The 60,948-nt window shown below is 34.2% G+C and overlaps 2 long non-coding RNA genes across 17 annotated transcripts; one reads left to right on the top strand and one right to left on the bottom strand.

Annotated features, from left to right (window-relative positions):
* Positions 1 to 4,011: 4,011 nt before the first annotated feature.
* On the top strand, positions 4,012 to 32,802 carry LOC129925690 (uncharacterized). 11 transcript variants are annotated; one of them, XR_008777385.1, is made up of 11 exons: positions 4,012 to 4,342; positions 4,446 to 4,540; positions 4,707 to 4,848; positions 4,943 to 5,037; positions 5,259 to 5,447; positions 8,375 to 8,503; positions 9,630 to 9,805; positions 28,020 to 28,079; positions 28,571 to 29,144; positions 30,177 to 30,404; positions 30,529 to 32,802. It is a non-coding gene; the product is annotated as an uncharacterized LOC129925690 (long non-coding RNA). The 11 variants fall into 11 exon arrangements; XR_008777387.1 differs by having other exon boundaries at positions 4,012 to 4,540; positions 28,041 to 28,079; positions 28,956 to 29,144; XR_008777384.1 differs by having other exon boundaries at positions 4,012 to 4,540; positions 28,041 to 28,079; positions 28,897 to 29,144.
* Positions 32,803 to 33,633: 831 nt separating this feature from the next.
* LOC129925692 (uncharacterized) lies at positions 33,634 to 53,813 on the bottom strand. 6 transcript variants are annotated; one of them, XR_008777393.1, is made up of 8 exons: positions 49,200 to 49,905; positions 46,842 to 47,003; positions 45,526 to 45,699; positions 44,905 to 45,072; positions 41,359 to 41,479; positions 40,801 to 41,040; positions 35,428 to 35,559; positions 33,634 to 35,291 (listed from the first exon to the last, which is right to left on the bottom strand). It is a non-coding gene; the product is annotated as an uncharacterized LOC129925692 (long non-coding RNA). The 6 variants fall into 6 exon arrangements; XR_008777394.1 differs by lacking the exon at positions 49,200 to 49,905 and adding an exon at positions 47,879 to 47,893; XR_008777391.1 differs by lacking the exons at positions 46,842 to 47,003; positions 49,200 to 49,905 and adding an exon at positions 53,623 to 53,813.
* Positions 53,814 to 60,948: the final 7,135 nt, after the last annotated feature.

The raw sequence follows: 60,948 nt of genomic DNA, 5'->3' as shown, positions 1-60,948 counted from the left end.
CTATTGCCTATCTCGTTATGTCCCTTGTGTCTAATCTTCGGTTCCAGGTATGTTTGCAGTCACATTGCAGTGTCTTCTAGATCTAATTTAAATTTAGTAATGCCATCTTATTATCTAGTCAATATTTACTTGCTTTGGCAACCTACTCTTATCAACTTTATGGTAATTCTGTCAAAGATTAAATAACTTTTATAACATGATTAATTTATGTCTAGAGTCTAGATTCTAGAGATGTATAGGCTATAGACTATAATATGGATTATAGATATAGACTATTCACTCTTATAGGGAATATAGGCCTTTTAGATAAAGTAAATTTGCTTACGTCACGATAACGATAACCGGCTCATCTGTATCTAGATCTAGAGACTCTTAGTATCTAGAAGTCTAGATAGATCTAGCTCTAATCTAGATTGAGATTCTAGTGGTCTATAAGCCTAGATCTACATATTTATTACTATATATTTCTAGGCTAAAGATCTATATATATAGTATATTATATATATATGTATGTATATATATATATATATATATATATATATATATATATATATATATATATATATATATATATATATATATATATATATATATATATATGGAGGCGCAGCGGCTGAGCCGTAAAGCGCTTGCCTTCTGAACCTGGGGTCCCGGGTTTGAATCCCGGTGAAGGCTGGGATTTTTATTTTAGATCCTTGGGCGCCTCTGAGTCCACCCAGCTCTAATGGGTACCTGACATTAGTTGGGGAAAAGTAAAGGCGGTTGGTCGTTGTGCTGGCCACATGACACCCTCGTTAACCGTAAGCCACAGAATCAGATGACCTTTACATCATCTGCCCTATAGACCACAAGGTCTAAAAGGGGAACTTTACTTTATATATATATATATATATATATATATATATATATAGAGAGAGAGAGAGAATTCTAGATCTAGTAAACATCTAACTACTGTTGTGTTATTGTTACCTGCATCAAGTGTATCCTAGGCCTAGTCTTACTTTGTACTTATCATATTTGTGAAAAGAAAATGAGGCCTTAATAACATAACTAGTTACTTAGTTTAGATTTTAGGTCTTAAGTTGTTCATTTGTGTCAAAATATGCATTGACAACTTGGTCTGCATAGCCACGTGAAATACTGCAGGCCTACTCATCCATAATCTTTGTATTAAAGATGGTGTCACTCATCCATAATCTTTGTATTAAAGATGGTGTCACTCATCCATAATCTTTGTATTAAAGATGGTGTTACTCATCCATAATCTTTGTATTAAAGATGGTGTCACTCATCCATAATTTTTGTATTAAAGATGGTGTCACTCATCCATAATAATCTTTGTTTTAAAGATGGTGTCACTCATCCATAATCTTTGTATTAAAGATGGTGTCATTCATCCATAATCTTTGTATTAAAGACTGTCTGCTTATCCATAACCTTCACAGTCCTTTGTATTAAAGATGGTGCCTTATTATGCTAGAAATATAACTTAGATCTAGTGGGAAGCGTGGTCGAGAGACTAAGTGTGCTTGACCTTGTCTTGTCTTGGCTACTTAGAAGGGGGCTCGAAGTTCGACACCCGACTCGGGCAGAGTTGCGCTTACTGGGCGCCTAAAGGCAGCACGGAAAACCAATTCCTAGATACCCCCCCCCCCACTGGTCCGCAAATAAGATTGGACCAAAGCGCTTTGAGCATGCTATAGGCATGAAAGTAGCGCTATATAAAAGCTATAATAATAGTGTTTAAAAAATTTAGCAACCAATTATATTTTAAACAGGAGTGTTGTAATGAATAGTTTTTAACTTTTCTTTTCAGATCAAAACACAGATCTCTTCTTTGTAATATAAAAAGGGAACATCATACAGATTGCTAGAAATTATTGCCTCTGAGAAGCAGACAGTAAATAAAAACGCTAAAAAAATTGGTGTATCAAGGATGCCGGCATTCTTTAAGGCAAGTAGTCATTGACAAAGGTAGAATTTAACAATTTTGAATTTAATGTCATTGTCATAAAATTTTCCTAATAAGCAAGGGCAAGCTATTAAACCACTGATTTAGCAAAGCAAATATCTGTAAGTTTCATTCTTTTTTTGTGTGTTGCTTTATCTTGTGTGTTATTGCATGCAAATTGAGCATGTTTTTAATTGAAGTTATTTAAAGAATAATTATGTTAATTAATAACTCATTAAGCTTCATATAGTTTTTATAGATCTATTTTTAATAGTTAAGTTGAAATTTTATCTTCAAAAAAACTTAACAACTCTGATTTCATAGTCAATGTTTTATATATTCATTATCATAATTAAATTTGTGAACATTTTCAGATCAATGTCTAGTTATCAGATGATTATAACCATCACTTGTGAGGAACTGGTCAGAAGTTAAAACATGTGTAAAGTGTTATGCTACAAAGTGTTATTTAAGGCAAGTAATCCATTCATTGTGATTTAGGCATTTTTCATTTAAATTCATTGTTTCATTTGAAGTATGCTAATTAGGAACAGGAAAGCTGTGGAACTACTGATCTAGCAAGTTGTTTTTTTTTTGTTTTTTTTTTAATGTTTCAGTTATGTTCTTTTTTTTTTTTTTTTGCATGCAATTTGAGAATATATTTTTAATGTTTATATAACATTTAAAGAATAATTTTCTGATTTTATAGAACATTTTGTAATTAAAAATATATGCATAACAATGGTTGAATTTCATAATGCTTGATGTGCATCTCGAAATAATGAATTCAAACTTTTTTTTGTTAGCAGCCAAAGTTTCAACACAAGCTTCATATCACATTAAAAATGTTCAGAACGAGATATTAAGGTGTACAGCCTTGTGAGCGAAGTGAAGGACAGTTGACAGATTGTGTGTGGTGCCCCAGCAGTTCAACAAAGGAACAGGTGAGGGTGTTGTGATGGAAAGTAGTGAAGATAAGATGATCAATTTTTTTTTTCAAAAGACATTGCTTCAAATGCTATAATTTATGTAATTTAGACTTAAGTTTCTTTTGATGCTTGCTTAATAAAGAATAGGCAGGCAGTTGGTATATATAGATATTGAGCAGCACAGTAAGTAATAGTTTTTTTTTTTGACTTTGTACTGCATGCTAATTAAACTTGTTTTTAATATTAACATAACACTTTGTATATTTTTCTGTTATCTTAGTTTTTGGAAACTAGTTTTAAATATATACATATTAGAAAAGCCTGATTATGATTGATGTATTATTTATGAGATAGGTAAACTCAGGTTTAGCCTTACTAACTTGGTAATAAAGTCAATATCTTCAAAATAAACTCTTTCTCTTTGCAGTCATAACATCCATATTCTCATATTTTATAACATTTTCAGTTCCAAATGCAGTTTACAGCCAAGTGATCTAGAAATGGGATCTAGATTATGAGAACTATGACTAAGAGACATCTGAGAAATAAAAAGCACCTATAATCAGAATTGTAGCAAGCTTGTACCATATTTCTCTTTTTAAGGCAAGTGGTTCTTTCCAATGTTACATTTAACTACTTTAATTTAATTCATTTCTTTTCATGTATGTTAAATAAGAACCAGTTTCTTACTACAGACCTATCAAAGCAAGTATATTTTTTTTCTATGTATTTGTATATTTTAATTGCATTTTTCTTTTTTTTTTTTATTTTTTATTGCATGCTAATTGAAAATGTTTTAAATATTTTCCTAACAATTTAAGAATATTTGTTTTCTGTTATCTCTTAGCCTTGTGGTAATTAGTTTCAAATGTATACATAACAACTTTAATAAATTTTCTCCACTTTAACATTTAAAGAGCTAGATCCAATTGGGGATTATCTCATTATGAAGCTTAGTCAAAATCCCAGTATCTTCACTAAGACTTTTGAATAGCAATTTTTTATTAGATGCCATTTATTTGTTTAAATGCTCAGCTACTTGATATCTGGTTGAATTCAAATGATAATAATTGCATCTTAATGTGTAATTATACAATTATTTATTTACCTTGTTGTTGTTTTTTTAATCAGTTCAAGATGTTGAGTATTGATTACTAATCAACTACTAGCCTGGAAGATAAAAGCCAAAGCTGTAAACAGACAGGTCAGGTAAATATATGAATGAAGAAATTGAAACTAGAAGTAAACATCATGGGAAGTCTAATTATAGGGCAAGTATTTTTCCTTCATATCTTATTTAACATAGTCAAACCATGCAATACTTATAGGCTTAACTATTGTTTTCATAGAAACAATGTTATTTTAAATATCATGAGATAGCAACAAATATTCCTTGGTAATCTGCTATCAGATGACAGTTATCTCTTTGGCATTTTTATGAATTAAAGCTTTCAAAGCCAAAGTAAGACTTAATTTTTTCTTTTCTTTAACTGCTAATTCTAAAATAATTTATCATTGCATGTTAAAAATAACTTGTTATACATTTTTCTGTGTTTTTGGTCAAGCTTCAGATTTGCTTAGCATATTCCTGTACTACATATCAATAAATGTTTGATGGTTTGTCTGGTTCATCTCTTAACACTATGAAGATGGCTACACTGTGAGTAAAAAGTTTTAATTTCATTCAAATCACATTTTACAAAAAAAGATAATGGAAATTAAATTAATTATTTTACTATTATTATATAACAATGTTATTTTAATATCATGAGATAGTGTATTTTAAGAGAGATTCTAATTCAGTATATGATGTTTCCATATTTCAGAATCTTAACAAGCAAACATTCTGTTGCCAACAGTACCAATTTGTCATCCTATCCAAGCAACTACTATTCCTTGGTAATCTGCTATCAGATGATTACAGTTTTCTCTTTGGCATTTGTATGAATTAAAGCTTTCAAAGCCAAAGTAAGACATTTTTTTTCTTCAACAGTTAATTCTGAAACAATTTATTCAAATTTTTTAAACATTATTCTGAACTATTTTCTGTGTTTTGGTCAAGCCTTAGATTTGGTTAACATAACCCTGAACTGCATATCAACAAATGTCTAATGGTCTGTCTGGTTCATTTCTCAAGACTATGAAGATGGCTACACAGTGAGTACAAAGTTTTATTTTCATTCACCAAACAAATTTTACAAAAGAAGAAAATATTAAAAGCTATAGGTATTTATTTTGTTAGATAACTATCTTTATTTGATGCATTACTTAGCCTTGGACAATGCATCATCATAACTAATATAATATTAAAAGGCATTTATTAATTTACCACATTTAGGTCAATCAAATAAGATTATGTAATCACAAACTGTTTTCAGGGTATCAGCTATCAGCAGTGCACCCCTATGATACACAAGTCTTCATTGCCAAGTCACTCTTGCCAAACAGTGTGTACACCTTTCTTGCATTGGTAGTGACCCACTTTACTGTCATGAGTCTGGATATGTCAGGCCAAGGAGATCAAGTTTGTGTCCAAGGTTACTTAGTTAATTCTCTAAGAACAATAGGTGAGTTGAATTCTAGTGTACCAGTCAAATATCTTAAAGCAAAGTAAAAAAAAAAAAATTTTAAAAGCATATAAAAATCTGTTATAAAAACATAAAATGTTAGTTTTAGAGTACTAGTTTTAGAGTACTCGTTTCAGACCAAGTGATCATGGGTCAGATAGTGTCAAGCTCAACTGTTTCTATGGCCATTGGTTAACCATGGGTTGTTTGGCCAGCAAATTTTCAAACATTGCTCTAGTTTTAGGTTTATAAGCTACATGTTTTCTTCTAAAGTTAACAAATTAGGACCAAAATGTGAACTTTTAATAAGGTGGTGTAGTTGAAACCACACAAGAGCTGCTTCACAAATACTGTTTGAATGGTGCATACATTTTTATAATAACTTACCTTCTGATTTGTAAGGTTGATATTTTATTAATATATATATATATATATTATATAAAGCAGAATGTTTGGCGTATGTATGTATGTATGTTCCAGTATAGAAATAAAAACTTGATAAAACTTGGCAGAAATGTTCCTTGGGTACCAACTTAGACCGTAGTGTATGTATTGTGGCCCTAAAACAAACTTAAGACCATCAAAAAAAAAAAAAAAAAGACCAGCTCTATTACAGCTATAGTATTTTATGGATCTAGGCGATGTTTACAATGTTGACATGAGAAAAGATCGAAAGGATTTAGATCTAGATCTAATTTTTAGAACTAAACTTTGCACTTATTTTTTTTTTTTTTGACACATGAAAATACAAAATATAGTTTATTTATTTCATTATTTAATAAAATTAACCTTCAAATTTGTGTTACAAAATCATTTTTACATTAGTTCGTTATAGTCTATGCCTAGGTCTAAAACTCTTATTGAACTCTAAGACAGACATGCCTACAGTCCCGCATTATGCGGAACCGTCCCGCAAAAGCATCAAAAAAGCTCACATGTTCCGCCGTTCCGCATTCACGATTTTTTGTTCCGCCAAGTCTGAATTCCGACACAAAAAAAAAAAATCGCCGATTTTTCATTATTTATTAATAATGCGAAATGAAAATACTGAATGCAAAATAAAATATATCTAGGTCTGTGTTTATTGTTTACATTTCATCTCCTCCCGGACCCGGTGTGTCCTAAATTTCTAAATTTACGAAGATATGGTTGAGCTAGATCTAGACATAGATCTACTATCATCTACATCTAGATCTAGTACTCTAGGTCTAGATCTATTCTTAGAATCTAGTAAGTGCTAATAAACCTAATTTTCCATTCAAATCCCTTTCTTTTCCCGACAAAGGCGCTATTCTGACTAACGTGACTAACTCAACTGGTTTCTTAGGTAATACTAATAGTACTAATACCGTAATTCTATAGACTAGAGTATAGACTATTCTAAGAAAAGGATTTTTTTTCAAATAGGTTATTAGAGTTTTAGATCTAGACCTAGATCTAAATGTAATTAATTAACTTAGACACAGTAAGGCTAAGGCCTAGATCTAAATAAGGCTATATATCTACTTATTACATAGTCTAAATAAATTAGTATCTAGATCTAGATTGACTAGATCTAGCACTAGCTAGATTACTAGATTTAACTAGTTACTAGATCTAGATTCTAGATTAATCTACAATCTAGAGTCTAGATGATACTAAATTTAACTAAATCTAGATCTACCTTAGTATCTAGAGAAATAGACTTAGAAGGTGATAGATCTCTAGATTTCTATGTATCATTATCATATGTAATAAATTTAGTTCTCAATAAGTCCATAGATCTAGACATAAATATTTAGATCTATAATATATTTATTATAATCTGTGTTCTTAGACTTAGAGGACTTATTAGATGTAGGTCTAGTCCTAGACTAGTACTACTAGTAGACAGACTCTTAAATTATTTTAGATCTAGCACTAGAGCCAACATCTAGAGTGACTAGAGTAGAGCCCTAGAAAAGGATAGATAATCAAGTAGATCTAGAATAATCACATAGGAGTTAGAACTATTGATTTCAAACAAAGGACATAATTATGAATTAACGGTTTTCTTACTTTTAATTATATTATACTATTTACATCTAATTTATAAAAAGCAAACTAGTATTGTTATTAAAGTAGGCTAATATAATTGAAGTTTTATTTATATTGGGTACAGTATGGCTGACAAACGTAAACGCGCATATGTTCCACATTGGGGCCCAAAATTCCACATTTTCAACCTGAGTGTTCCACATTCTGGGTCTTGGGGGTAGGCATGTCTGCTAAGATGATAAAACTTTTTTTTGCAAAGATAGTTTTATGCTTTAACACATGAACATACTAATTATAGTCCATTCATTTCATATTTTAATCAAAGTAACATTTAAATTTTTTTAATACATTCGTTCGCTGTTCGCTAAAGCTGCGTAGCCGTGTTGAGATAGGCCTATATTCATTCATGAAAAAAGTTCACGCATGCGCAGCACAGAATGAACTCTATAAAAGCCAATTTTTAACTCTAGATTAGTCTAGATCTAGATCTTTGTCTACCTCAAGATCTACTTTATACTTTAACACATGAACATACAAAATTAAGTCTATTCATTTCAAATTTTAATCAAATATATGTAGGCCTACAAGCAAATGTTTTAATTTGAAAAAATGGATTTAAGTAGATTAGCTATTTTGATTTGATGGCTTCATTCATACTATTTTTACATTTACACATTCGCTTTATTTATTACATTATTATTTCGTTTAAATGTTTTAAAAACACTATATCGACAGTAATAAGCAAATAAAGACCCGCGGGTCGCTGGTAAAATATATCTAGTATATATATATATATTAATACACTTGGGCAAGGGCTATTACTGTTTCCTTTTTTTTTTTTTTTTTTTAGATTGACATTTTTCTTTCAATTTGTAAATTTGCTTCAACATTCAAGTTTTTTTTTTTTAAAGACAGACTCTACATGCTACTGATCTGGAGGTTAGTGGCTCAATCATTGTGCACTGATTCTTCACTGATGCCTTGATTCCCCACTGTCAACTTTATTGTCATAAAGTTTATCTAGTGATCTACATATCAAGGTAATAAATATTTTTTTACACTATAACCCAAGAGCTTTTGCTTTAAGATGCATTGTTTTTACAATAGGAGCCTAATTCTGATGTATTTTTTTAGGACCCTAGCAATAGTTTCTTAAACTTTCAGACAATAAGAGCTAGTTTAGAACCGAAACACAAAACTTAAGCCAGATCTGTATAGTCTTTTGTTTTTCTAAAAATATTTTAAATAAAAGTCTAGATAGGGTAGCTTATAAGGCCTACTTGTGAAATTAGATATTTTTAAAATGTGTACTTATACTTTTGATATTTGAAGTATTTTAAAACTAGCTATATTTTTCTATTTATGTAATTTATTTATTTTGTTTGTATTATTTACTTATTTATTTATTTATTTAATTATTATTTAAAAAAAAAATTAGTTACCTCCTTTTGTTTAATTGGATAGCATTTCAAAACCTAAAAGATGGAGCTGTTGGGTTAAAAACACAAATTAATGAACTCACATTAGACTGCATTACTTCCTAAAAATTTAAAATAAGCAATTTGCTTCATTCTTCGTGGCACATTTATGTATATAGCCAAATGAAAAGTTGAATGTGATTTTCTTATTTAAAAAAATGTTCCCCTTTCAGACCTTGCGATCTATAGGAAGGATGATGTAAAGGTCATGTTTTGTGGCCCACAGTTAACCAGGGTGTCATGTGGCCAGCTCAACAACCAACCGCCTTAACTTTCCCCAACTAATGTCAGGTACCCATTAGAGTTGGGTAGAATCTTGACATACCCAAAGGTCCCAAAATTTAAAATATCAGGATTCAAACCTGGGACATCAACTTTATAAGCTAAGTGTGTTACCGCTCAGCCACTATACCTCCTATCAAAGAGAGATACATAAAAAAATTGACATTAAAATACCATGAAGTCTCATAAACCTTTTCTATTTTTCCATCACACAGTGAGATAGTATGACTATTATTTGAAAACAAAATGACCATCACTAAAAAACACATTCTTTTTAAACATTAGGTCTGAGACAGAAAAAGCTCTTCTTGAATGAAAAGAAATTTTATCAATATTGCATTTAAAGGTTATGCATTTAAATGTGATGTATTTGTTAAACAGTGCATTTTTCTTATCTCACTTATAGACTAAATGGTCAATTAAACATGAGGTCAAGGAAAAAGGATGAACATTTCAAGGCTACTGATGGAACATTAAACGTCTCTCTCATTGTGAAAAGATTCTACCGATCTACAAATGATCAACATGTTTTATCTTAAGTTCGTCTGCCATTTCTTCAAATGGAGCCATATTAAGAATAAGGTAAGAAATATTCTTATACTTCACAGCATTTATTTTTTTGTAAAGTGATGATCCTGCATTAGTTGTATGTTGTTTGTGTATGTTACTTTAAATATCCTGCATTAGTTTTATGTTGTATGTGCATGATAATTTAAATATCCTGCATTAGTTGTATGTTGTATGTGCATGATACTTTAAATATCCTGCATTAGTTGTATATGTATGCATGGTTCCTGTATTTGTTTTGTATATTATGATGTCAGTAATTACTTCACAAACACTTCACACACAACTTGTAAGTTCACCTGTCTAGTTAAAGAAATCTGTATTGTATTTGTTTTAGTAGTGTCTAGTTATGAAAGTAAACTGAATTTTCATTTGTTAAACTTAGTGATATACCATTTTAATTTCAGTTAAAATATGTGGATGTTCCTATTAAATTTTTCAGAAAAACTGCATTGCTCTGAAATAATTCCAACTGTATAAATGTAAATATATTTCAACAAATAATGGAATTGGATTCTTTGTCATTTGGATTAATTCAATAGTAATGTATTCTAAATATGGAATTCAAACACAAAAATGAAAAGTTGTGAATCACCATCAACTTTCACTTTGCCACTTGGAGATTGGGATGATTCAAGTTACTGGAGATTGGGATGATTAAAGTTACTATTGTAGCAACTATGTGTTAATGTGCATGGTCTTAACACCCCAGTACTTAATTGGACAAAAAAAAAGGATCTCCAATTCACAGTGATATGTACTATTGCATAAACAAGTTGACTTGACTTCATGTAGATCTTTAACTAAATAAACTGTTTCAATTCTTCAGTGTGTGATAGTGTGAAAAAAAACATTTATGGTTTCTTGTGATTATGTGCAATATAATGACATATTAAGTTGACTTGAATACTCTTAAAATGTTTCATTTCTAAGGTGTGGAAAAATGTGCATTATATTTTCATGTTGGGAGTTAATGTGAAAACAAAAATCTACTATTCCATGTGATACAATTGCATGCAAAAAATCCTAACCCTAACCCATTCAATGAACAATCAGTATGAACGTTTCCACCAAAGGAAATGTTGCCGCTCATGATGCATCTATTTATTTGGCTCCAGATATTCAACTGATGCACATTCGCAAAACAAATGTAAAAAAAAAAGATTTAATCCATTACATGTATATAATTGTGCAGGAACATTTGGGATTGTCATTTGTATCACACTCATCTCTCATTCATTGAGACTCTACACTTAATCTGGTGATCTAGATGTATTTGAAATTCACAGTGAAATCATTCTTTGAGTGCTTAAAAAAGAAATTCATACGGATGTATAACTGTGTTAGACGTCTTCATTTATATTCCAATTGAACGTTTGTAACAATAAATATAACAAAAAATGTGTGATAATTAGCAGGTCTTTGACCTCTGCACTTAATGTGGTGATCAAAATGTATTTGCAATTCCTAGTGAAATCATTCTTTGAGTGCTTAGAAAAGGAAATTCATACGGATGTATAACTGTGTTAGACGTCTTCATTTATATTCCGATTGAACGTTTGTAAAAATCAATAATTAAGTCACACTCAAGGAACATATGAACGTGTCCATCAAAGGAAATATCGCCGCTCGTGATGCAGCGCACACTAATCAACATTTGCACTTGCAGACCAACTAAATAGTTGCGGAGAAAACACATTTAATTGATGACATTACTATGTTTAGCTTAGGACTTTTCAAAAGCGAAGACTGGACTCTTTAGCCATCTTCGTGTCTATAGGAATGATTAATGGAGGACTTTTAAAAGCGAAGACTGGACTCCTTAGCCATCTTCGTGTTCATAGGAATGATTAATGGAGGAATTTTAAAAGCGAAGACTGGACTCCTTAGCCATCTTTGTGTTCATAGGAATGATTAATGGAGGAATTTTAAAAGCGAAGACTGGACTCCTTAGCCATCTTTGTGTTCATAGGAATGATTAATGGAGGAATTTTAAAAGTGAAGACTGGGCTCTTTAGCCATCTTCATGTTTAAAGGATGTAGTTGAGGATTTTTTTTCAAAGAAGATCGGTCTCCATGACCATCTTCGTACTTATAGGAAAGGATATTGTATTCATTTTTGAAAAATTGAGGATTTTTAGCTGAGGACTAGATGTAGTAATATTGTCATCAATTGAATTGTTGATCCAAGACGAAATTGTTGGTTATGTCTGTGCATTTGTAGACAACCCAACAGTGCACATCCTTTTTCTTGTTTTGCATTTTTTTCACGTGCTACAATGCCTTGGACAAAGCATCATCATAACTTGGAATGTTAAAAGGCATTCAAAAAAACAACAAAGAAGAATGAGTTTGTAAAATAACCGGTTATTTCGGCTCAGTTGAATAATAGTTGGGACATAATTAGTTGAGTGCAAGCTTTGACGCTGATTCAACTCACTCGACATTAGTTGAGTGCGAAGTTTGTGAGGCTGATTCAGCCCTCAAACCGGATGCTTGTAGACCACCTTCAATAGCTTGAACACGACGTCATCAAAAATATTGTTACAGTCAGTTCATCAAAATGAAGCTGTAGGTCAACAAGCTCAAAACAGGAGTCAGTGAAAAAAGCAAGCCTGAAACTTTTTATTGGGCTCCAACTATTCAACTGATGCACGTTTGCAAAACAAGAGTTAAAAAAAAAAGGATGAAAATATAAGCCATCAGATATATGATGATTGTGCAGGAACAGTTGGGATTGTCGTTTGTATCACGCTCATCTCTACCCTATCCATTGAGACACTGTGAAGTGATGTAACCAGTGAGGTTTTGTAACAACTTTATTGAATTGTAATGAGGATATCTACAAACATTTGTGTACAAATGTGTGCTAATTAGCAGGTCTTTGACCTCTGCACTTAATGTGGTGATCAAAATGTATTTGCAATTCCCAGTGAAATCATTCTTTGAGTGCTTAGAAAAGGAAATTCATACGGATGTATAACTGTGTTAGACGTCTTCATTTATATTCCGATTGAACGTTTGTAAAAATCAATAATTAAGTCACACTCAAGGAACATATGAACGTGTCCATCAAAGGAAATATCGCTGCTCGTGATGCAGCGCACACTAATCAACATTTGCACTTGCAGACCAACTAAATAGTTGCGGAGAAAACACATTTAATTGATGACATTACTATGTTTAGCTTAGGACTTTTCAAAAGCGAAGACTGGACTCTTTAGCCATCTTCGTGTCTATAGGAATGATTAATGGAGGACTTTTAAAAGCGAAGACTGGACTCCTTAGCCATCTTCGTGTTCATAGGAATGATTAATGGAGGAATTTTAAAAGCGAAGACTGGACTCCTTAGCCATCTTTGTGTTCATAGGAATGATTAATGGAGGAATTTTAAAAGTGAAGACTGGGCTCTTTAGCCATCTTCATGTTTAAAGGATGTAGTTGAGGATTTTTTTTCAAAGAAGATCGGTCTCCATGACCATCTTCATACTTATAGGAAAGGATATTGTATTCATTTTTGAAAAATTGAGGATTTTTAGCTGAGGACTAGATGTAGTAATATTGTCATCAATTGAATTGTTGATCCAAGACGAAATTGTTGGTTATGTCTGTGCATTTGTAGACAACCCAACAGTGCACATCCTTTTTCTTGTTTTGCATTTTTTTCACGTGCTACAATGCCTTGGACAAAGCATCATCATAACTTGGAATGTTAAAAGGCATTCAAAAAAACAACAAAGAAGAATGAGTTTGTAAAATAACCGGTTATTTCGGCTCAGTTGAATAATAGTTGGGACATAATTAGTTGAGTGCAAGCTTTGACGCTGATTCAACTCACTCGACATTAGTTGAGTGCGAAGTTTGTGAGGCTGATTCAGCCCTCAAACCGGATGCTTGTAGACCACCTTCAATAGCTTGAACACGACGTCATCAAAAATATTGTTACAGTCAGTTCATCAAAATGAAGCTGTAGGTCAACAAGCTCAAAACAGGAGTCAGTGAAAAAAGCAAGCCTGAAACTTTTTATTGGGCTCCAACTATTCAACTGATGCACGTTTGCAAAACAAGAGTTAAAAAAAAAAGGATGAAAATATAAGCCATCAGATATATGATGATTGTGCAGGAACAGTTGGGATTGTCGTTTGTATCACGCTCATCTCTACCCTATCCATTGAGACACTGTGAAGTGATGTAACCAGTGAGGTTTTGTAACAACTTTATTGAATTGTAATGAGGATATCTACAAACATTTGTGTACAAATGTGTGCTAATTAGCAGGTCTTTGACCTCTGCACTTAATGTGGTGATCAAAATGTATTTGCAATTCCCAGTGAAATCATTCTTTGAGTGCTTAGAAAAGGAAATTCATACGGATGTATAACTGTGTTAGACGTCTTCATTTATATTCCGATTGAACGTTTGTAAAAATCAATAATTAAGTCACACTCAAGGAACATATGAACGTGTCCATCAAAGGAAATATCGCCGCTCGTGATGCAGCGCACACTAATCAACATTTGCACTTGCAGACCAACTAAATAGTTGCGGAGAAAACACATTTAATTGATGACATTACTATGTTTAGCTTAGGACTTTTCAAAAGCGAAGACTGGACTCTTTAGCCATCTTCGTGTCTATAGGAATGATTAATGGAGGACTTTTAAAAGCGAAGACTGGACTCCTTAGCCATCTTCGTGTTCATAGGAATGATTAATGGAGGAATTTTAAAAGCGAAGACTGGACTCCTTAGCCATCTTTGTGTTCATAGGAATGATTAATGGAGGAATTTTAAAAGTGAAGACTGGGCTCTTTAGCCATCTTCATGTTTAAAGGATGTAGTTGAGGATTTTTTTTCAAAGAAGATCGGTCTCCATGACCATCTTCGTACTTATAGGAAAGGATATTGTATTCATTTTTGAAAAATTGAGGATTTTTAGCTGAGGACTAGATGTAGTAATATTGTCATCAATTGAATTGTTGATCCAAGACGAAATTGTTGGTTATGTCTGTGCATTTGTAGACAACCCAACAGTGCACATCCTTTTTCTTGTTTTGCATTTTTTTCACGTGCTACAATGCCTTGGACAAAGCATCATCATAACTTGGAATGTTAAAAGGCATTCAAAAAAACAACAAAGAAGAATGAGTTTGTAAAATAACCGGTTATTTCGGCTCAGTTGAATAATAGTTGGGACATAATTAGTTGAGTGCAAGCTTTGACGCTGATTCAACTCACTCGACATTAGTTGAGTGCGAAGTTTGTGAGGCTGATTCAGCCCTCAAACCGGATGCTTGTAGACCACCTTCAATAGCTTGAACACGACGTCATCAAAAATATTGTTACAGTCAGTTCATCAAAATGAAGCTGTAGGTCAACAAGCTCAAAACAGGAGTCAGTGAAAAAAGCAAGCCTGAAACTTTTTATTGGGCTCCAACTATTCAACTGATGCACGTTTGCAAAACAAGAGTTAAAAAAAAAAGGATGAAAATATAAGCCATCAGATATATGATGATTGTGCAGGAACAGTTGGGATTGTCGTTTGTATCACGCTCATCTCTACCCTATCCATTGAGACACTGTGAAGTGATGTAACCAGTGAGGTTTTGTAACAACTTTATTGAATTGTAATGAGGATATCTACAAACATTTGTGTACAAATGTGTGCTAATTAGCAGGTCTTTGACCTCTGCACTTAATGTGGTGATCAAAATGTATTTGCAATTCCTAGTGAAATCATTCTTTGAGTGCTTAGAAAAGGAAATTCATACGGATGTATAACTGTGTTAGACGTCTTCATTTATATTCCGATTGAACGTTTGTAAAAATCAATAATTAAGTCACACTCAAGGAACATATGAACGTGTCCATCAAAGGAAATATCGCCGCTCGTGATGCAGCGCACACTAATCAACATTTGCACTTGCAGACCAACTAAATAGTTGCGGAGAAAACACATTTAATTGATGACATTACTATGTTTAGCTTAGGACTTTTCAAAAGCGAAGACTGGACTCTTTAGCCATCTTCGTGTCTATAGGAATGATTAATGGAGGACTTTTAAAAGCGAAGACTGGACTCCTTAGCCATCTTCGTGTTCATAGGAATGATTAATGGAGGAATTTTAAAAGCGAAGACTGGACTCCTTAGCCATCTTTGTGTTCATAGGAATGATTAATGGAGGAATTTTAAAAGTGAAGACTGGGCTCTTTAGCCATCTTCATGTTTAAAGGATGTAGTTGAGGATTTTTTTTCAAAGAAGATCGGTCTCCATGACCATCTTCATACTTATAGGAAAGGATATTGTATTCATTTTTGAAAAATTGAGGATTTTTAGCTGAGGACTAGATGTAGTAATATTGTCATCAATTGAATTGTTGATCCAAGACGAAATTGTTGGTTATGTCTGTGCATTTGTAGACAACCCAACAGTGCACATCCTTTTTCTTGTTTTGCATTTTTTTCACGTGCTACAATGCCTTGGACAAAGCATCATCATAACTTGGAATGTTAAAAGGCATTCAAAAAAACAACAAAGAAGAATGAGTTTGTAAAATAACCGGTTATTTCGGCTCAGTTGAATAATAGTTGGGACATAATTAGTTGAGTGCAAGCTTTGACGCTGATTCAACTCACTCGACATTAGTTGAGTGCGAAGTTTGTGAGGCTGATTCAGCCCTCAAACCGGATGCTTGTAGACCACCTTCAATAGCTTGAACACGACGTCATCAAAAATATTGTTACAGTCAGTTCATCAAAATGAAGCTGTAGGTCAACAAGCTCAAAACAGGAGTCAGTGAAAAAAGCAAGCCTGAAACTTTTTATTGGGCTCCAACTATTCAACTGATGCACGTTTGCAAAACAAGAGTTAAAAAAAAAGGATGAAAATATAAGCCATCAGATATATGATGATTGTGCAGGAACAGTTGGGATTGTCGTTTGTATCACGCTCATCTCTACCCTATCCATTGAGACACTGTGAAGTGATGTAACCAGTGAGGTTTTGTAACAACTTTATTGAATTGTAATGAGGATATCTACAAACATTTGTGTACAAATGTGTGCTAATTAGCAGGTCTTTGACCTCTGCACTTAATGTGGTGATCAAAATGTATTTGCAATTCCTAGTGAAATCATTCTTTGAGTGCTTAGAAAAGGAAATTCATACGGATGTATAACTGTGTTAGACGTCTTCATTTATATTCCGATTGAACGTTTGTAAAAATCAATAATTAAGTCACACTCAAGGAACATATGAACGTGTCCATCAAAGGAAATATCGCCGCTCGTGATGCAGCGCACACTAATCAACATTTGCACTTGCAGACCAACTAAATAGTTGCGGAGAAAACACATTTAATTGATGACATTACTATGTTTAGCTTAGGACTTTTCAAAAGCGAAGACTGGACTCTTTAGCCATCTTCGTGTCTATAGGAATGATTAATGGAGGACTTTTAAAAGCGAAGACTGGACTCCTTAGCCATCTTCGTGTTCATAGGAATGATTAATGGAGGAATTTTAAAAGCGAAGACTGGACTCCTTAGCCATCTTTGTGTTCATAGGAATGATTAATGGAGGAATTTTAAAAGCGAAGACTGGACTCCTTAGCCATCTTTGTGTTCATAGGAATGATTAATGGAGGAATTTTAAAAGTGAAGACTGGGCTCTTTAGCCATCTTCATGTTTAAAGGATGTAGTTGAGGATTTTTTTTCAAAGAAGATCGGTCTCCATGACCATCTTCGTACTTATAGGAAAGGATATTGTATTCATTTTTGAAAAATTGAGGATTTTTAGCTGAGGACTAGATGTAGTAATATTGTCATCAATTGAATTGTTGATCCAAGACGAAATTGTTGGTTATGTCTGTGCATTTGTAGACAACCCAACAGTGCACATCCTTTTTCTTGTTTTGCATTTTTTTCACGTGCTACAATGCCTTGGACAAAGCATCATCATAACTTGGAATGTTAAAAGGTATTCAAAAAAACAACAAAGAAGAATGAGTTTGTAAAATAACCGGTTATTTCGGCTCAGTTGAATAATAGTTGGGACATAATTAGTTGAGTGCAAGCTTTGACGCTGATTCAACTCACTCGACATTAGTTGAGTGCGAAGTTTGTGAGGCTGATTCAGCCCTCAAACCGGATGCTTGTAGACCACCTTCAATAGCTTGAACACGACGTCATCAAAAATATTGTTACAGTCAGTTCATCAAAATGAAGCTGTAGGTCAACAAGCTCAAAACAGGAGTCAGTGAAAAAAGCAAGCCTGAAACTTTTTATTGGGCTCCAACTATTCAACTGATGCACGTTTGCAAAACAAGAGTTAAAAAAAAAAGGATGAAAATATAAGCCATCAGATATATGATGATTGTGCAGGAACAGTTGGGATTGTCGTTTGTATCACGCTCATCTCTACCCTATCCATTGAGACACTGTGAAGTGATGTAACCAGTGAGGTTTTGTAACAACTTTATTGAATTGTAATGAGGATATCTACAAACATTTGTGTACAAATGTGTGCTAATTAGCAGGTCTTTGACCTCTGCACTTAATGTGGTGATCAAAATGTATTTGCAATTCCCAGTGAAATCATTCTTTGAGTGCTTAGAAAAGGAAATTCATACGGATGTATAACTGTGTTAGACGTCTTCATTTATATTCCGATTGAACGTTTGTAAAAATCAATAATTAAGTCACACTCAAGGAACATATGAACGTGTCCATCAAAGGAAATATCGCCGCTCGTGATGCAGCGCACACTAATCAACATTTGCACTTGCAGACCAACTAAATAGTTGCGGAGAAAACACATTTAATTGATGACATTACTATGTTTAGCTTAGGACTTTTCAAAAGCGAAGACTGGACTCTTTAGCCATCTTCGTGTCTATAGGAATGATTAATGGAGGACTTTTAAAAGCGAAGACTGGACTCCTTAGCCATCTTCGTGTTCATAGGAATGATTAATGGAGGAATTTTAAAAGCGAAGACTGGACTCCTTAGCCATCTTTGTGTTCATAGGAATGATTAATGGAGGAATTTTAAAAGTGAAGACTGGGCTCTTTAGCCATCTTCATGTTTAAAGGATGTAGTTGAGGATTTTTTTTCAAAGAAGATCGGTCTCCATGACCATCTTCATACTTATAGGAAAGGATATTGTATTCATTTTTGAAAAATTGAGGATTTTTAGCTGAGGACTAGATGTAGTAATATTGTCATCAATTGAATTGTTGATCCAAGACGAAATTGTTGGTTATGTCTGTGCATTTGTAGACAACCCAACAGTGCACATCCTTTTTCTTGTTTTGCATTTTTTTCACGTGCTACAATGCCTTGGACAAAGCATCATCATAACTTGGAATGTTAAAAGGCATTCAAAAAAACAACAAAGAAGAATGAGTTTGTAAAATAACCGGTTATTTCGGCTCAGTTGAATAATAGTTGGGACATAATTAGTTGAGTGCAAGCTTTGACGCTGATTCAACTCACTCGACATTAGTTGAGTGCGAAGTTTGTGAGGCTGATTCAGCCCTCAAACCGGATGCTTGTAGACCACCTTCAATAGCTTGAACACGACGTCATCAAAAATATTGTTACAGTCAGTTCATCAAAATGAAGCTGTAGGTCAACAAGCTCAAAACAGGAGTCAGTGAAAAAAGCAAGCCTGAAACTTTTTATTGGGCTCCAACTATTCAACTGATGCACGTTTGCAAAACAAGAGTTAAAAAAAAAAGGATGAAAATATAAGCCATCAGATATATGATGATTGTGCAGGAACAGTTGGGATTGTCGTTTGTATCACGCTCATCTCTACCCTATCCATTGAGACACTGTGAAGTGATGTAACCAGTGAGGTTTTGTAACAACTTTATTGAATTGTAATGAGGATATCTACAAACATTTGTGTACAAATGTGTGCTAATTAGCAGGTCTTTGACCTCTGCACTTAATGTGGTGATCAAAATGTATTTGCAATTCCCAGTGAAATCATTCTTTGAGTGCTTAGAAAAGGAAATTCATACGGATGTATAACTGTGTTAGACGTCTTCATTTATATTCCGATTGAACGTTTGTAAAAATCAATAATTAAGTCACACTCAAGGAACATATGAACGTGTCCATCAAAGGAAATATCGCCGCTCGTGATGCAGCGCACACTAATCAACATTTGCACTTGCAGACCAACTAAATAGTTGCGGAGAAAACACATTTAATTGATGACATTACTATGTTTAGCTTAGGACTTTTCAAAAGCGAAGACTGGACTCTTTAGCCATCTTCGTGTCTATAGGAATGATTAATGGAGGACTTTTAAAAGCGAAGACTGGACTCCTTAGCCATCTTCGTGTTCATAGGAATGATTAATGGAGGAATTTTAAAAGCGAATTCATACGGATGTATAACTGTGTTAGACGTCTTCATTTATATTCCAATTGAACGTTTGTAACAATAAATATAACAACAAATGTGTGATAATTAGCAGGTCTTTGACCTCTGCACTTAATGTGGTGATCAAAATGTGTTTGCAATTCCCAGTGAAATCATTCTTTGAGTGCCTAAAAAGAAATTCATACGGATGTATAACTGTGTTAGACGTCTTCATTTATATTCCGACTGAACGTTTGTAACAATAAATATAACAACAAATGTGTATTAATTAGCAGGTCTTTGACCTCTGCACTTAATGTGGTTATCAAAATGTGTTTGCAATTCCCAGTGAAATCATTCTTTGAGTGCTTAAAAAAGAAATTCATACGGATGTATAACTGTGTTAGATGTCTTCATCTATATTCCATTGAACGTTTGTAACAATAAATATAACAACAAATGTGTGATAATTAGCTTGTCTTTGACCTCTGCATTTAATGTGGTGATCAAAATATATTTGCAATTCCCAGTGAAATCATTCTTTGAGTGCTTAATAAAGAAATTTGTCTTATATTTACCTGTCATATTTTCTTAGTTTTACCTGTCATATTTTCTTAGTTTAACATGTCATATTTTCTTTGTTATGCCTTTCATATTTTCTTAGTTTTACTTGTCCATTTTTCTTAGTTTTTCCTGTCATTTTTTTCTTAGTTTTATCTGTCATATTTTTTTAGTTTTACCTGTCATAAGTTCTAGTTTTACCTGTCATATTTTCATAGTATTACCTGTCTTTTTTTCTTAGTTTTACATGTCATATTATCTTAGTTAAGCCTGTCATATGTTCTTAGTTATACCTGTCATAGTATCTTGTGTAACACGTTTATCATTTGTAATGACTGTGGTATATTTCACTAGTACACCATTAACATATGTTGGAAGAAATTATAGTTCTAGTTTAATATTATACACTGTTGCTTGAACTTCATTTATATTAACATTATTACTTTGTTACCTATTCTGATTTCCGATTCCTTATCTATTTATTTCTTGGTACATTATAGTTGGAGAATTAGATTCTTGTCTTTGATGTTGATAATAAATTTCTCTTTGGTGATCTAGATTCCAATAATATTGCTTTTAACAGGATGCATTTCTTTCTTTGTTCTTCTATTAATGAGTTAATAACACTCAAAGTCTTGCCACTTAGTTTACAGATGAATATATTAGAACAAGTATCTTCATTGTAATTGCAAGTTTTACAGATAGTCTGAAAATAACTATTTATTTCATCAGTTTCATAAGGTCCCTCATTTTTTGCCTATAAATATTCTCTTTATGTTCACGCTTGGTAGTTTTTTTGTCTCCCTTGTTTTGAATTGCAGCTTTTATTTTTCAGTTGTTTTTTTTTTTTAATTTCTGATTCTTTGTCTGGTTTTGCATCCTTTTAATTTCTTTCAGCATCTAGTTGCATTTCACTCTTCTCTTTGTGCTTTGTAAATATTCTCTATATGTTCACGCTTGGTAGTTTCTGTTTTGTCTCCCTTGTTTTGAATTGCAGCTTTTATTTTTCAGTTTTTTTTTTTTTATTTCTGATTCTTTGTCTGGTTTTGCTTCCTTTTAATTTATTTCAGCATCTAGTTGCATTTCTCTCTTCTCTTTGTGCTCTCGCCAACTCTTTCAATATCAACTTGATTTTCTTTCCTTTCCATTTATGTCAAAACATCTTTCTTTTCTTCATCTTTAAGACCAAACGATTCAGCAACTTTCTTTAGTTCAGTATATCCATCCATGTATCTATTAATACTTATCAAAAGTACAATGGCATTCTATACTTTTTTATAGATAATAATGATATCTAATATCTTTTATAGTTTACAATCACTTACAATATTATCAAGCCAATACTATTGTGATTAACATAACACACTAAATTGTCAACAATCTAATAATCAATGTCATAATCAATTATTATGTTTTTACAATATATTATTTGGTCATATAGAAAGAGAAAACAAAATTAATAAAATATTATAATGTAAAAAAAAAATGTAACAAAGTTTATACCAAAATGTTACAATTATATAAATGATGATATGATGATGACTCAGTGCACTGAAAACTTTGATTAAATTGAGGAGGATTCGAGCAACACATTGACCTCACTCTCTTACCCTAAAGCACATCCTGTTCCAAAAGCAAGATTTGGTCAATATATAAAAACAAACAAGTACAGCAGGAAAAAAAGACAGAAAATTTTCAAGAAATACTACATATACTTACAAATATAAATAAAAATGACTTAAAGACCCCAAGAAATTGTGCACAATATTAATACAATGTAAACATTAAAATAAACAATAGTCTAAACACAAAAATCTACTAGTGTTAAATCTGCGACCTCTAAAACCTTATGTTCTGATCATATATATATATTTTTTTTACACATTGAAAAAAGACAAAATTTAACAAGGACACAATATCAGTGATACCAAATTTTGACAAGAACAATACTGTCAACAGCTTTCTAAATATAGAACATAAAAATTAAAAATGAAAATCAAAATTATCAGTAATATATTTCAATACTGATTATCTTCCTGTAATGTCATTGAATACTAGCACTGATATAGCTCATCACTTTGAAGAGTGCTTCTTAATCTTTTCACTGTCCAACTTCAATAGAATGTATATATAAATATATATACTTTTACTGCACAAAATTACTGACTATTACTTGAGATGTATAATATACATCAGCACAAAATTACTGCCTGTGTCCAAATTTACAATTACTGTCCAACTTCAATACAATTTTATATACTTGTACTGCACAAAATTACTATTATTTGATGAGATATATAATATACACAAATGTAATGTCTGCCTGTGTCAAAATTTACAATTACAGTTCAACTTCAATGCAATATATATATTTGTACTGCACAAAATTACTGACTATTACTTGATGAGATATATAATATACATTGGCATAAAAATATTGTCTGCCTGTGTCAAAATTTACACTGTCCAACTTCAATATACTATTTACTAATTAATTGTTGGTGCACCTGAAGTGTCTGGTCGATTTTTGGGGCACCTTTTTCATCCTTTAACTGTCTACGAGTGTTTACATACTATTTACTAATGAGATATATAATATACACAAATTTACTGTCTGCCTGTGTCAAAATTTACAATTACAGTTCAACTTCAATTCAATATATATACTTGTACTGCACAAAATTACTGACTATTACTTGATGTGATATATAATATACATTGGCATAAAAATATTGTCTGCCTGTGTCAAAATTTACACTGTCCAACTTAATATACTATTTACTAATTAATTGTTGGTGCACCTGAAGTGTCTGGTCGATTTTTGGGGCACCTTTTTCATCCTTCAACTGTCTACGAGTGTTTACATACTATTTACTAATGAGATATATAATATACACAAATTTACTGTCTGCCGGTGTCAAAATTTACAATTACAAATCAACTTCAATGCAATATATATACTTGTACTGCACAAAATTACTGACTATTACTTGATGAGATATATAATATACATTGGCATAAAAATATTGTCTGCCTGTGTCAAAATTTACACTGTCCAACTTCAATATACTATTTACTAATTAATTGTTGGTGCACCTGAAGTGTCTGGTCGATTTTTGGGGCACCTTTTTCATCCTTCAACTGTCTACGAGTGTTTACATACTATTTACTAATGAGATATATAATATACACAAATTTACTGTCTGCCTGTGTCAAAATTTACAATTACAAATCAACTTCAATGCAATATATATACTTGTACTGCACAAAATTACTGACTATTACTTGATGAGATATATAATATACATTGGCATAAAAATATTGTCTGCCTGTGTCAAAATTTACACTGTCCAACTTCAATATACTATTTACTAATTAATTGTTGGTGCACCTGAAGTGTCTGGTCAATTTTTGGGGCACCTTTTTCATCCTTCAACTGTCTACGAGTGTTTACATACTATTTACTAATGAGATATATAATATACACAAATTTACTGTCTGCCTGTGTCAAAATTTACAATTACAAATCAACTTCAATTCAATATATATACTTGTACTGCACAAAATTACTGACTATTACTTGATGTGATATATAATATACATTGGCATAAAAATATTGTCTGCCTGTGTCAAAATTTACACTGTCCAACTTCAATATACAATTTACTAATTAATTGTTGGTGCACCTGAAGTGTCTGGTCGATTTTTGGGGCACCTTTTTCATCCTTCAACTGTCTACGAGTGTTTACATACTATTTACTAATGAGATATATAATATACACAAATTTACTGTCTGCCTGTGTCAAAATTTACAATTACAGTTCAACTTCAATTCAATATATATACTTGTACTGCACAAAATTACTGACTATTACTTGATGAGATATATAATATACATTGGCATAAAAATATTGTCTGCCTGTGTCAAAATTTACACTGTCCAACTTCAATATACTATTTACTAATTAATTGTTGGTGCACCTGAAGTGTCTGGTCGATTTTTGGGGCACCTTTTTCATCCTTCAACTGTCTACGAGTGTTTACATACTATTTACTAATGAGATATATAATATACACAAATTTACTGTTTGCCTGTGTCAAAATTTACAATTACAGTTCAACTTCAATTCAATATATATACTTGTACTGCACAAAATTACTGACTATTACTTGATGTGATATATAATATACATTGGCATAAAAATATTGTCTGCCTGTGTCAAAATTTACACTGTCCAACTTCAATATACTATTTACTAATTAATTGTTGGTGCACCTGAAGTGTCTGGTCGATTTTTGGGGCACCTTTTTCATCCTTCAACTGTCTACGAGTGTTTACATACTATTTACTAATGAGATATATAATATACACAAATTTACTGTCTGCCTGTGTCAAAATTTACAATTACAAATCAACTTCAATGCAATATATATACTTGTACTGCACAAAATTACTGACTATTATTTGATGAGATATATAATATACATTGGCATAAAAATATTGTCTGCCTGTGTCAAAATTTACACTGTCCAACTTCAATATACTATTTACTAATTAATTGTTGGTGCACCTGAAGTGTCTGGTCGATTTTTGGGGCACCTTTTTCATCCTTCAACTGTCTACAAGTGTTTACATACTATTTACTAATGAGATATATAATATACACAAATTTACTGTCTGCCTGTGTCAAAATTTACAATTACAAATCAACTTCAATGCAATATATATACTTGTACTGCACAAAATTACTGACTATTACTTGTTGAGATATATAATATACATTGGCATAAAAATATTGTCTGCCTGTGTCAAAATTTACACTGTCCAACTTCAATATACTATTTACTAATTAATTGTTGGTGCACCTGAAGTGTCTGGTCGATTTTTGGGGCACCTTTTTCATCCTTCAACTGTCTACGAGTGTTTACATACTATTTACTAATGAGATATATAATATACACAAATTTACTGTCTGCCTGTGTCAAAATTTACAATTACAAATCAACTTCAATGCAATATATATACTTGTACTGCACAAAATTACTGACTATTACTTGATGAGATATATAATATACATTGGCATAAAAATATTGTCTGCCTGTGTCAAAATTTACACTGTCCAACTTCAATATACTATTTACCAATTAATTGTTGGTGCACCTGAAGTGTCTGGTCGATTTTTGGGGCACCTTTTTCATCCTTCAACTGTCTACGAGTGTTTACATACTATTTACTAATGAGATATAAAATATACACAAATTTACTGTCTATGGTGTCAAAATTTACAATTACTGTTCAACTTCAATGCAATATATATACTTGTACTGCACAAAATTACTGACTATTACTTGATGAGATATATAATATACATTGGCATAAAAATATTGTCTGCCTGTGTCAAAATTTACACTGTCCAACTTCAATATACTATTTACTTATTAATTGTTGGTGCACCTGAAGTGTCTGGTCGATTTTTGGGGCACCTTTTTCATCCTTCAACTGTCTACGAGTGCTTACATACTATTTACTAATGAGATATATAATATACACAAATTTATTGTCTGCCTGTGTCAAAATTTACAATTACAGTTCAACTTCAATGCAATATATATACTTGTACTGCACAAAATTACTGACTATTACTTGATGAGATATGTAATATACATTGGCATAAAAATATTGTCTGCCTGTGTCAAAATTTACACTGTCCAACTTCAATATACTATTTACTAATTAATTGTTGGTGCACCTGAAGTGTCTAGTCGATTTTTGGGGCACCTTTTTCATCCTTTAACTGTCTACGAGTGTTTGATTTGTGATAGGGCAAAGCAATTGTGAATATATAATATTAAAAATAGATTTTTATTAATTTATGTAAATGTTTACTATTTTCACCATCTGAGCTGTGAATGAATCTTGTTTTTAATGACCCAACTGTATAAAACTTAGCTCTTGAGCTATGAAGGGGGAATAACCCTTGAGAGATTATGGGCATGACATAGCCTTAATTGTGCTGATGTGCCAAAAACAAAAAATATCAATACCTTCCAACTGTTGGGCACCTATATGGTCATCAATTGTTGGAATACTTCATCCCTCATACCAACTGCTGGGCACCTCAAGTGTGTCCTGTCAGCTATTGGGGCACCACAAGTGTCCTAACAACTGTTTGGGCACCTCAAATATCCTTTTAACTGTTGAGGCACCTTAGGTATCGTATCTATTGTTGAAGCACTTCAAATGTCCTATCATTTGTTGGGGCATCTCATTTATCCTAACAACTGTTCGGCACTTCAATAATCTTATTTTTGGGCACTCCAAGTGTTCTATCAATTGTTTGGGCACTCCCAAGTGTCCTATCAATTGTTAGGCACCTCATCGATCATACCAACTGTTGTCCACCTCAAGTTTGTCCAATCAGGTGTTGGGGCACCACAAGTGTTTCAACACTTTTTAGGCACCTCAAATGTCCTTATAACTGATGGGGCACCTCAATATCCTATCAATTGGTAGGGCACCTTAAGTATCCTAACAATTGGTAGAGCACCTCTAGTGTCCTATCAATTTGTAGGGCACCTCTTGTCCTATTGTTTGGTAGGGCACTTCAAGTATCCTATCAGTTGGTAAGGCACCTCTTTTTCCTACCAACTGTTAGATAACCACAAGTCTCCTATTAACTGTTGGGGTACCTAAAGTATCCTATCATGGGGCATCTCATTCATCCTAACAACTCAATGGTCTTATTGTTGGGGCACTCTAAGTTTCCTATCAATTGTTGGGCACCTCATCCATCATACCAACTGTTGTTCACCTCATGTTTGTCCTATCAGTTGTTGGGGCACCACAAGTGTCCTAACAACTGCTTGTCCTTTTAACTTATGTGGCACCTCAAGTGTCCTATTAACTGTTGGGGCACATCAAGTATTCATTCAACTCTCTCTCTATATATATATATTATATTATGTTAGTTTTGATTACCATTATAAATAAATATATATGATTATGGTTATTATATATTATATATAATCTGCAGTGTTTTTACAAATGTGTAGTCCTGCTTATTACTCCCAGAACCACTTTTTTTTTTTTTTAGTTTCATTAGCAACATATGAATTTATATATTTGAAATGTTTAATCACACTTTTTTTTACTGAAGTTTAATTTTTTGTTAACAGATATCAAGCTACAAAATAAAATTCCAATTTTTTAGGTTCTCGCCTATATCTGCAATTTATATATTAAGTTTTGTTACCTTGAACTCTTTCAAGTTTTTGTTACACAACTTTATATTTCAGATTCTTTTTGTTCTTCCTTAGGTTCAAATGTATCAGTTGTTTTTGTTGACAGATATCAAGGTACAGAAATAAAAATCTAATTTAGAGTTTTTTAAAGCTTGATTAGTCATAATATTTGCACTATTATTTCCAATATGTGCCAGAGTGTCTGCTAAATGTAACTAGTATGATTAAAAACATGGTCATTGCAAAGTCTAACATATGGACAAGTAGGATGCTTGGGGCTTGATTCAGTGAAAGAATGTTGGACAAGCAGAAGTGTTATGGAGTGTGTGTGTTTTTATGGTGACTGTGGTAAGAGGTAAGCGATTGAATGTGAATGATGCAAAAGTGGCATTGTCGTCACTGGGTCTTAGTTAGGGGAGACGACTCCAGAATGTAAGACTGAAAGGTTGTGTTATTGTAGTGAGTTAGATTGTAAGAAATTTTATTACTTAAGTCTACTACATTTATTTCATGTGATCACAAGTATTATAAATGTTATATTTAGTTTTGTTCACAAGGAAGTTGTTCAAGTTCTTATTAGCTAAGATATATTATGCCTTCAACAGTTTAGTTGCCTACCAGCAGTTTGGTGCTACAAGTCAACAACAGTCAGACTAAATTAAATAAAGCCATGTCTATTTCTACATGATTTTGTTGCTACTAACCTGGTGTTACTAACAACTAACTTGAAAAGGGAGAGGGGAATTATCATCTTATTCATGCTCTAACTCTTCAAATTCTATAGAATTGCAGAGAACTGACATGAAATAAAACATTAACAAAATGTGTATTATAATTGTCATTTTTCCTTTACTTAGCATTTTTTTGTCTCCTAGATTTTCATAATATTTTGTTGAAGTCATTTCAGTTCTCAATTATTTTGTGCACTAAGTTACAAGAAAAAATTCAAGCAAAAGAGGTCACTACACTAAGACTTTGTCTTCTCATAAGAATGGATGGCTGCCTGGTCATGTGATATGTGTGCTGGACTGTGTGTGGTCATCTTGATGCTCATATCTTGCCTGATGACATTTATTCTGCTGGACATTTGGTCAAGGAAGTAGATTCTCTTCAGCTCTCAAGAAACATTCAAAACATGTCAAACATTTGACAAGAATATCAAGCAAGTGCAGTGTACATGTAAGTAATGTTGAAACATTATCTGATCTCATTTATGCATTCTTGAGGACGATCTGCATGCACTAAACCAGTTACATCAGATCTGGATAAAGTGGTCGCCTCCTCTTCATTAAGGCTAGAACAGAAAGATTTTATTATTCTTTTATTCTACTTTCTGTCAGTGTGTTTCATAGTCTTTTGTCACATCACTGAGAAACTTAGTTCATTAAGCACTGGCTGTATAAGACTGAGTGTTTATATTTTTTGTGTGTGAATGTTGTTCCTGTTTGCATCTATATTGTCATTGTTATAGTGGTAATCCTAAGGATAATTGTAATCAAACTGAATTTTCATTTGTTTGGATCTTTATCTCGTGGGAATTTTAAACTTGATAATTTGCTCTTTGCTTACATTTTGATTTTTAAGTACATTCTAAAAGAAATACAATACATAAGGATAGAAAAAGGAGAGCAAACAATATAGAGATTGGCTGAAGCAATATAAAGAAAGTGAGATCAAATAAAAGAATATATAAAAAGAATAAACCTAGAGAATTTGAAACAATCTAGACAGTCTCTGTAGCTATTTGGAAAGATTGCTATTGCCAACTAAACAAAACAAATTAGTTTGGACTACAAGCAAAAGAACTTAAAAAGTTGTGATTTTATTTTCTAGAAAAGCACAAACTTTATAGCAGAATTTTCACTCTAAATATTAAAGCTTTCTGTATTCTGTACATTAGATACACTAAATAGCTAGTTATTTATATTTTTTTGGCATAATTGAAAATCTTCAATAAATTCCTTAGAATTTAAAGGCTTAATAAAACTTAAAATTTATTTTTTTTCACTTAATTTGGGTAGTTATTCTTTGCTGCTGTAGTAGGTGTCTTGAGTGTATTTTTTTCTCTTTAAAGTTTATTCATAAAATACTTAGTTAAAACATAAAGTCAAAGCTGCATCATCAGAATAGTTTTATTGAACATGAAAAGAAAAGCAATAGAATTAATTTTTTTCCCTTTTCAAGGCAAAAGTTTTTCTTATTCTTATTTAGACCAACATGATGAAGATGTAGACCAACATGATGAAGATGTAGGCCGACATGATGAAGATGTAGACTGACATGATGAAGATGTAGGCCGACATGATGAAGATGTAGACTGACATGATGAAGATGTAGACTGACATGATGAAGATGTAGACTGACATGATGAAGATGTAGACCAACATGAAGATGAAATGTAAACCAAAATATTGATCAAGAGATGTATGGAATAAAAAGGTAAGAAAAGCTATGTATATCAAGAAATATTTTTTTTTATACTAAACCCCTAAGTAAAGCTTTGCCAAGTTTTGTGTTTCACTGACTATGAAAATGTTTTGATCAATTTTTGTTCTCTTTACAGTGAACATCTTGAGAGGGAAAACAATTCCTAGAGGCAAAGACACAGACACAGTAGATACATTAGAGATTGTTTCCTTTTCTACCATCATTTAGAGCCTTTTTTGTGAGGGAACCTGCATCTGAAAGAACTGAACATTTCCCTAATGCTACTTCAAATTCAGATCTCCTCCCAACCTCAGGCTGAGTACCCATGGTCACCTACTTTGTTACATTACCATAGCACTACAGACAGTGAAAAACAAATTATATGAAGGAGTGCAACCACCATCAGATATTGTTGTCTTTACAGACTCCCAATCCACTCTGCAAGCACTTAACAGCAGCACCTCAAACAACCCAAGAGAGTTGACAACACTCATTGTGATAATCCATCAGATGATATCAAAATTAAATATCAATATCACACTACAGTGGACCCACATTGGCATCATGGGAAATGAAAAGGCAGATAAGCTATCAAAGGCAGGTTCATCTATGGAACAACCAGATAGACCTGTTAACTACCTCACCCTAAGGTCAATGTTAGTCAACAATCACAAAGAGGAGTGGCTCAACCAATGGGCATCAGGAAACACAGGCAGAGCCATGTACAGAGAAATGACTACGCCTAACAAACTGGACAGTATTAACTTCCTCCCCTGCAAAGAACAATCTACAATTTTCCAACTAAGAACAGGACACACTCCACTATTAAATTACCACCTGAACAAAATAAACTCCACACAACTCCTCCTTTGCAGACACTGCGCCCACCCCTTTGAAACCGTAAACCATATCCTCTTTGAATGCCCCTTCCTAATCCACCTTAGGCAGACCCTACTTCCACTACAGCCCAACATAACCAACACCCTGTACGGCAGTGCTGAACAACTGAAGAAAACAGCACACTTTTTTTCCTTGGCACAGTCTGCAAAAGAACTCACAGCTCAGCAGCAATAAAGCTGGCTAGAAGAAGAAGAAAAAAAAGAGGTTACATTACAAGAAGTGGTCGCAAAGTCAGAAAACCTAACAGATGACAATGAATAGAACAATCATTTCTAATATAGGTACAAGTGATGTACTTTGTAATAACTATTTGGGTGCAATCACTATAATTGACTTGTATCTTGTTCTATATTTAGGTAAATCTTGTCATTCAGTCCAGTCATTGTTCTTTTTCATATTCCTTTTTTTCCCCTCAATCTTCTTGTTGTTTCAGTGAAATGTTTTTATCTTTTTTGTTTTGGAGGAGGGAGTGGCTGTGGTATATTATCATTATTATTATTGGAGTCACAACACCAAAGCCTTGCTACATTATGCTTTTAATTCAATTTATTATCTCCCCTGCTTTTGTGTGCTATCATATTAATGTTCATTAGTGTCACATCCATGCACAATTTGTTCTATGCTTTTTATAGTGTAAATAGTGACTTGACATTATTTAGATCAATTATAATATGTTATATTATATTTAAAATAAAACTGTTAGCATTTTCTATGATGTTATTAATATGAATGTGTTTGTGTGTTGCTATGAATGCATTTTAAGTTTTAGTCTGAAATCATAAATAAGAAATTGTTTCATAAACAAAGATTATATTAATATTTAATATTGTCAGACTTCACTATAGCATTGAGTTCATCCCCATAGTCTATTTAAAACTTTCAAATACTAATTCACTTTGTCTTATCTAATGGTGATCATGGGGGTATCCACTATCCATAGTCTCTGGTATGAACACTCACTGTCCTGGTTAGGGCTAGGATGTAATCTCTATTTCTGATGGAACACATGTTAAACCAAGAAAACAAACAGTAGACCTAGACTTTATTAACAGGTCATGCAAGCATTTTTTTATAATTGTGAACTGATGCTCTCAGAGCTATTTTTATGTATTTTTATTATTGCAACTTTTGTAGACTATTGCTAAGCTGTATGCTTATACTTCCGCCTATTATTATATGGGTTAGGGCGATGCTGTTTCCTGTACTGTTGACCAAAGTGTGTCAGTTTTAATTATTCTGTACTTGGAACTGCCTTTAAGTTTCAGAATTTGTTGTTTTTTTTCTATATGAAAAGCTACTTTATATATATAGTTATATATTATGGTACATTATTTTTCTAATTGAAACAACTGTCAAAATAATTGGCGGTTTTTTGTTTTAAAGTTTGTTTTAAAATGATGGCCACTTCTAATGTTTATGTACTAGATCTTTTCCTAATTTTTTTGTTTTTTTATCTGCAGTGTTTTGTAACTGCTGCTTTGCTCATTTGAATTAAAGTATCATTTTGTTATTTCTTCTCTTTCTTGATTTCTTTGGTCACAGACTGAGGTGCACAGATACAACCCACCCAGTAGACCTTCTGGCAACTGTAACTTCTTGTTAGTGCAGGCTAGACATGACCTTGGGCCCTGCCATGCTAACATAATACTAATATTCTCTTGAATCATTCCAGACAGCATTGAGACCACCCCTGTCCCTAACAATACATAATTACCTTGCTTTAGTTGTAGAACGAAAGTTGAGCAAACAGTGAAAAGCTTCTATATAATTCACTTGGAGGTGAGGTGACTGAGCGGTGAAATACTTGGCTTCCAAACATGTGTCCAGGGTTTGAAGACTGGGATTTTTAATTTTAGGACTATTAGGCACCTTTGAGTACACCTGGTTCTAATGGGTTCCTGGCATTTGTTAGGGAAAAGGTAAAGACAGTTGGTCATAGTGCCGACCATGGGACGCAAAAACAGATGACCTTTATATCATCTGCCCTACAGATTGCAAAGTCTGCAGCTAAAACCAACATGGGAAAGCCTTTGAGGAAAAATCAGGAGTCAACCATTCAGTTAGCAGCATACAGTGCTACTCCCAGGCAGAGCCTACGATGCCATTGATCCCAAACTGTATTGGCATATTCCATTCCTTCAAATATATAGCTGTGTGGGTGACATCATTGCAACCACAACTAATGTCAGGAAAATGATTCATAGCTAATGTTTGGAAAATGAGATGATCCATAGCAGCTTTGTGACTGAAGGAGGCCATAGAATCAGATCAAAGTTTGAGATTTGCTAAAAATTTGCTCAAAAACAAATATTGTTACAAAGCAATTAGCTAAAGAAACCTGTTAACTTTTAACATAACTTTTTAATGACATATGGAAAAGCACTATTAAACTACTAGAAATTTAGAAAAACTAGATCTAAGGGTTGCTGGAAGGGGAGGATAAAAGCGGCAATTTTTTTAGTACCAGTACCTGGTAACTATGTCAATCAAAACATTGGACTAGGATAAGTTATGTAGCTTAAAGACATCCATACAACTTTTAAAGAATAAAATCACATCAGACTTCATTTAAGTTGCAGCCTGAGAGACTGAAATCCTCTCTAGCCAATGCAGTGGACTGAAACCCAGCTGTAGTGCTTCCTAGATCAGTTGAGATAGAGAGCAGCAAGTCTGGAGCAGCAAACATTAATGAGGCAAGGTTTCCTCTTTCTACCTGCACTGGGGCACTGTGAGTATCAAATTTGGCCTACAAACTACATGAAATGCTGGATATCTGGCATAAACCACTGTCAAGGGGGCTTGAGTTCAAATCCTGACTTGTTTTTGCTGAGCAAAGAAACACCAGAAATACCATTTCCCCATATTGGCAATACAAAGTAATTTGAAAAAAAAAAAGAAATTAACACAGACCAGTTACAATAAAAAAAAAAAATGAAATTGTAAAATGAATGCCACTTTTATTACAAGGTATACATAAATATCAAAATGTGTTAATCAATTATTTAAAGTTAGCAACTTTTTGTTCGAAACTAATGTACATTGGTAGTCCTGTAGATTGTGTAGAATCAAAGTAGCATGATTCATTTAGATATTTGATTTTAAAAGGGAGACAATTTGATTAGAAATTATAATTTTTTAAAATTTCTATTTAGAATGACAGTGCATCTACTGTAGAAAGATACAAAGGGATAAAACTAAATATCAGTTGTTATTCCAAAAAAAAAAGAAAAATGTGCATTTAACACATTAGCATATTCTGTTCCAAAAATATAAACTTGATCAAAATATTTTATTGTCAAAGATATTATTAATGGAGTTGTATACCTTAAATCTCTTACAACAGATATTCATTCATGGTATAAAACACTGCCTGGTCACTAGAAAATGAATAATGTATCAACACCAAGAACTATACTTAAATACTTTATGTAAACTTAATAACATTGACACTACAAACAATGTTCAAATTGCAATGATTTTGATGGAATCCTGTGATTATTCCTTTTGTTATTCAACCACAGAATTCCATCAAAAGCTCTTAATTTCTTTAAGACATCATCTTGTTGAAAAGTAAAATGAGGTGTCAACTCTCTTAATGCCTATGGTCATTGACAAATATAGCTCAAAGAAATCTTTCCTTAATTTCTAACTTAAAGTCAACAGTCAAAGTAAATGAATAGTAGGTACTTGGTGCCTGGTAAATTAAAATAAAAAACACTTAGTTGTTTTTTTTTTCTCTACAAGTTCTACAATTTCAGATTCAAAGACAAAGTTTATTAACTTGTTTGTCCAATTAACCTTTGACCTTATCCTTCTTGTTATGTGGTGACTACTAAAAGTTGTGTACATTTAATCTTTTATCACTCAATCGATGGAAGTCTTTCTAGACAAGTAAGCAATGGATTTCAGATATCCCTCACAGCTTCTGTGGTTGAATAATTTCCAGAGAAAAAAGCTGCTTAGAATAGTATCTGTCATGCTTGAAAAGGGCCACAGGGACTGTATATAAAAAAAAGAATATATAAAAACTAAACAGAATTGACAGGCAATGTGGCATTAAAAAACAACAACACTTTCTAACTTTAGAACCTACAAACATTCGAGATAGTAGAAAAAACAACACTTGATTTATTACCAAAACAGCTGACATATCCAAACACAAGTGAGTAGCCTTCTTCTGTAAGGTACTTGTGTAGTCAAGGAAGATCTCATATTTGTAAACAGGCTAACATTTTAGGCTCCTTAGCTGACTAATCTTTTGGGCATTCTGGAAGAAATAAATGCAAGAAGGGCTTAATATAAATATCATCATCTCTTGAAATTCTATTTGCAGAAGCTAAGAGATCTCAAATATGAAAATAATGATCTCATAAAAAGATAATATAGATCACAAATTAGATCATTTAGATCTCAAACAAGATAGATCACAAATTAGATCAGATAGATCTTAAACAAGATAATATAGATCACAGATAGATCTCAAACAATATGAGATAAAATGTGTAAATAAAAAAACAGCATAGCAGAGGAAAGCAAAATTACAAGATAGATATCAAATAGTATTAATCAATTAGCCTATATGCCGGTTAATACATTTCACTGTTGATTCCCAATGAGTATTTAAAAAATTCTGTTCAAATTTTTTTAACAAAAGAGAAAAAATAATTACAAAACTAAACAAAATAAATGTAAAGGCTTTCTTTTAGTGACTTTAGAATAGAACAAGTTTCCTGTTTCCTTAAATACTCCATCTCCTCAACACTCCATCTCCTCAATGCTCTATCTCCTCAATGCTCCATCTCCTCAACACTCCATCTCCTCAATAGTCCATCTCCTCAACACTCCATCTCCTCAACACTCCAACTCCTCAACGCTCCATCTCCTCAACACTCCATCTCCTCAATGCTCCATCTCCTCAACACTCCAACTCCCAAAACACTCCATCTCCTCAACACTCCTACTCCTCAACGCTCCATATCCTCAACACTCCAACTCCTCAATGCTCCAGCTTTTCAATGCTCCAGCTTTTCAATGCTCCATCTCCTCAACACTCCATCTCCTCAGCACTCTCCATCTCCTCAACACTCCATCTCCTCAACACTCCATCTCCTCAATGCTCCAGCTTTTCAATGCTCCATCTCCTCAACACTCCATCTCCTCAACACTCCATCTCCTCAACACTCCATCTCCTCAACGCTCCATCTCCTCAACACTCCATCTCCCTACACTCCATCTCCTCAATACTCCATCTCCTCAATGCTCCAGCTTTTCAATGCTCCATCTCCTCAACACTCCATCTCCTCAATGCTCCATCTCCTCAATACTCCAACTCCTCAATACTCCAGCTCCTCAATGCTCCAGCACCTCAATGCTCCAGCTCCTCAATGCTCCATCTCCTTAATGCTCCATCTCAACACTCCCATCTCCTCAACACTCCAGCTCCTCAATGCTCCAGCTCCTCAATGCTCCATCTCCTCAACGCTCCATCTCAACACTCCATCTCCTCAATACTTTATTCTGTCGTTATATGTGTCGTTAAGGTATTGCCAGGAATTGGGTACATTTAGTAATCAGCATTGAAGTACACATACATATATTAGAGAAGAAAAAGAGCCTTGACACTGTAGATCGCAAGGTCTGAAAGGGGAACTTTGCCATTATATTCTAGTTATTTCTGCTGGTTAAGTTTGTATTGTTGAACTCACTGACCTACATCAGTTCTATTCACATCAAGTTAACATTGGTATCACAATGTAAGTTAAATAAAAAATTAAATTAAGTTTCAGAAATGGTGGTCAATTTGACAGTCCCAGATTCAGACTCTGAATGCAGCTCTTCTTATCCTAAAAACTTTTAAGCCAAACAGTAAAAAATTAATAGAATAAGGATTTTTTGTTCAGGAAAGATAATATCCCAAAATGAAGTTATGTATCCATAACTCAAGGTTGGAAACATCCTGAAGCCCTAAATAAAAATTGCATTCTATACTGTGATTTGAACTCAAGGCTGCAGTAGTAACACTGTAACTTCTTTAGTATCCAATGTTAGCAAGTGACCTATTTAAGAACGAGGCCATTTTTAAAATAGAGATGATAGTTTGTAAAATATTTTACATGTCTCAAATGTTCCTTCAAAGTTGAAGATAATTTATTTCCTCATCCAAACATCTCAGAGGACGATAGGGAAGGGCAAGGTATGAATCCAGGACCATCAACAAGTCCAAACAACAGTCCAGCGTGCATTCTGCACATCCAGGCAGCCACCCATAGTCATAGTAAAAAGTATTTTCTAAAAGAGTTTCTATGATAACATTGTCAGATGCAGGTTCCATTTTCCCATTTTCATTCACAAAATTTGTGGGATGTGTGGCTGAGAGGCGGGCCTACACTGCTTGGCTACAGCTTAGCCACTTACCATGGGGGCTCGATTTTGAATCCTGACTCGAGAAGAGTTGTTTTCTGAAAGCCCAAAGACAGCATGTAAACCTCCCATGTGTTCCAATTCCCCCAATAGTCAACAAAAGGAGATTGGGCCATAGCAAAATAAGTATGCTCTAAGCATGAACTATGCACTATATCAAAAGCATTAAAAAAAAGATCTACATGTTTTTTTTTCAAATCTTTCATATCTTAACAAATGAAGTTGAATAAATAACTATTCCATTTGAAAGTGAAACAAAACTAAACACTATTAAGTCCAAATACTTTTTACTATGACTAAGTAATAGTAGGTATAGAGCTAATCAATATCAGGCCCAAATACTTCTTACTTTGACTATTGATGAAATAAACATGACATCAAACATAATAGCAGCACCCAGGGAGACAAAGGTGAAGAAACTGTAGTAATACATAGATAAGTCTTAAGGAGGACTCAAACCTTGGACCTCAGAACCATCCCCATCACATAGCTGTGACCAGATGCAAGTTAGACTTCCTGAATAACTCCCAAAAGACGATCTACAAATCTTGTAAGATGCCCCAACAAACTAAGCGATAGGTGAAGAATATTACAGACAATATTAAAGTGAGAAATCATCAAGTTAAAACAGAAAATTCAACAAAATCAAAATAATAACAACCAGTTTGATACAAATATAAACCAATCTAAACAATTAAACCCATGTTTTTTAATTCAGACTGTCTTTCCACTGATTTGGACTCTCCTTCCTTCACTCTTTCTTAGACTGTTCATTGGCAAATGAAATAAACTAAGAGCTTTCACAGCCCCCAGTCTATTGCCATCTTTTTGCAGTATCTCATCTTCTTATCCAAGATTATTACATCCTACGGATGTCTCAAGGGTCAATCTAGTCATGCAAGTTAATCAATGACTTAAACTCTGCCAATTCACATGTTTTTTCTAGCTGACTCAGGCAACCCATTCCATGCTCTAATAGCACTAGGGAAGAAGGAGTATAAATTTCTTCTAGCATATGGGATGAGGAATGTTCCTTTATCTTTGTGTCTTTCTAAGTATTTTTTTAAGTTTTGTTTTTGTATTTGAAGTTTATAGTTTAATTTTTTTTGTATAATTGCTACTTTACTTTTGAAGTCTTCTGTCCTGAAGGATCTCTAAATGTAATAATTTTACTAGAGGTCTAACTATAATCAAATGTGAATATTTGTTAGTTCGGAATCTCACTGCTCTATCTTGTGTATTCTAGTTTCTTAATGTTCTTTTGAGTTGAGGGTTCCCAAATAGAGGACTCATTATCTATTGTTCAGTTGCATCACTGCATCATCTCTACTGTTGGTTCTCTTTACTCCCCTTTGGTCTTGTTCACATTTCTTTCTCGGCTCATCAAATACAGAGTACATCTTCCATGAACATTTCCAGCAGAATAAAACTTTTTGGTCTAATAACAAAGTCACTAAGTTAGAATCCTCAAAAGCTGTCTATGACGATTCTCCGAGTCCAGTGTTTTCTCTGCCAAGTTGCAATTCTCTAGTTCTTAATAGAAAATCATTTTTCCACAATTGCTTATCCATGTGAAAGTGGAATCATTGGCCTACCAATTTTCCAAATATGTTTCAATTTTTTGTCAAGAGTTGTTTATAAAAATAAAGTACCCAGTTTATCTTTTCTTTTGAAAAGGATGAAAGAGCCATTTTTGCAAACCTGGTAGTTGACATCAAAACCATGTATTTGGTGAAGTCAATACAGAGCAATGGTTTTAGCACATCCACAGATATTCCATCTTTAGTTCTTCTTTTTTAGGGTCCCCATTTGTGTTGGATGAAAAACTAAAATGAATGGCTCTTTGGTCCATCCTAACAAGGCCTCATATCTTATAGATTACTGATGTTGCTTCAAAAAAGAATATAATTATGTTCTATGCATTTCATGTGTCAATCTAGTCATGCATGTTAATTAGGGAATTAAACTCTGCTAAGTCACTGGTTTTCCTGGCTGATTCAGGCAGCCCATTCTATATTCAAACTAGGGAAAAAAGAGCACTTGTAGGAATTTGGCCTAGCATATGGAATAAGAATATTGCCTGGATTGTGGTGTGAACAGATGAATGGGTCATTTCTCCATCCAGAATAAGACTTACTCTATTGCCATGATAGATCAATTCAGATTGACTTCTCTGCTTTTTCTTCAACTTTGTCAGTTTTTTAAAGCCATTGCAGTTCCATCAGCAAATATTCCATAATCATTGGCTAAAGTGTCAAACAGTGGGACTGTTATAAAATCTGTCCATGTATACAATATTATTTTTGTTTATCAAGTGGCTAACAGCCTTAGAACAAAGCTAAGAATGACATATCAATTCTGGAATCACATTCTTTGTTTTGCCTGTGTTGAATTTCTATGCTGATATATATAGCAATGACATTGCCATTATTATTATTTGCTTCATAAGCCATAGTTTTCATTACCACTTTGATAGGTTTGGATTTTTATATATTGCTTTGTAACAAATCAGCCTTGGCAAGGAATCATTCCTCATCCAAAATTGGCATGTTGAGATAGTTAGAAATAGTGCTGAGATGTTGAGATAGTTAGAAGTAGTGCTGAAATGTTGAGATAGTTAGAAGTAGTGGGTGACCCAAGGCTCTCCTGGCTTCTAATAGATCACCATACAAAATGTCTTGAGGAAGTCAACCTTGTGGCATTCCATGAACATGTCCAAGCTAGCCAAGATTTCTACTGCTGATAACAGTGTGAAGGTTCAGAGGAATCTTTTTTTTTTCATAAATGCACTGAACACTTCTAAAGGAAATAGATAGATGTTATATTTAATCATCAGAGACTTTCACCCCACAACTTTGGATGATTTTCTATTAATGAAGCATACACTCTATACTGTCATACTGATATGTTCAAACCCTGCCTCCTGCAGAAGGTTTGGACTAGGATGTAATAATCATCAAACCTGAATTAACATGTAAAACAAACTACAAAAAGGTCCTCTCCGATGAATTGATAGGTAAAGAGTATTTGAATGAAATGGGATATATAAATAGTTTTAACTTAATGATTAACATAACATGAAACAAACCTAAATGTCTTCAAATTCATCATAGCAATGAACAAGTTGATCAGGACCACGACAGCATCAAGAATGTAAACTCCATACAAAACGTAGCCAACCACCTCAATGACTTTCAGCAGCACACTGTCTCTTATCTCTGAGTCACCATTAACTTGACTGCTATTTGTTTCTTCTTTAATAGCTGGTGCCTGAGAGTTCCCCATACCAAAGGCAGCCCAGAACAATGTCCCAGTGGTCTCTAAGAGGCTGAAAAAAAAGTCTTTGGTCAGCAAATAAAATATTTTTAAGTACATTTGGGAATAAATTAATTCCTGTAAAATCTAGTAAATTTAATATCATCTAGCTAATTTAATGTATCATCTTGTAAACTTAAACATCTTAACTAGTGATCAGCTTTCAAAGTATTTAACTTTAAACAATACCAATAAAAGCCATAATTTATTTATTTTAAGTTTTATGGTCACTTGCAGAAAAAATGTCTTTCTTTTGAGTATGTCTATACAACCTGAAGTTATTTTGCTTTGCAAAAAAAACATCCATAAATTAAATATAAAAAACTTTCACCTTGTAAGTCAAATGACTCTACCCTGCAAAGTTCTCATTCTTGGAAATACTGTATAGGCTTATTTGTCCACATATAAAGGCAATCATGACTGAAATAGATGAAGGTGAACTTGCCAACATCCTATGGAATAATAACTAGATTAAGATACTTTTCGCATAATTTCATTAAGTTGGCTAAAGTAAACTTGACTTACACTAATGTTGTTATTATAATAACCTGTGTTCAAATCCTTCATATCATGATTAAAATATTAACGCCTTGGCCAAGAATCCTTAGCCCTTCATGCAATATGAAGGAAATTAGTGGCCTACTTCTGTTTCTAACCAGGTGCAAGAAAGTTGATGTGTATAATAGCTAAAAGTGTCATGAAATGCTTCACTGAATCTAGTGGATTTTTTTCCTAAATAGACCTACTCAATAATGAATAATCTACAGAAGATAATAAACAAAGTGAAATTGAAACACTTTAATTAACTAATTAAACAAGTAAAGTTATATCTTTGAATCACCAAGTTTTCAGTTCCAATGAAGAAATTTTTAAAGCCAAACTAATAATATGAGAGGCACATTGGGGAGTGGTAAAGCACTTGGCTTATGAGCACAGGTCCCAAGTTCGAATCCTAGAAGACTGAAATTTTTACTTTCAGGATCTTTAAGGCCCCTCTTAGTCAACCCAGATCTAATGGGTACCTGACATTAGTTGGGGAAAAGTAATGACGGCTATTGTGCTGGTCACATGACTTTAGCTAACCATAGGCCACAGAAACAGATGACCTTTACATCATTTGCACTATAGACATGATGGTCAGAAAGGGGAACTTACTTTTTTAATAATATGAGCTAAAATAAACCTTTGCTCTAATATTGTAATTCTTCTTATAATTATTATAATTTCCTAGAGCCTTAAGTTTCAAGAGATTCTAGACAAGTATGAGGATGTCCTCAACTTTTCTCTGACATTTTTAGATGTACTAGAAAATAGAAGAACACCATTGTATGAATTTATATTTCATTTTTGGCATTGTAATAATTTATATGTAAGGCACTATTTTTTATAACAAATTTCCTTCAGGATAATAAAAAAAATATTATTATAAAAAATGAGCTCATAATCATACCATGGCAGCTGCCAGCATCCAAATTTGAAAAAGGGGCAAAAAATTCAAAAGTAGTGTCCCTTCATAGTGTGCACTAAGAAATGTTTGTATGATGTAGAAGGTTTGCAGCAGTAGTATACTCTGAGGGAAAAAAAGAAAGCTGCCCTGTCTGCTAGCCCTGAATCAGAGGCATACACATATACGAATCGTGGCAAAGTCTGCTGTTCTAGAATTGGCTTGATTAGCCACACCAGATTCTGCCCTGTCTCAAGATTAAGCCAAAACCAGTGACTCATTTGGGCGCATCCATTGCTTTTTGAGACAAAAGGAGCCATATATATATATACTGTGACATGTAACAAGAATCTTCATTGCAATGTTTATGTGTGCAAGGTCAGATGTCACCCCATCCCTCCAATTTTTGGTTAATATCACAGTAGTGAATATTGTTCTTTTAGTCAAGTTTTAGTAAAGTAAAAATTATGACCTATAGTTTTGAAAGGGTTGTTGTGGACTGTGCAATTCGGGCCAGAATTTCAGATTTTGTTCCCTCATCTGAGACAATAGGTTTGCTAACAGGGCTTTATTGGGGCATCAGTATTTGAGGTGAAAGGTTGACTAAAGTCAGTAGTTTCATATACTTTAGACATATTGTCTCAGATGAGGGAACAAAACCTGAAATTCTGGCCTGAATTGCACAGTCCACAACAGCCCTTTCAAAACTTAAAATAATATGGACAGACAAGGCATAGCCCTCAGCACCAAAATCAGAATGATGTGTTCCCTGGTCATGGCCACATTTTTATATGCTTGTGAGTCTTGCATGCTGACTGCAGGCCTAGAGAAGAGGATCCTAGCAATGGAATTGAGATGCTACAGAAGGATCCCAGGTATCACATTCAAAGATCGCATCACAAACCAAGAGATTAGAGACAAGGTTACTGCAGCAATTGGACCCGATGATGACCTGCTAACTAGGCTCTCCATCATTTCTTGTATAATTTTTGGTAGGGCCCAGTAGTGCAATGTCATCTGTGAAGTCCAAGTCCATCATTCAATTCCATGAAATACTGAAGGCAGTCTGGATCATTGCTCTCCTCATGATGTACTGGATGGCAAGCAGAAAGAGGAAGGAATACAATATTCACCCATCTCAATGTTAAAGAAGGCATTGGATGAATTTTTAGGGATGACATATTCTCTATTTCCATAGCCATTTTCAATGGATACTATCAAATGCTTGTTTGAAATCTACAAAACTGATCATTAGCCATTGTTGGCATTCAAGACCTTGTTCTATAATGTTTCGTAGAATGAAAATCTTTTCAGCACATGATCTGCCTCTTTGGAAGCCTGCTTGCTCTTTTCTGAACTCATCCACAGCCTGTTGAAGTCATCTCTGTTCAGCACTATTCAGTTGAGATGACTACAATATATGAAAGAATGTTGAATGGCTTTTATAATTAGCCTTAACCCTTAAACCTCTGTATTTATTACAAGTCACAAAATTAGTGTTTAGGGTTAACCCATTTAACTCTAGAAACAGGTCTATTTATTGGCTGTCAACACAATAAGTCCTGAGACATTTATTGAATTTCTTTTTCCCAATATATTCTTGATCCCTTAACATTTACTTTACTGAAAGTGTTTTGAAGGATATGAAGAATTTAAAAAATAGTTTTCTGATCAAAAAATGCATGGAAAAAAAAGACTAGAAGGACAATATCAGTTTCAATTTGAACAGAGTGAAGCATTAAATTCAGATCTACAACAGCTTGGGGTTAGGGCTTGGAGACAAAAGGACAGGAGAGATCGGAATAAAGGGTTGTGTTTAAGCAAGCCAGAACCCTCCATGGACTGTAGTGCCACTGAGATTGATGGATGGAAGCATTTCATTTCTATCAGAAGGAGGGAAAATAAACAAAACTACTAAGACATAAGCCCTCCTTTTTCATTGTGCCTAGATAGCATTTTTCTCCTTCCACATTGGAAACATGAGCACAAAAGAGACTTCACTAGAACTACATGCAAATGTATGCATTTTAAACAAGCACTGTAAAGAAGACTCATGCAACCATCTGCATGGGGATGTCTCTAAGCTGAACTGTCCAAGGATATTTTTCCACCTACTGGATACAGAATGTTTTATGACAGTTCTATATATTTCAACAGCCAAACAGGTGCTGGAATTTGTTTTAACAATTTAAAAAAGTTAAAGACATTTACAGCCATCTAATTTTTAAATGGTCAAAATATAAACTATAACATTTTTTCAGTGTACACCAAGCAATTTATTGTTAATAATAGTAGATTTTTTAAATATTTTGATTGAAAATGTTTTTATAAATTGTTATCTTTTGTCATGTATTCATTTTTCTTTTTTTAGGGCATGACATTTTTTGTTGTTGCCCATTTTCACTGAGAACGTCAATGAGTTCAAATATTTACCTTCAATGTGAATCAGTTGGTTGTCAGCAAAGTATCTATTGGTTTTTGTAAAGATCACACCTTCGTGGAGTAGCCAGCAGTATAAAACGCCAACATGGTGATGTCCATGTAGTTCCACATCTCAGAGAAGTAACCTTTCACACTGTTTGCACTCGGCCCAGAACATACCTGGACATACTAACATAGCTGATTACACTGATAAAAAGTACAACAAAAATATCATTGGGAATTTTAAAATAAATATGTGCCTAACCTCAACCCCTACAAAGCTGGATATGCAAATATAACTGATTATACCTATCCCAGGATATTCACACTGGTAATTACATTTAGCCTAGTATAATTGGATATACAAATATAAATGATTGGTACTTAGCTAAAAGCATAACTGTAAATACTTGGAAATACAATTATAAGAGATAAGATCTTACTTATAAGAATTTGATTTCACATATAAAAATAGCTACCTGGCCCTTTCAGATTGTTATCACTATTGACCCAAGTTTAAACCCTTCCTGTAGTCATTCACTGCAGAACTGCAAGACGTTTGTGTTAAACCATAATATTTATTTATGAAAGAACATATGAAGCTTAAAATTTCATAAAATCTAGAAAACTCACCTAATACATAAAACATAATCATTCCATTCACAACTCCTTCAATGCCTTTAAATAAATGTACACTTTGAAATGAAGACATAACTGAGTTCTTATAAACAGCAGCTCCAAGAATGCAGTATAGAAACAAATATAATTTGTACATTTCATGAATGGTGTTTTTTAATTTTTTCAAATCTGAAAAAAAAGGAGTTAAAAATGTTTTCTTAAAAGATACCTAATAAAATTGTAAAAAGTAAAATAAAATATTCATCATCATCATCATCAAACTCCATTTGAATGAAGGCTTGAGAGGCTCAAATCCTCTCTTGCAAAAACCCTGGACAGAAACCCTGCTGTCTTGCGAAGTGCATAAATGTCGCCATACAGGTCGAGAATTTTTGGTTTCCAAGACCTGTCGAGACGGAGATCAGCAAGTCTGTGGCAGTCAAACAGAATATGAGGCACAGTTTCCTCTTCTTCCCCGCAGCGGGGGCACCATGAATTGAAATTTGGCAATAGCCATGAGAAATATGAGCCAACAGGACAATGGCCTGTCCTGCACTGTGCTATAATAGCTTGCTCAGGCCTGGACAGTCTCCACCATGGGGAAGTGTGGTTAGGGCGCCTCATGCGCTCCCAGACTCCACAGGCTTTTTGGGACTTGTCCCAGCACACAAACCACTTTTCCATTTCTGTTTTTTTAATTATAGCCAGAGCATGATGAAAATTTACAGCCTGTTCAGTGGGTGGAATTTGCACTCCCTGGTGGGCCAAGGAGTCTGCAATAGTGGAAAAAAGTGCGGAAGCTGGCATCCACAAAGTGGGGAGCCCAAGCAGACATGCTCCAATCACTGTATTTAGGAGCAGTCCGTTTACAAACTACAGCCTACCTGTGCAAATTTATGGCTCTAGGACTGCTCTTGAACAACTTGATAAAATACAGTCCCAAGCACTAAGATTTGTCTGTGGAACCTTTAGGACAAGTCCAATAAATGCTGCTGAAATAATGGCTAATGTAGGTCCACTAAACCTTAGGAGGACAAGGTCAGTACTGACCTGCTTTGAGCGGTATAAAAGGCTGGATGAATACCTCCCAGCTAGAAAACTAGTGGATGATTGGAGATACAGAAGACGTATTCAGATGCTGGCCTCTCCACCAACCGACAAAACATTCAACGTTTTCATCCCCTTCCTCCTTGGTGTCCCCCATCGACCCCAGACATACGTTTGAAACTAGTAGACCGTAATATACGTTTGAAACTAGTAGACCCAAATGCCACTAAGCTAAGTCGTTCATCTAAAGACCTTCAAATTCTAGCACTGGAGACCATTAATACCTTCAAGCCCAGTGCTATTTTTGCATTCACTGATGGGTCGGCATCGATAGATTCTGAAAGAGCAGGCTATGGAGCCTACATCGACTTTCTTGGCTCTCACTCAGTCAAAATCTTTGGTCCATGTGGTTGTGTTAGCAGTTTCAATGTGGAGACCATGGCAGTCTGTGAAGCATTAAAAGTCATTGACTCTCAACTCGGCGAGGGACAATTGAGGGCAACACAGATTGTTGGGGTCACTGACTCAAAGCCCCAAACCATGGCCTCCCAATATCGACACTGTCATCATGGCTTCACACAACATAAAACAACGCTATGGCACCCCTGTAATAATGCAGTGAGTACCGAGTCACATAGTTGTAAAAAAAAAAAATATATATATTAAGAAATTATATTTAGAAATGGAGTTGTCCTTAAAACATAAGAATTATTTCCTATGAGATAAAAAAAAAGTCTATCATGAAAATTTAAAAAAAAATTTAGCATTTTTTTAATTTTCAGAATAATACATTTGCAAAATATATTTTCTTTTAAATTTTGTCTACTAGAACCTAATTGAAGGCCTACAATAATTCTTTTTAGTATTATTTGAGCAAAGATCAACACTAATCATGTATATATGAATTGTCCTAATTTAATAGATTTTCTTCTTGGAACATATGTTTAAGACTAAGATACCTGCTTTCATACATCACAAAGCTCTGCATACAGTACAGTATCTTATAAGTTTGTTCTCTACATTTAATTTTTTTTTTACTTCTGTTTGTAATAAATAAAAATAATGAAGTAAATTGTCTTTAAACCCAAAGATTAAGAAAATATTCCATAGTAATAGTGATTTTAAAATGTTTTATCCGAACTCATGCAGATAAAGCTGCATTGGGGGTGGCTGTACTACTTAAACAGTGTTAACATTTTAAGCTTTAATACAATGAATAACAAAAAAAAATAACTACACACATACTGCAGGTCAAGATACAGACACAAATATAAACAAATACTAGGGCCAACAATTGTGAAATGTTTGTAAAATGTTTTACATGTTTTGGATGTTCCTTCAGAGTTGAAGATAGTTTACTTCCTAGTCCAAACCTCCTGCAGGACGACAGGGGATGGGTGCGGGCAGGGTTTGAACCCTCGACCGTCGATAAATCCGAACGACAGTCCAGCGCGCAAACCTCACGACCAGGCAGCCATCCAATTATTACTTCTGTTTGTAATAAATAAAAATAATGAAGTAAATTGTCTTTAAACCCAAAAGATTAAGAAAATATTCCATAGTGAGACAGACCTAATTGTGATTTAAAAATGTTTTATCCCATCCCATGCAGATAAAGCTGCATTGGGGGTGGCTGTACTACTTAAACAGTGTTAACATTTTAAGCTTTATTACAATGAATAACAAAAAAAAATGACTTCCACACATACTGCAGGTCAAGATACAGACACAAATATAAACAAACACTAGGGGAAACAATTGATATTTATAACAAACATATTTATGAAAGTAGAGTGAGTACAGAGGGATGAGTGAGAAATGTAAACATTTTGCTGCTAAACCAACCAAGAGGTGATGGGAGCTTTACATGGTTGCACCAATATTAGAAACTTGTCTTGGATAAAAATGGCTATTAGATATGAACAGAAAAAAGTAATTAGTACTTACTTCTTTTTTTTTTTTTGTACTATTAAGTAAAGTTAATTTTATTGTAGGTTTTGTTTTGGTTAAAAAAAAATGTTTATAAACTATTTCATATGAATTGGTTGACTGGTTAAATTAGGAAACAAATGGTTACTGGTAAAAATACTTATATATTTATTTATTGGAAAATTTAATGAGTAACCTTTTATATATATGTGACACATGCTCAGGGGTGGACTGGGTATCAAAACCAGCCTGGGCATTTCTAAATCATCCGGCCCATAAATTGTATATTATATGATGGGCATCCAGTTCTAGGTCTACCTGTCTTCAAAATCATTGTTAAATTGATAATGTATCGATAGATGTACACATGCTTAAAGTGAACACTATGTCCTTATAAGGAATAAAGGCTTTATGTTGCTTTTTAATGGTAAAGTGTATCTAGACTCTAGGCCCTAAAAGGAAGAAGCTCTATCGATGTAGGCTATTACATTATTTCGGAAAATGTGTTTAGATTAAATTACTAGGCCTTAGTAGAGTCTGTAAAAGATTTTTAAGGAAATACTTCGCTCAGAGGACCCGTCCCCTGAAAAAGGAATACTATGAAAAATGTAACAATTTAATATTCAAATATTGGCATCCATGTGGCCTTTATCTTATAAAATACAGACAAGACATGTGTGGTGATGATTTCAAAAAAGAAGCGGTATACTTACTGTAGTCCTACCAGCCCATTTGGATACCGGCCCACTGGGCATTTGCCCCAATGCCCGTATAGCCAGTCCGCCCCTGCACATGCTACAAACCCAAATGCTTATTCACATTAGATGATTTAATTTAATGATTGTACTTTTTTTTTATTTCATAGTTTATTTATTTCACATCTCATTGCCAATGCCAAGATTGAAGATCATTTAGCCAGCATGTGGTATGCTGGTGCTTCTTGGTTTCAGCATCAAGGCTTTCCTATTAAGCTTGTAATATATAATCTAGATCTAGACTCTAGTAATAGTAATATCATCTAGAACTATTCTATCTAGATCTATATCTAATAATCTATAGATCTAATTTCTAAATCTTGGAAATCGGTCTTCATTTTCAGAAAAAAAAAATGATCTTTAGTCTTTAAAGTTTAGAAATATTACAATCCCATTTCGCGGATTTTAAATAGTTAAATAGATCTAGAAGAGGCTAGATCTATTAATCACAGAACTTCAGAAATTTTTCACTCAAATCTAATCTATGATATAATCAAAAGTTTATTGCCTTTTAGTTTCCATGGAGATAACAAAAAATGTCATGTTTCGACAATCTAGATTATGTAGGTCTGTGATCTTACCCTTTACCTTTTTTGACTTCAGATTTTCTCATTATAAGGAGATGTGAGTTCAGAACTAAGACCTATATATATTTATTGTATCATATGTCTGTGGTTCAGAAGCTCGAAATGCAGAAAATAAATTTAAAAAAAAAAAAAATGTAGCTGGTGCTCCCCCCCCCCACCTCTTCTCGTACCCTACTGGGTGGATACTTTAGAGATTGTTTAGGCTAAATCTGTTTTTTTTTTGTTTTTAAGTAGGCCCTATATTTTTTTCAATCATTGCTAAATATATGTATTATCAAAATACAAAATACGCGTAGGACGTAATCATCTTCTTTTTTTAAGTAACGTCTGTATTATAAAAGATAAGAAGATTATAAATGTCTTGTAAAATTATTAAAATCACTTGCGTCCCCATTCTACTGCAGATTGTCCCTAGCTTTATTCACGCCTGTAATGAAAATTACATCTCTCTTCTTTAATTCAGAAAATCTTTTTAATAAGAATAACTAACACACTATTCAAAGATTAAAGTCAATTCAGCTAATCACAAATCAAGTCTCTTGGGTTTGTTAACTATTCTGCCTGAGAGTGTTACGTAAGTTTTTTTTATGTCAGAAATGCATATTTTCAGATGATAAACCGTAGGCCTACTCGCGTATTTTCGTGTCCATTTGCGTACAAAATACGCAAGATGCGTACTTATAGGCAACTCTTCTTTTAGGTCAGTGACACGCCGGGTACGCTATTCTCTGCCTCACCGTGGCAGTAGGACGTGGAAACAATCGCTAGTGGACGTAATTACACTAAATGAGTATCAACACAAGACTCTTGTGGAAGGGTCTAATCTCTAAGGGAATATCGATAATAACCCAGGCGCCGTTCCACAAGAAACAGTAGTTACACCAAAGGCGAGTCCTGCACGGTTAGCTTGATAAAACATAGAAAAATGGTGGGGATTCCTGGTGTGCTCGTCCTTCGGCCATGTATTCTAGTTCATGCACCGGAGTGCCCGACACATTTGAAATAGCAGTGTTTTATATAGACATTGACTTGGACCTCATCCAGACATAGCAGTTTGTTCGATCAGACTTGCAAGCCAAGAGTTCGTAGAAAAAAAAAGATGCTGCGTTTGACTTGATACATTGTTAGCTGCAATTTGCGTTAAGTGTGTGCATGAGTGTGTGTTTACTCGAGCTACTTATCAGCACCAACATTTGTGGAGCTTGTCTTGATGCTTAGCTCAACACTAACTGGAATGTGTTGCTGAGAGGCCAAAACCGATTGGCTACGGCTTGGCTAGCTAACATGGGGGCTCGAGTACGAATCCCGACTTAAGCGGAGTAGTGTTTACTGATAAACACGGGAAAGAGAATGGACCATAGTGCACACTGAGCATGCTGTAAGCAATTACATTAAGTTAGTGCACACTGAGCATGCTGTAAGCAATGAAATCAAGTTAGTGCACACTGAGCATGCTGTAAGCAATGAAATCAAGTTAGTGCACACTGAGCATGCTGTAAGCAATTACATCAAGTTAGTGCACACTGAGCATGCTGTAAGCAATTACATCAAGTTAGTGCACACTGAGCATGCTGTAAGCAATTACATCAAGTTAGTGCACACTGAGCATGCTGTAAGCAATGAAATCAAGTTAGTGCACACTGAGCATGCTGTAAGCAATTACATCAAGTTAGTGCACACTGAGCATGCTGTAAGCAATTACATCAAGTTAGTGCACACTGAGCATGCTATAAGCAATGAAATCAAGTTAGTGCACACTGAGCATGCTGTAAGCAATTACATCAAGTTGGTGCACACTGAGCATGCTGTAAGCAATGAAATCAAGTTAGTGCACACTGAGCATGCTGTAAGCAATTACATCAAGTTAGTGCACACTGAGCATGCTATAAGCAATGAAATCAAGTTAGTGCACACTGAGCATGCTGTAAGCAATGAAATCAAGTTAGTGCACACTGAGCATGTTGTAAGCAATGAAAAAAAGTTAGTGCACACTGAGCATGCTGTAAGCAATTACATCAAGTTGGTGCACACTGAGCATGCTGTAAGCAATTACATCAAGTTAGTGCACACTGAGCATGCTGTAAGCAATTACATCAAGTTAGTGCACACTGAGCATGCTGTAAGCAATGAAATCAAGTTAGTGCACACTGAGCATGCTGTAAGCAATGAAATCAAGTTAGTGCACACTGAGCATGCTGTAAGCAATGAAATCAAGTTAGTGCACACTGAGCATGCTGTAAGCAATGAAATCAAGTTAGTGCACACTGAGCATGCTGTAAGCAATGAAATCAAGTTAGTGCACATTGAGCATGCTGTAAGCAATGAAATCAAGTTAGTGCACACTGAGCTTGCTGTAAGCAATGAAATCAAGTTAGTGCACACTGAGCATGCTGTAAGTAATTACATCAAGTTAGTGCACACTGAGCATGATGTAAGCAATTACATCAAGTTAGTGCACACTGAGCATGCTGTAAGCAATTACATCAAGTTAGTGGTTCAGAGTTATATGTAATATTGATACTTTTATTTTAAATCTTCTTCTCTGAAGCGTCTTCAATTTTAGTGACTTTGCTAATGGAATTAGGCCTACTCTAAATCATAGACTATATATAGTCTATGCTCTAAATCTCACGGCTCTATTTTGATTCCGTTCACGTTCCTTTGTTTCTTTTCGTGACGATTGCACACGACACTAGTTGACCTATACACATAGTAACATCTAGTTATATTATGAATACACACATAGTAACATCTAGTTATATTATGAATATACACATAGTAACATCTAGTTATATGAATATACACATAGTAACATCTAGTTATATGAATATACACATAGTAACATCTAGTTATATGAATATACACATAGTAACATCTAGTTATATTATGAATACACACATAGTAACATCTAGTTATATTATGAATACACACATAGTAACATCTAGTTATATTATGAATATACACATAGTAACATCTAGTTATATGAATATACACATAGTAACATCTAGTTATATGAATATTCACATAGTAACATCTAGTTATATTATGAATACACACATAGTAACATCTAGTTATATTATGAATACACACATAGTAACATCTAGTTATATTATGAATATACACATAGTAACATCTAGTTATATGAATATACACATAGTAACATCTAGTTATATGAATATACACATAGTAACATCTAGTTATATGAATATTCACATAGTAACATCTAGTTATATTATGAATATTCACATAGTAACATCTAGTTATAAACATGTTGTGTATCCTCCCTAAACACCCACCTCTTATTTATTGCACAAATGCTCTTTCTTCCCTAGCGCTATTAGAGCATGGAACGGGTTGCCTGAGCCAGCCAGGAAAACCAGTGACTTGGCAGAATTTAGATCATTGGTTAATATGCATTATTAAATGCATGACGAGTAGGACGTAATCATCTTCTTTTTTTGAAGAAACGTCTGTATCATATAAGATAAGATAAACACAGACGTTTTCACTGGGGGCGTGGTGGCCGAGTGATAACGCGCTTGGCTTCCGAATGCATTGGGGTCTCGAGTTCGAATCCCAGTGACCATTTTAAGACGCCCCCGAGTCTATTTCACTCTAATAGGTACCTAGCATGCGTTGGAGAAGTATAATAATAATAAGCGGCTGACAGATCTATTCATCTATCATTTATTATGTTACTAAATTAAAGTACTATCATTATCATCATCAGATTATCATGTATCATATTGTCGGGTAATCTATTTTCTTCTTTTTTTAAAAAAAAAGTGCCTTACCTTTGCGTATTAAATAATCCAAACTGTTCCAATAATCCGTGTAGGCATATAAGTATAACAATGGTTGTTCAATGGTAACTCAATGGTTATATCAACAAAAATCCAATATTTTTGAAGTATCCAAAATACGAAGCACGCTAATTTATAGGCCTACACACACAAAAGTAATTGATTGAATCAGAAAAATGAGCTGCTCTATATTAAGTATCTAAAAGTATATAGATTTAGATCTAGATCTAGTCTAGATCTAGGACTAGATCTTTCACTAAAAGTAGATCTAGACCAGACATAGATCTAGATCTAGGTCAAACTTTTTTCCCCGTGTCTCCAACAAATCACGTGCATTTTGTTATAATTAGATTCTAGATCTAGATATGGCTCCTCATGTGTCGGAAGACAATGACAATGAGTCGGGAAGACAGGTGAGTCACTGGCTTTGATTAAGTTTGATTTCGTTTTGAGATGGGGCAGAATTTGGTGTGACTGATCAAGCCTTATATTCTGGAGTGGCAGAGTTTGACACAGTTCGTGAGTTCGTGCATAGATATATAATATGCATCTGTCCTAGGGCTAGGGTAGCTTTCTTCTTCTTTCTCTCGACTGATGCAGCTTCGTTTCTTTTGCACTCGGCGAAGTTCGAGATAACACAATAATAAACCAGGTCATTACCATGTTTTGGCATCTTAACTCTCGCTTGATCTCTAGAATCTAGATATAGATCTATATGTAAAATATAGACTTAAAATAGATCTAGATCTATAACCATAGCCATAGCCATAGCAGATAATGTTGTTACTCGTTAAATTTGATAGTAGACCTACAATCATAGATCTATTACTATTATCTATCATCATGACACATGCTGCCATGCATGATGTAGATATAAATGTAGATATTTATCCTTGCATGGTCCGTGATGGGGCTAATAAATTACCGTGGTAGGTGGTGAAAAATGCTCTAGATGTCTACAGACATAATTTGATTAATTTTGATGTGCAATTAAAAATGCAGAAATGCAGTTGAGATTCTTATCAAAAAAAAAAAGATAAGATACACAGATTGTAGTGTGTACCAATAGTGGTAAAATGAAGTAGCTACCCCTTTCTGTTCCCCACCTACCAGACTGCATTTGTTTTGACTAGTTTGAAAAGCAGACTTTAATTTTTGTCTAATTTTGTAATCAAACACTTGAGATAATTGTTCAAACTTAAATTATTTCATGTCTCCTGGGAAAGCCTACTTGGATCCAAGCATTACTATAAATGGACAGGATATAAACGCAGCACACTCTCCAGAAATGTAAAAATGGATAGTGAAATCGACCTGCGTATCGCCAAGGCCAGTGCATCCTATGGCAGACTGTCTACAAATGTCTGGAACAGACGTGGTATCACCACAAACACCAAGCTAGGGGTCTATAGAGCCGTCATCCTCCCTACATTGCTCTATGCCTCAGAAACATGGACATTGTAAGTAAACATGCAAAGAAACTAAACCACTTCCACATGACATGTCTGAGAAAAATACTAAATGTCAAATTGCAAGACAAAATACCAGATACAGAAGTCCTTCGAAGAGCGTGTCTGCAAAGCATCCACACAATCCTGATGCAGTCCCAGCTGCGATGGGCAGGTCACGTCTACAGAATGGAAGACCACCGCATCCCAAAACGACTCTTGTATGGCCAACTAAGCGAAGGAAAGCGCTCGCAAGGTGGGCAAAGAAAGCGCTTCAGGGACACCCTCAAAGCTTCTCTGAAGGCGTTCAGCATAGACCCTGGCACCTGGGAGACAGAGGCACATGACAGAGCATCATGGCGTCGCGCTGTGAAAACTGGCGCACAGGTTGCTGAGGAAAAAGAACAACGCAGGCAGAAGAAAAACACCAGAAAAGAAAAGCAAGACAAACGACACTAGCTTCAGCTGAAATAACCTGCCCAGTGTGCGGCCGAACATTCCGGGCTTACATAGGTCTCACCAGCCACATGAGGAGGCATAAAACCCCAGTGCAAAGCCCTCAGCCCCCTGGATGACAAAGTGGTCATCATCGAACCACGATGGACGAACTATATATATATATATATATTTCATGTCAATATGCATTACTTAGGGGGGTGTGGTGGCTGAGTGGTTAAGCGCATGGCTTCCAAACCTTAGGTCCTGGGTTTGAATCTCTGTGAAAACTGGGATTTTGAGCTTCATGATTTTTAGGGCGCCCCTACTCTAATGGGCATTTGACTTTAGTTGGGGAAAGTAAAGGCGGTTGGTTGTTGTGCTGGCCATGTGACACCCTGCTTGTTAACCATTGGCCAAAGAAACAGATGATCTTAACATCATCTGCCCTGTAGACTATATGGTCTGAAAGAGGAACTTTACTTTCTCTTTACCATGCATTACTTACACTTTGAAATTCTCATTTTCTCAAAGTTCAACTCAATAAATAGTTATTGGATTAAATGTTCTGACAGTTGTCACAAAGGGTGGGGACATAGACATTTAATTCATACATCATACTGCTTGTTCGCAACAAAGGACACATAACTAACAATTACAAAGGAATGTAACTCAAATAGAACAAGTATTAATAACATTGAGTCCCACTCATGTTAAAGCATACATGATTTAAACAAATAATTTCATTAATTAATAATTATTTTGTTTGTGTTCAATTTTATGAATACTGTTAACTTAATAGTGTAAAATTAAGCATCTTTCTGCTTAAAAAAATATTATTTACAAACATGATGATGACATCATTAATAGATGAAAATCTCTGTCCTCTGAGCACAACATTTAGTTTAGGAAAAATGAGCTCACAAATATATGTTACAGCTTTCTATTAAATCTAGTTCTTTAGAAACTACATTGGTTTCTCATCAAGTTTAATTGTCCCTGGGTTCAGCTGTTATATAAAAACACTAAATAACTCGGTCAAGATGAACAGTGGACAGTGGCAGAATTCCAAACATCTGGAAAAAAGCCATTATGATCCCTATACTAAAGCACGGCAAGCCAAGAAATAAACTGGATAGCTACCGTCCCATCAGCCTCACCAGCTGTACCTGCAAACTGATGGAAAGAGTGATAAATAGAAGGCTGACATGGATCCTTGAGTCAAATAACCTACTCACTGAAGCCCAGGCTGGCTTTAGAAAAGGCAGATCAACAGAAGATCAAATTGCCTTCATCACACAAGAAATAGAAGACGGCTTTCAAGAAAAGAAACCAACAACAATTGTGTGGGTTGACTTAGAAAAAGCATTTGACAAAGTCTGGGAACAAGGTCTCTTGCTCAAGCTAATCCAGCATCACATATCCCACAGAATGTACAACTGGATAAAGGAATACCTAAATAATAGAAAAGCCTTAGTTTGCATGCAAGGACAAAGAAGCCACACAGTGGGTATAAAAAATGGTGTCCCCCAAGGAGGAGTCCTATCCCCAACACTTTTCCTAATATTCATAAACGATCTAAATCAAAACCTACCCAAAAAAGTTAAGAGCAGCATGTATGCAGATGACCTTGCCTTAATTAGCACAGAAGAATATGTAGGAACATCGAAATTTCGATTACAAGATGCTCTTGATAAACTCAATAATTGGTCCAAAGACTGGGGCATGTCCATTAACACAAAAAAGACAACATATACCATATTCTCACTGTCAACAAAACAACAAACAATAAAATTAACATTAGATAAGGAAGCTTTAGAAAAAAAATGACAGCCCTACTTATCTTGGAGTCACCTATGACCCGAGACTAACCTGGAAAAACCAAATAGATAAAACACAGAGTAAAGGCATCCAGAGACTATCCCTCTTGAAAAAATTAGCTGGCACAGATTGGGGAGCTAATCACAACATCCTGAAAAAGACCTATACCAGTTATGTAAGACCTGTACTAGAATATGGTGCCACAGCATGGGGCTCAGCAGCCCAAACCAACCTAAGAAAAATAGACAAGGTTCAAAATATTGGTCTAAGGATAATGACAGGAGCAATCAAAACAACACCCATAAGAGCTATGGAGGAAACCGCTGCCCTGATCTCTCTGGATGAAAGAAGAGAAATAAAAATCCTTTCCCAATTCACTAAATTGGAAACCTTGGAGAGGCACCCACTCAGAACAAAAATCCACAAAACTGGCACAAAAAAACGTCTCAAAAGGACCAATTTCATACAGGAATCTCTAAACCTAAAAAAGAAACACCAACTTGAAAAAACTACTCTGGAATCCTCGATACACTATAATGAATCTCCACCCTGGGACGAAAGCCCTCTTCCTACTATAAGGGACCATATTGAAAACATAAAAAGAAAATCTGATTACAGACCAACAGAGCTCAAGGAAATAGTGAACTGTTTTCTACATACCAATTACCCTAGCAATCAGTGGATCAGAGTTTACACGGATGGCTCAAATGGAGGAGCTGGAATACTTATCGAATGGCCAGATGGAGGAAAACTAGAAAAATCCTTTGCAACTGGAGAGCTCTCTGACAGTCACAGAGCAGAAAGGGAAGCACTAGCACTAGCTGCTACCATGTTAGCAAATCATCCAAGTTCCCCTCACAGTCAGATTGTCTTTCTAACAGACGCAAAAACAACCCTCCAAAGCCTGCAAAACTCTGATTCCCCTTATATTAAAAACCTCAGAACAGCACTCACAAAGCTCAACCACAACAGCAAAAAAACTGTTATTCAATGGATACCAGCTCACATACAACTAGCAGGAAATGAGAAGGCTGACACACTCGCCAAGAGTGGGAGAACAAACTCACAAGTAAACTCTGCACTCTATCCAGAAGAAATGAAGAAATTAATTGTAGATAAAATAAATGAGAAATGGACGAGCTCCCATCCAAATCACAAGAAAGATGATGCTTACTATAAGCTATCCCGACAAGACCAACGTCTAATCTTTCGACTCAGGACCGGACACAACAGAATGCGACAACACATGTTCCGGAAGCTCAAAATTGGAACCAGTGAAATCTGCCCATGTGGAGTATCACCAGAAAATGCCGACCACGTCCTCCAAAACTGCTCTCTCTACCAAGAGGCCCGTATAAGACATTGGCCCCAAATCACCCCAATAGAAAGAAAACTATATGGAGAGCTCCCTGATTTGGAAACCACTGCGCAGTTCATCTCATGTATTGGTCTAGTCATATGAACACTCCAACATAACAATGAGAACGATGAAGAAGAAGAAGAAGAACAGTGGACTTTATTACACTTGATAGCGTATATCATATATTAAATTTTCTTTTGTTGTCTGGATGTTTAAGTTGCAACATGTGAATTCTTATGTTCTTTTTTCTTCTATTGGATCTGACAAGAATACAAATAGAATAGCTCATGTTCAGGATTCTATTTACTGTGCAGTTGCTGTTTGGTCACTGGCTCAAGTTTATAAGTATTTCAGCTTTATCATTTCATGTTTGGTAATTTTAGCTGCTGCCTTTTTTTTTTCAAAGTCTGCCACTATTATATTAATAAAAACTCACCTAGCACTAGTAGGGATAGAGATTTCTAAATTGAAAACCTCAGGTGGCATTAACTCCATTTGTTAGCGTTTCATAAGGAAAGATTTGTGTGTCAAAAAAATTAATAGGTATTGAAGCATTTGGGATACATGTGGTATAGGGTTAAAACAGTTTATAATTATGTTTCTTTTTTTTTCCAATATCAGGGTTGTATATTTCTTTTTTGACTTGAAGTGTGTATAATTCCTAATTCTAAACTGGTTTTAGTTATTATCCTCTGGTATCTACTTTTGGTCAAAGTGTCTTCCAAGTAAAGATACTGCAATGGTTACAAATAAATTGGTTCTCAAACACCAAACAAAAATCTACCCAGAAATAAGTTTCTTTATTAAACTATGAAACATAATTTCATTTCAGTCAGATTTTCATCAGAATAGATAGCAATCCTTAGTCAATGTCTCCCTGTAAGTCAGATGCCAGGAGTGTTCAGTTGTCTATGATAATAAATATTTTAGCTAACAAAATAACTTGGAAAAAATTAAACCTTAAGATTGTGTTACAAAGATTTATTTTAAAGGTTATGGTCCATTTTTTGGTAATTATTAATATTTAATTGGTGCATGTTGACTTGAAAATTAGTACAGTTTTGATGACTAATTGAAAATTAGTATCTTTGTATGCACATTATTAATTACTTGATTATTTCTATCCAGAAAGATTGATGATGACCAGGGCAGGATCATAAGTTGGGCCAAGCTGATGATGGGTATGTAGCAATGTTGGATATTCAAGTTGGCCTCCTTCAGTCTTAGAGCGACTATGGTTCATCTCAAACACTTTTCCATGTGCAATGTTGGATATGAAGGCAGATAAAGTGAGTAGTTTGTTTACAACCAAGCATAGAATATCATTGCATATCAATATTAAAATCATATTGTTTTGGTCAGTACATAAAATAACTAGGTTTGGATTACTCCTGGGTCCCAGGGTCTGCACGTAAATTACTTAACAATATGCTTTCTTAGGTTTGAAATTCAAGACATGTGCAGCTCTAAAAAAATATTTATTGGTGGTATAAAATTTCTCTGCAAATCAATAGTTGGCTGCATTATTAACTTGTGCGTCTTTAGATAAAAAGCACATTCATCATTGTTCTCAATTAAATGTCAAGTAAAAAGTTTCTCCATGGTAACAAAAAGTATATAATGTTTTCTAGTTGACTTCAAATATACAATGTTTCCAGTTGACATGAAATAGAAAATTGTACAAACATAACCTTAACTATTTGACAATAATGAAGATAATAAATTGAATGAATAATTTTGTCTGAATATTTTAGTGTGTTAAGTAAATATAAAAATTAAACTAGATTTGAGTTCTTCTTCTTCTTCTTCTTCTTCTTCTTCTTCTAGCCAGCTTTATTGCTGCTGAGCTGTGAGCTCTTTTGCAGACTGTGCCAAGAAAAAAAAGTGTGCTGTTTTCTTCAGTTGTTCAGCACTGCCATACAGGGTGTTGGTTATGTTGGGCTGTAGTGGAAGTAGGGTCTGCCTAAGGTGGGTTAGGGAGGGGCATTCAAAGAGGATATGGTTTACGGTTTCAAAGGGGTGGGCGCAGTGTCTGCAAAGGGGTAGTTGTGTGGAGTTTATTTTGTTCAGGTGGTAATTTAATAGTGGTGTGTGTCCTGTTCTTAGTTGGAAGATTGTAGATTGTTCTTTGCAGGGGAGGAAGTTAATACTGTCCAGTTTGTTAGGCGTAGTCATTTCTCTGTACATGGCTCTGTCTGTGTTTCCTTATGCCCATTGGTTGAGCCACTCCTCTTTGTGATTGTTGACTAACAT

Source organism: Biomphalaria glabrata, chromosome 4, assembly GCF_947242115.1.
Source record: "Biomphalaria glabrata chromosome 4, xgBioGlab47.1, whole genome shotgun sequence".
In the NCBI taxonomy this organism is placed as follows: Eukaryota; Metazoa; Mollusca; class Gastropoda; family Planorbidae; genus Biomphalaria; species Biomphalaria glabrata.
This window is presented reverse-complemented; position numbering and strand designations above follow the sequence as displayed.